The sequence below is a fragment of the Mytilus edulis genome, chromosome 1, assembly GCF_963676685.1.
Source record: "Mytilus edulis chromosome 1, xbMytEdul2.2, whole genome shotgun sequence".
NCBI lineage: Eukaryota > Metazoa > Mollusca > Bivalvia > Mytilida > Mytilidae > Mytilus > Mytilus edulis.
In genome coordinates, this window is record NC_092344.1 from 34,606,596 (window position 1) to 34,678,684 (window position 72,089).

At 32.4% G+C, this 72,089-nt stretch overlaps 2 protein-coding genes across 3 annotated transcripts in view; both read right to left on the minus strand.

The window, feature by feature from the left end:
• LOC139481690 (carbonic anhydrase 7-like) overlaps positions 1-11,762 on the minus strand; it is a 19,684-nt gene extending 7,922 nt beyond the window's left edge. The window contains exons 1-5 of the mRNA XM_071265157.1: positions 11,630-11,762; positions 5,888-5,911; positions 4,668-4,832; positions 3,335-3,492; positions 2,335-2,430 (exon numbers count right to left, since the gene is read on the minus strand). Of these exons, the coding sequence (XP_071121258.1) occupies positions 2,335-2,430; positions 3,335-3,492; positions 4,668-4,832; positions 5,888-5,911; positions 11,630-11,675 (489 nt within the window). The 5' untranslated portion in view covers positions 11,676-11,762. The remainder of the gene's footprint in view (positions 1-2,334; positions 2,431-3,334; positions 3,493-4,667; positions 4,833-5,887; positions 5,912-11,629) is intronic.
• A 5,841-nt stretch (positions 11,763-17,603) lies between these two features.
• Positions 17,604-40,936, minus strand: LOC139481698 (probable thiopurine S-methyltransferase). Of its 2 annotated transcripts, none has more exons than XM_071265177.1 (9): positions 40,829-40,936; positions 28,141-28,267; positions 26,050-26,142; positions 24,787-24,916; positions 24,222-24,277; positions 23,438-23,512; positions 21,405-21,490; positions 20,506-20,550; positions 17,604-18,202 (listed from the first exon to the last, which is right to left on the minus strand). In XM_071265177.1, the coding sequence occupies exons 2-9, from the start codon at positions 28,263-28,265 to the stop codon at positions 18,090-18,092; spliced, it is 723 nt and encodes a 240-aa protein (XP_071121278.1). In that variant the 5' UTR covers positions 28,266-28,267; positions 40,829-40,936; the 3' UTR covers positions 17,604-18,089. The 2 variants fall into 2 exon arrangements, with proteins under 2 accessions (XP_071121278.1, XP_071121270.1); XM_071265169.1 differs by lacking the exon at positions 40,829-40,936 and adding an exon at positions 29,932-30,419.
• Positions 40,937-72,089: the final 31,153 nt, after the last annotated feature.

A 72,089-nucleotide genomic window follows, 5' to 3' on the forward strand; every position in this document is an offset into this window, starting at 1 on the left:
GATTTATTTAAAGTAAGTTCCTTGGGGTAAATTTCATCAGTATATTGAGAAAATTCTTGATTATTTAATGAAAAAATATAATCAAGATAACGGTAAGTGTTGTTGAATTTATCAATTAAATGCAATTTCGACGGGTCTTTACTGAGTTTAGTCATAAACTGTAATTCGTAACAGTACAAAAGTATAGGTCACCGTACGGCCTTCAACAATGAACAAAGCACATACCGCATAGTCAGCTATAAAAGGCCCCGAAATGACTATGTACAACAATTCAGACGAGAAAACTAGCGGCCTTATTAATATAAAAAAAAATGAACGAAAAAACAAATAACAAACGACAACCACTGAATTACAGGTCCATATCCTTGTGATACAATGCATGTCCCCTCGTAATTGGTAAAACGTGACCTTTTTTTTTATGGGAAAGAGTTTCATATGGCACCCAGTCCTAAAGAATATTTTTCCCGATTAGAAAACATTTTAAAAACTTCTATGAATCATCTTGTTTGGTTCATACTTTCTCAATAGTTTAATTTGACCCGAATACAATAGACACCTATTTACATTTTACGAGTGTCGATGTTTGAAATTTGCAGGACATCATATTTTCTATTTTTGCAATACCAGATTCACTGAAAGTTGGCGTGGTCTAATGAACAATCCATACGTTTTAATTAATCTTCGTAACCTTTTTCTGTATAGATTTGATAGCGATTCACAGTACACCATGTTTTGATGTTCTCATCTTTTTAAATGATAAAGAGGAGACAACTCGAAGTAAAAATAAAGCTTAAATATAGTGTCCTTTTTTTTATCACAAAATAAATTCAGAGCTACAAATAAAAAGACACTTTTAACATGTTGTTATCATTATTTCTATAATCCAAGAACGAAACTTAAGGTGGTATAGGAGTCTAAAATAAAAATGATAGAATTTGTTCATACTTTTCCAAAACGTTGTATCTATTGATACATGTTGAAAAATATAATAAAAATGATAGGTCACCGAGCATTTTCTCAAGCTACAGGACGGGACAAAATGACACATTTTGTATGGATTATACAGGAAAAAACACCATTTTGTGTTAGAAACTAAACAAAATGATAGAATTGTTATATACTTCAGGAAAAGATAGCTTTCAGACACTGCTTGGAGAATATCAAAAGAAAAGATAGGGTCACCGTACGTTTTTTCCGGCTAAAATACAAAATAGGAAAATTCCATACAGAATCCTTCAGAGAATGCACTTTTTTAGAGTTACCTCCCCTTAAAATGCCAATTTAAAAATAAAATAAAAACAACCAAAAATAATTAATATTTGCAAAAATATCAATATTTAGAAGTTATATTCTTATAAAATGGTACTTTTAAATGAAAATGTACATTAAACATCTGCATTTCTGCATCAGATTTTGCTAATTTGATGGAAAATCTGGACCTTTGATTCTCTGTTTTTTATAATCCAAGATGGAGGAAGACACCCATACCACCTTTAGACATATCCAGAAATCAACGCCACTTTGCTTATTTGAATAATATACTAAAAAAATCGGATACGGGTCACGGAAATTACATTAAATGATAGGGAATTTTGAAAAAAGGTCTGTTTTAATTTTAATTTAAGTGATAGACAGGTTGCCGGGGCAGAAAATGAATATACACAACAATATACACCATTTAAACGAAACATAATGACTGTTGTTGCAAAAATACAGATTCCTGAGCTATTTTAAAAATCGAAGCGAGAGGCTTTTAACATTGCAGTGTAAAATACGGGCTAAAACGGCTGAAACGTCAAATTTGCAAACTTCGTGTTGAAAATTGGCTTACAAGGTCATTACAAAAACAGGTTGCCGGGGTGAAATATGAAACTTGAATTTCCAAAGAATAAGCAAGTCCAAACCTTGTATGTGTAGTCGTTGAACTCTAGGTTCCCACGTAAAATTAAAATGTCACTATTTCAAAAAGAATAAACTCACGAAAGCACGAAAAATTCACTAAATTCGCGTTCATTGTTTTGATTTTGACCGCCTGACAACTTTACGGAAATATCAAAGTGATTGTAAATAAGGACTCTGTGACGGGCAACTTATAATATCCGTGTTTTAAAGATTTTAATGATATCAAGCCTATCAAGCCAGTCCAGTTCAAAGTACTATCACGTGGTTCAATTCTCATTTACATATTATGAATATTAATTAGCAAAACCAGTACTAATTTCTGGCTATGGTATTCAATTTGGTAGTTTCGGCCAACATATCGGAATTTCCGAAATTAAACCTGGAGTTTATAGAGTTGTGGAGAAATAATGAATAATAAAAAAAGATACCCACCTCAAAGAGAATGGCGATGACAGCCAGTCCATCGCTGTGTTTCATTGCTTCTTGTATTGACTCATAAGCCAGGTAATTGTAGTTCACAATATGCATCTGTTAAAATAAAAAAAATCTTCGATACTAATGTTTTGCTGTGCTCCAGAAATTAGTATCGCCATCTTTTTATTGGTGTTTTCTATCTTAAAAATACGGGATATGGAAACATATTACTTTAAATAATCCCCCATATATAACGTTAAATGTATTCATATTGAGGTTGTTAAACTAATAAACTGCCACGTAGAAATATCATTAAACAAATTTCGTGGGTATCCCAGTGGCGGATCCAGAATTTTTCATAAGTGGGGGCCCACTGACTGACTTAAGAGGGGGCCCGCTCCAGTCACGCTTCAGTGATTCCCTATATAAGCAACCAATTTTTTTCCCAAAAAAGGGGGGGGGGGCGGGGGCCCGGGCCCCCTGGGCCCCCTCTAAATCTGCAACTGTATCCTACAATTACTTATATCAAGAACGTCAAAACATGTAGAAACCAGAGATTTGTAAATACGTAGCAACGTTAGGAGCTTTGTGTCCTTATCCCAAAATAATAGCCATATACGCAAATAATATTGGTGTTTGGTGACTATTCATTACGACATTTTAGTAATATAAAATAACTTTGCTCTACGATCATTCAAGTGTAGTGACCTTTGTGGTATAAGTAGTCAACACTGGGATTGTGAGTACGAATTTCGCACCACTCGACACCAATCGATTGCCTACGTAGGAGTGTCAGTTTTTTTTTACCGAAAGCCTTATGTTCTCTTTGGGCACTCCAGCTTCTTCCACTAATAAAATCTGAACGCCACGAAACAAAACAGTAGTGATAAAAGTGGTGTTAAAACAAATCTTCTAAGTGGAAATATGAGATTCGATTATACAAAACCAAGAGATAATGACAAAGTAAATTATTTCCTTGTCTCAACCCTGGTTTGTGGGTATATTATAAAATACTAACCTCCAATGGAAACGATTGACCTTTTACCAAATGTTCCGATCCAGAGGTACTGTCTTTTCCCCAGTGGAAATGGAACTGCATGGTTTTAAAGATAATTCCCGGAAGCTGGTTTCCCGTAACAAACACACTGTGATTTGGTGAATCCACTTTAACTACAGCTATACATGAAAATGTATAATAATTTGGAATAAGTAATATTTCTAAGCAATAATTATAAGGCAGTTTGTCTCTTTAAAATTAAAAAAAAGAATAATTTATAAAAAAGAAGATGTGGTATGATTGCCAATGAGACAACTGTCCACAAGAGACCAAAATGACACATACATTAACAACTATAGGTCAATGTACGGCCTTCAACAATGAGCAAAGCCCATACCGCATAGTCAGCTATAAAAGGCCCCGATATGACAATGTAGTGCACCTATACTGGACGACTTGCGATTGTAAGTGAACAGAACCTTCTCATAGACAAACGAGAATGCATCTTGCAAAGTTCTTTATTTCACTTTCATATATATTGATGATGTGCTTTCAATTAATAACCAATATGTCAGTAAGTGCTTGCATCTCATAATAATTACATTAGATGTATGTTTCATTATAATACGTTATTCTGATTGGCTAACTGCACATCACGTGTTATTCCTTAAGCAACAGGCATTACACAATAAAACTTATCATTCATGATAACACGAGGTCCCACAATAAAGTGCACAGGTGAATTAAATCAAAAATTTATAAAATTCTTGTTTTCAAGATCCTAGCTAAACAATGTAATTATAAGTATTGAATGCTTCATTTTGTAACTTCATAGGGTTGTAAAAGCGTTGACCGTGCGCACATTTTTAGAATACAAAATGTTATTCGGTCAACGCTTTTACACCCCAATGAAGTTACAAAAAGGAGAGCATTGCTAATGTTCACGTAGCTGTCAAAAATTACAAACAATCAGTTAGTTTAAACCATATTTTATTTTTCAAAAGTGCACGAAATACAATTATACAATAGAAATACTGGGATTCGGAAACATTTGGGGTTAATGATAGATTGCAGGGTTGGGTGATCTATTGTTTTCGAAACTGGAAGAGTCTTAATCTTAAAATCAATATATAGAAATTTTGGACTATTTTTTTGCCCAAAAAGTTATGTTTCCTTTCAACCCGGTACGCCTCTCCGCAAATCCCCTGGGATTCTTAAATCCGCCACCGAATTTGAATTCATTCACAACTTTGTATATATTTTGGCGGTTTAAAAAAAATCAAGACTGTTTATTCAATGACGATAAGTTTAACATTTATTGTTGTTAGTACATCAACCTTTAGATTTTGCTTACCAGTATGTCCATTATTCCGCAGAGTGAGACTGAACTCCTTTGTTTTCTCAAATCCATTAAAATTCATAAAAATAGATGGATTCCAGGTTGGGTTACTTGGTATATCAATAGGTGACTGATGCTGTCGGCCACAATCCGGGTACTCTTTGTTCCAATGACCTAGGCCTGGAATATTACAAAAACAAATTACGTAATTTACGAATAAAAGTAAGGTATTTTGAAGATATATGTATAATTAGATGCCTGCAATTCAGTGCTGTTTATCATATTTATTTTTCGTTTTTTATTTTGTAAATAAATCTTGTTGTTGGTTTACTTTATTGAATTGTTTCACATTTTGTAATGTGCGGGCTTATATTATAGCTTGTAATGCGGTTTTGAGTGTGCTCATTGTTGAAGTCGTACGGTGCATTTAGTAGTAGATGTCACCGTCCTTAGTCTGTGGTGGATATTAGTCTCGTTACACTTATATCAGATCTACTTATTTCTTGAAGAATGTTTTGATATTCGAACATCATTATGCACTTAGAATTGAATGCTTCTCTTTGTAAGTTTATTGGGGGTGTTAAAAGTGTCATCCGAAGTACATTTTGTATGAAGCGCGATCTGTAAAACTCAACATTATAACCTTCAAAGCACAAATCTGATAAATTGATAAACTCACCATGTTGACCTTCATAAGACCAACCTTATAATTTCACCATGTTGACCTTTATAAGACCAACTTTATAATCTCACCATGGTGACCTTCATAAGACGAACCTGATAAACTCACCACGTTGACCTTCATGAGACCAACCTTATAATCTCACCATGGTGACCTTCATAAGACCAACCTGATAAACTCACTGTGTTGACCTTCATAAGACCAACCTTATAATCTCACCATGTTGACCTTCATAAGACCAACCTTATAATCTCATCATGTTGACCTCCATAATATCAACCTGATAAACTCACCATGTTGACCATCATATTACCAACCTTATAGTTTCACCATGTTGACCGTCATATTGTCCAATTTGAAAAACTTACCATGTAGACCTTCATATGACCAATTTGAAACACTTGCAATGTTGACCTTCTTAGGACCAACCTTATAATCTCATCATGTTGACCGTCAATAGACCAACGTTATAATCTCACCATGTTAATCTTATAACACCTACCTTATAATCTCACCATGCTGACCGTCATATTGGCCAATTTGAAAAACTTACCATGTAGACCTTCATATGTCCAATCTGAAAAAAACATACAAAATGTCATTACTTGTGAATATCTTGCAACACTTTAAAAGGCATATTTAGTATCATTCTGTAAAGTACGAATACAGTTCATACAGCTCGGAGTAGATTTAAAAAATATAATTGTGTATTATACTTTTATCAAAAAAGTGAGTATACTTCTGTCGTTGTATTCAAACTACAAGGGTTGACTCTGTAAATGCAGAAAAAATCGCGATTTTTTTTTATTCATGGGATAAATGCGACCGTATCAGGTTCTCAATAATAAAAACTCGCATCTCTAGTTTCAGTAGTGGTTTTTATACAAAAATGTTTTTGCAATCGCATTTATAAGACCTCTTATTTTAATTTTTTTTTATATTGATTCGCAATGCAAAATGCACGCATTAATATCTGAATTTACATTATTTATTAATCAAAGTACTGAAGTACTGAACATAGGATGACCCCAAGTTCTTGTGGATGGTCAAAAGCACATGTCACAGAAAAAAGATCACATCTCTATACCTGAAACTGAGGTTAATGTACAGAGATATATTTTTTTTCTGAGACAAGTTCGTGCGATGTTGAATAAATGACAGGTAATTCAACCGCACCGTTATAACTATTATATTGTAGTGATACAAATCAGTATACCTGGGACTATTATACTAATATAATAATAGTTCCAGAGTATACACTGGTTTGTTGTTATATATATTATATTAATATAACAGTTACATGTATATATAATTTTCATCCATTTGTATATCATTCTACTATTCTAATAATAATTCATTATAGTGCAGTGCAAGTGCATGGTGTATACTCTTCTGTAAAAAAAGATTTTTCTAAAAGATTGGATATTAGAAGCCATTCATATTTTCCCGCAAAAACAATTACAGGGTTACCGGTCCTTGTCGGGAGTGTCGCAAAACGTTCTTGGGATATTCTTCTGCAAGCTATAACACAATTTTTCGGTATGTGTGCATAGATATTACCAATGATTTCTTACTTTTCTATATATATCTAACGACAAAACATTGTCATATTATTAATTTGTGTTTAAAAAAGTATGTATAGGAGTATCCATTGAAACTTAATTTAAAACAAGCGATAAGGATTGCTATTTTGCACTAGATAATGTCCGCGGATCAATAATTTTTATAGATCGATCGAAAACCCAAAACTAATTTGCATAATGGAAATTTAGGCGATAGCAATACATCGGAATGACCTCAATGCCATCTCGATGTAAAAATCTAGTATTTTTTGTTCTAACATCAAACGTACTAAGGTATTACATCTATGATTAAACAAAGAGATTGGACAACAGGCAAAGCCTATACAAATCAGTTCTCATACAAAATGGATTGAATATATATGTCTGCATTATAAATAATTATGTATATACATTACATCTATAAACTAATAGTAAGTAATTATCAGTGAACCCTTGCCAGTTCACTATGGTTTTTTTTTAAATCTCAAATTTGATATCACATCAACAAGTAAAGATAAGGAATTAAATTTAAAAAAGGTTTGTAGTACTAGTTCAAATGTTCATTTGCGTCCAATATTACTTAAGATATGTGACAATTGCGCCAAAATATGGAATTCAAATTATCTGTTATGTTTGGTTATGTTATACAAAATAGAATTTTAAGTTTTAATACTGTTTAATGATCAACAAAAAGATTAACAAGATATTCAAAATTGAACAGTTCCTACAAAATTTAACATAGAAGGAAATAAGTTCCAAGAACAATAACCTATTTGAACAAAAATACGGGTAATATCCTAAATATTAAGTGCACGTATGTAGACCCTTCAAAATCTGTAATCTCAAAACTTCAATATAAAAAAGTAAAATAACAAAAATACCGAACTCCGAAGAAAATTCAAAACGGAAAGTCCGTTATCAAATGGTAAAATCAAAAGCTCAAACACATCAAACGATGGCTAACAACTGTCATATTCCTGACTTGGTAAATGCATTTTCTTATGTAGAAAATGATGGATTAATCCCTTTATATGCACATTAGTTGTATTTAATTTTTCTATATTTCAAATTGCATTTATTTATCAATATATTGTTGTAAATAATCCTGATGTTGCATAATATTAAAATTGTTAAGGTAGGCACTTTATGGTAGAAAAAAGCGAGCACACAACTATATTGAAGAATAACATCTGAAAACAAATCATTTGAAATGTGTCAGAAAATCCATGTTCAGTGAAAGAGGGAAACTGTACCCAACTGAGCCAAGAAGTTAACTAAAGATGCAAGTTATTAAACATACAATTGTGACAAATAGATATGAAGATTTCGTTTAACTAATTATATAAATTAGATTAAAAGTAGCATTATGATTCATGGATGTGAAGCTAACTTATTTTTTTGATTGGGTACAGAAAATGTATTTTTTGATGAGACATTCAAGTACGTATACTGTTTAAAATAATTTTGTCAATTTTAAACAACATACGGTCTGAAGAATGGACAGAACAAACAACTGCCTTTTAAGTCATGCTGCTGTTTCTGAAAAAAATCTTTGTTTCAGGAATGTAGTTAAAATATAATATCAAAATGAATTGTACCATTATTCATCTTTATTTTGAAGAAATAATGTAATAACATATGCAACACGACGGCCACATGTGGAGCAGGATCTGTTTACCCGTCCGGAGCACCTGAGATCACCCCAAGTCTCTGTTGGGGTTCATGTTGCTTAGTCTTTAGTTTTCTATGTTGTGTCTTCTGTACTATTATTTGTCTCTTTGTCTTTTTATTTTTAGCCATGGTGTTGTCAGTTTATTTTCTATCTATGAGTTTGACTCTCCCTCTTGTACCTTTCGTCCCTCTTTCCGAAAAGGAAGCATTCGCCATTGTAAAATACCATAATTATACAAAGCTGTAAAGGTTATGCCTGTGTCTTTAGTTAAAAGTTTCTGACTTAAATATGATGAACTTGTCTTTCTGTTAATATTATTCTTGTTCTATTTGCATGCTTTTTAAAAACTTAATGTAACAGTGTCAAAGAAAGCTCAATTATAAATTATATCAATGAAAGTATGCTCGAATACTAAACAGATATTAAAAAATGACAAATGTGCTAGACTATAATGTATATAAAAAATCAATGCTTGTGGTTATACTTGTACAATGAGGTCAATGTACCATCAAGGAATACCTGTAACAAGGACCAAGTTAAGAGATAGTATACATGTACTTTACTAGGCGGTTTAGGCTTTGTATATTGCTGAACGCCGTACGGTGAGTGGCCGATAGTTGTTAATTTCTGTGGCATTTTGGTATCAGTGGCAATTTTACCACATCTTCTTATTTTCAAAATCTACGGAATTTGTATGGAAAAGGGATAACAGTAATTCTTGTAAGAAAGGGTCTTTAAAAAACGCCATCATACTGAATACTGTCTTTATATATAAATATTGCTGCCTGGACTTTAACAGATTCTTAGAATGACCAATTCGGAAGAAGAGGCTGTTTGACTGCTTTTAAACAGTAAATTATAATCGGAGCACAAATAAAAAAAAGAACTTCTATTTACAGAGAGAGCCACTCAACGTGTACGTAATATACATACGAAGTACTCTATTTGGTTCCCGATGGACGGGTAATTTTATCGGATATCATACATCATCTCTTTCTCTAAAGTCGTGTAAACCTTACAAAGTTTTTTTTTAAATTCTTTTTTATTGGTGGGGAGGGGTCTCATGTATTTCAAGGATATATCTTACTCTTCAAAGCATTGATCCTTTTCTTCAGTGTCCTTTTTTTGCCTACTATGTGGACAACACATACAAGATTGATCAAACGTGTTGTCGTCCTGAATACATGTCAAATATTTGACACTGGACATAGGAAATCGCTACAAGTTACTTCAAGTAGTTTTACGTTGAGATGGACATCAGTATGATTAATATATCAGTCATCAGTTCTTGGAACCAAGCAAACAGTAGTCAGTAGTAGTTCACCAAATTTACAAAATGCTATTTGAAAAAATTATTAACCTACTACATGTATCATATGGCGAATATAAATACATTTTTGTTTTTAAATTTAAGATATTTGAAAAAACCTGAAATAAGTTTGAAAGAATTCGACATGCGCGTATGTATATTGAATATGTAAGTCAAATTATGTTGACCTTTCGAATTTTCTCTGGTCTTAAATCTATTTCAGTATAATCATTACGTTTAATGCAAATTGTATGTCAAATGTAAAACTAATCGTAAGAGTTAACATTACACTAATGTTCTTTGCTAAATTTTCTTTACAAGTGTGTAATAAGAAAATCAAACTGGTAAAAAATGATTTATAACATTTCTAATGATCAATATTTGTCATCAGTTAAAATATAAACTTTATTCACAAGAAACCGGCTATATAAAATATAAATATAAAATAAATATGGAATTGTGTATTATTACCGAGACAATTTTATTCTCTTCAATCCGGTCTTTTTTTTTGTCCAATTTCTTTATTGTGAGTATTTAAAAAAAATCATGCAAAATATCAAAAAACGTTGATTTGAAGTCTTCTTCCATTTGTTTACTTTGCTCTTTATACCTATGGTCTCCACGCTCAAAGTACATTGTAAAACATTTGCACCAACTCTTTGGGGTATGTATTTAGCCTGTTGCTGGGCCAACTATTCGCCTTTTTTCAATATAACCTCTTTTGCCCCTGGGAGAATGAACCTCCTGTCCTTAAAGTCATATGAAACTTCAAATTTAAAAAAAAATGTTAAACATGTTTTATAAATAAATAATTTTATTTGCAAAAATACACCCATATGGGTCAAGCAAACACAAATACAACATTTAATACAGACAGTGAAGAATTACAAATATAAACATAAAAAAAAACCATAGTAATAAATGGTAATTAATGTAGCCTTTGATGAACATGGACCTCATTTTCGCAATTCTAATGATTGCTTTATAAAGTCACCAATTTCTGTCAAAAGCTCAGATTTAGGATTTAAAAGTTGTTTTAGCTTTAAAAGTGGTTGATAATTTGTAAAATCAGGATTTAAATTATTAATCTTTAAAAATAAGCAATCTCTTAAAGTTGAGTTTAGTTTGCAGTATAGTAAAAAATGGTATTCATCATCAATTTTATTACAAAGTTTACATAACCTTTGATCTCTGGGTACATTTTTATATCTTCCCATTTCAACTTCTAGGTTATGGTCACTAACCCTTAATTTAGAAATTAATTGTCTGGTTTTAAAATTTGATTCTTTTAATAAATAATTTTCAATTTTTATCTCAGTTTTTATTTGACCATATAGAAATAATTTCGAACTGTCTGTTATAGAAGAAAGTTTATTCAAGACTTTTTTTGTATAAAATTCATGTGATACCTGTTTAAACTTCATCTTTAAGGAATATTTAATTTTATTGTATGGTTTATCACAAGTTTCAAAATCTTTAGCATTTAATCCAGTCTCTTTATATAACGGAATGGCTAAGTTTTACTCTAAAAGAAGTGGACGTGGACTTTTTCTTAAAGAAAATTATTAGATAAGATTCCAACTTCATAAGGCAAAGTTTTGAATGCAGTTTTCAATTGAATAATATATTCTTTTTTTTAAGTCTACAAAATTCAAATAAGTAGCAAGAAGATGATTTATTTAAACAAATGACCTGTATTTTAAAATAGTTTATGAAAAATATTTTTTTTAAATATACAAATTAATCACTCACCACTCGCTGCTGACAGATGAAACACTAGAAAGAAATATACAATCATCTTTGCTTGTCGTGTAAATCCTTATCTGTCTGATGCTTAAATCCTTTTTATAATTTATACCAATCAATAAATATCAATTTGTAACATATGTTTTTGTATTCTTTTTATCTACCAATAATTTTAAAATATTGTCGTTAAAAAAAGACTATAATAATTTTGATTACATTGTTTGCGAGTTTAATATTGAATCGAACTTGAAATCAAAGAGGTCTTATTAAAATATTTCCGTTAGAACGATCAAAATGTCGTAAACAAAATTGAAATTCAGATTTCAGATGCAATGAGACGTAAAACAAATTACTGGCCATTAGGAAAAGCAGAATGCTTTAAAACATTTTCATCGCATGTAATATCTTTCTACGACCACCCCTTCTTCATGTGGTAAACATTTTGGTTTATTAAACGACATTGCCCTCACACTTTGCAAGTCATACGTTTCTTGGCGGTTGTTATGTAGACTCCCCTTACAAAACACACCTCTGATAAGAGGACATTATAAGAGGACAATGTCCTCTTGCTTTTAAATGGCAAACGTTACTCGACTTGATGTTGCGTAGACTTTCCTTCTATACAGAGTCATAAGACACGTGCATAAGATCAGAGAAAAATCATTCTTTATTTGAGAAATCTTGAAATCATTTAGTTCACTTGATAAACTATTGTTTTGGGTAAGGGTGAAGGTTGGTACCTATTAAAACCTTTAAACCCGCTGCATTTGTTTACACCTGTCCTAAGTCAGGAATTTGATGTTCAATAGTTGTCTTTTGGTGATGTTGTTCATAAGTTTTTCTTGTTACTCGTTTATTATTTAGATTAGTCAGTTGGTTTTCACGTTTGAATGGTTTTACACTAAATTATTTTTAGCTTGCTGTTCGATGTGAGCCAAGGCTCCGTGTTGAAGACCGTACTTTGACCTATAATAGTTTTTTCTTTTACAAATTGGGACTTGGATGAAGAGTTGTCTCATTGGCACTCATGCCTCATCTTCTTATATATATACACCTTAAATACAAGTCGAACTAATTGTGACCGTTCCAGAGCAAATGAGTTCATGCTGATTTTAAAGAATTCCAATGGGGAAAAAGTAAGAGAAACTTTGTAACGGTGAACTGATGTTCATCCCAAAAAATACTAGATACTCCAACTGATAAACGACATTATAATTATGACCTTTCCATTATCCTATAAGACCGAAAAGAGATATTTAGACGTTACTGCAACCACGTACATATCGAATCAACTGAGAAAATACTACATATAAGATAGAGCCAAGGGGAAAATGCCATCAAAGAAAGGAAAACTAACAATAGGAGAGGAAAGTCGTTCCGTTTATCATACATTCTGTTATGATATATTTAAAAGAGAAAGAATGTCAATCGGTCTCTATAAACGTTAGATCAAGTATGGGGCAGTTGGGAATATATAATCTAAATATCTGCACGAAATGATAAAAATATTTATCAAATTATGTATATATGTTTCATTGATTTTTCATTATCTACAACGAGAGGGACGGACACATGTACACATCAATTGTATAGTAAAATTGCTAATTGCAGGATCACTTTTAAATTAAATAAAATGTTTGGTATAATATATTAGTACTAACATATTAACGACGCCTTGTGGTATTATTATAAAATTGAGAATGGAAATGGGAAATGTGTCATATTCTTGCATTGAGATATCTCATATGCAGTAAAATCCCCATAGTTTTTAAATTTAAAATTTGATTTTATGGGTGGTCATACTTTGGTTCTTATTAAAATTAATGTTTTCTTTTTGTAAAATCAAATTTTGATATGTATCCAGTGGTCGTAAAAAATATTGTTTCTTAATTCAATATTCTACTTTATAATAATGAATACGAATGTTTTTATGACTAACGTACTATCATTAACGATAACGCACATCTCCCACCCCTCCCCTAAAAATACTATAAGGTAGAAAGTCTTTCCGACAAGTGAAAAAATGTATCTTTGTGCATATATGAGTCTAGAATAGTGCATAATGGTCAACAAAATTACGAAGGCGCTAACGATCCCGCTAACATGTTTAATCCTAACACATTCTACATGTATGACATATCGTGCCTATCCCAAGTCAGGAGCCTGTAATTCAGTGGTTGTCGTTTGTTGATGTGTTACATATTTGATTTTCGTTATTTTTTGTACATAAATAAGAACGTTAGTTTTCTCGTTTGAATTGTTTTACATTTGCCATTTCGGGGCTTTTTATAGCTGACTATGCGGTATGGCTTTTGCTCGTTGATGAAGACCGTGCGGTGACTTATAGTTGTTAATTTCTGTGTCATTTGGTCTCTTGTGGAGAGTTGTCTCATTGGCAATTATACCACATCTTCTATTTTATATTTGTAAATCTTTTATAAATAAATAAATTATAGTTATGGTCTTTTTGTTGTTGTTTTTTATTTGGTATGATGGTACACATTTTGTTGGAGAAGACTTCATAAGTATGATTTACTTGTGTCTAATCCATTTTGCTTTAATTCAGCAAATAAAATATATTTAAATTAAACATTTTGTTGTAATTGCTTGCATTGCTTGAATTTTCTTATTACACAATCGCTTCAATACTGCGCATTAGGTCTTGACATTAGTTTCTGTTTCAAGTTGACGCAGAATTTCTCAAATACTAATCGAATGAATGAATTGATCATAACGTAATCGTAGAAAAACTTCTATAAAATACGTCCACAGATTGTAAAACTTCAAAAGAGAAATTTAAAAACCTTTGAGCTTTTTTTCCAGAAAATACGGGCATTCTTTGATATGGTATAAAAAAAATATCGTATTTTGTAATCTATTATTGTTTAAGAGTTTATTGATTTTCCAGTACTGAAATGTTTAGTTCGTTCTTTTATGTATGTTTTGTAAGTCTGTCGTTTAGATTAAAAAGAAAGCGCGTTGAGATAAAGCCAGGAACCTCTTCAGTGATTGTCTTTTGTCAGATTCTTATCCAAATTTGTAATATTTGGAGATATCGTTTTTAATAGAATAATGTGTACATACATAGCTTTATCTATATTATTTATTGGACCTTAAAAATCATGAATATTTATTGTACTGCACCAGATGCGCATTTCGACAACTTATGTTCTAGGCCAACATATTTGTTCACTTCATAATGCAAACCAAAACTAAACCCAAACCTGGAGCTTTTTCTAGAGCTATGAGTGACTGAGATAAATTTTATAATTTAAAAAAAGCCAATATTCTTACGTTCCTACATGTACTGAAGCACTTGCTACTGATATTCAGGGGACTTAGCTTACAATAATACCCAGTTGTAGTAATAACATTAACGGTACCAATTCTACTACACTTGATGCACTTTCAACAAGTTTGATCGAAGCAAGAGGTGCGCACCTAATGAGCCATTATATTCGGAATGAAATAAAACACAACTACAACATATAACCTTCGAAAGCTATTTAAGTAGCCCTTGTGTCATATGAACTCGGAGGGAGCATACATGGTAGAAGTGTTCATTTATGCCCATACTCAACAATCCCAACAAAATCTTTCAACCATATGGCGGATATAACAATATGAGAAAGAATTTGTTCTTTTCGAGATTTTTCCTTTGCAATATAAAAAAGTACATAAATTTACCGCCATCTGATTAGCGAAAAGTAAGATGTCAAAAAAACAAACATGCACCTATAACTTTCATGAGCTCATCAGTTATTATTATTGTTTAATAATAAAACTCACAAAATGTTTTATTCTTCTTTCGTGATTGCGTAAATAACTTTTTTAACTGAAACAAATGTCACCAAGGCACCAAATTCTATGGGATAGGGTTTATAGAATATAATATAATGCACAATAAAAACCTGAGAATAAGGGACCAAAAATATTATCGCCAGATTGAGAAATGACCTTTTTTCCCCCTAAGGAATACCCAGTGCTTTTGTTATTTTCCTTATAAACGTAAACTTTCCATTTCTATATGTAGCTACATCCCAGCAGAGCCTACAAATGTATTATATAACTCCCGATTGTGAAATAACCAAATGAGACTTAACACCATGCGTACCATTTAAATCAAAATCAAAGGAGATTTTTACCCCATAAACATAAATTAAAGTTAAAAATTATACCAGTTTATACTGTGCATTAGTATATGTAAGATGCAATTTCACCACGTTTGAAACTTACAATGCCATATGTTTCTAAGGTTTCATAAAATCTATGCTCTTTCGGTTTAAATACATTATTTTCATGCTAAATATGTTTTTAAAATTGCTTGTTTTCAGACATATTAAAAAATATCAAGGTCTACATTCTTACGTGTTGTAGTTTTATAGTGTAAAAATATTCAATATAATCATCGATTGAATCATAATAAATATATAATGTAGCATGACATTAAAAAGTCATTTCTTGATTTTAATTCACAATATAAGAAAGAAAAAAAAAGGTTTTTACGTTCATAACGTTCGACGTCATAGGTTGTTGATCTACTACGTCCTTGTACCTAAATTGTTGTTTATTTACAATGCATCTATGGTGCAAAAACAATTATACAGCGAGATGTCGGTATGCGCAAATGAAACAGTAATTCAAAGACACAAAAGATACCGAAAGGATAGCATGCGGTCTTAACAAATGTCTATAATTATATCGATTAAGAATTATAGTTTGGAATACATTTGACAGTACTTAGGAAGCAATCATTTCATTTTCTGGGGGAGGGGGGGGGGGGCTATGGGTTTTTTTGAAGAAAAAAAACCATAGCCCCCCCCCCCCCCCCCCCCGAAAATCAAATGGTTGCTGCCTTATGAAAGATCTGCCATCGATCTGCTGACAAATACTGAGTTGTCCGAACTCACATATAGCGATGTTAAAATAGTTTTCAATTAAACAGCCCACTCTCTCTTTACGACATAAGTTAGTGATATAAGAAATAGTTCACAATAAAAGAAAGGTCCAATTGAAATAATACCGTATTAAATACATGACCAGAATACATGACCAGAATACATGACCATGCTTATACTAGAACATGGACGTTCGGAATGTCGAGAAATGAATCGTACAACAGCTTTCTCTCAATAGGCTCGTGTTGTTATAGTTTGCCATGAGTGTTTCGTAGACAGTTGAATTTTTATTTTCGAGAACTCAAGGACATTTATACTTAAAACGTGTAAAATGGAAATCATTGAACCTACTTATTTCAGACTTAAACACAGTGTTAAGGTTAAAAAAATTTGAGATGTTTTATTTGAAATCTACTTCGGCAATAAAAATAATAGTTTATTAATTTCGTTTGTCTGAAAGCAAAATACGTGAAAAGCTTTATGACCAAAAGGAAATCAAACAATAGCCAAATGCATCTAACGCCAACTTTGCTTGAGGGAGTTGGATCCTTAGTTTCTTAATTTATCAACAGAGAGTTTATGATTTTTTTTCCAAATCATGTCAGCAACGAATATGACTTCTAAGTTGATGATTCCTAATTGTTTTCAAACTGATTTGGCTTCCACTTTCATATTTTTCATCGATATATAGTAGACAAATGAATGTATAATACTTTATGATGGATATTGAATAGTCTAGGTAATCTATACTTTTACTTATAGATTATCATTGATCATCTCAATGAGATTGATTTTTCTCGCTTGAGCCGGTACGGCGAAAGTGAGAAAAGTAATCGAGTTGAGATGACTAATGATAATCTGATTAATGTGTTTGTCTCTGTTTTACCTATGACGACGTTGTTAATTTTACTGACAACGAGCACGTTCTCTTTTAGTTTCTATCGATAATATTTCATATCATTCGACTCCGCTTAGAAAGAAAATAATCAGTCAGCAAGAAAAATTTCGTAAAATAGCGATAACAGCGATTATTTATCACAGAAATGTTTGTATTTCACCAATATCCAACTGTAATAAACAAATTATACAAACATCATTTATTTTTTGTATCATAAAGTATTACAAATAATATAAACAATTTTCAATAAAACATATAAAGACGAATACAATAAAATGTTGTTTCTTGAAAGCAACGAATATTGAACAGCATTGGAGCATTACATTTTGAATTATGTTATAAAACTCAAAGCTTTTCTTTTGCCATCAAGAAAAAAACCCCAGATCGACTGCAAATGTATCTCATATATTCCGCACTGTTATTAGAAGTTTCGTTTGCCTAACGAACAATTTAGAATGCAAATAGCAAATATGATGAAGGTAAATGAAAAGCATAATGTATTTGATAAACATATGAAAAACAATACAGAGATGGCGTAATGCTGTTGAAATAGTTCTTCCATTTGAAAAGTCTGCAACAAACATGACAAATGAAATAACCTATACATGATCTCGTTCTTATTGCCTTTAATATGACTACAATCCGCACATGCATGAATCTCGTGTCATTTCTACTTCATTGTAAGCATATACACCTCCTCTACGAAAGACTTGATTCCCCAACTCTCCTGCCACTTTCCATATGCATTCTTTGTATCGATTTTTCGTAATGAACATGCTTTACCTGTAGGAGAACAATATAAGTATTTTACTACAAAATGAATTATAAGCCATAGTATGTTTGGTGAGTTTTTACTTAGTACGAACCTAATAGCAATGTATTCAGCATATAAGGGATAAAAAACACTTATTATTTTATTGTTGTTTGCTTAACGTCCTGTGGCGGATATTTCATACATGTTTAGGACAAGAACAAATTAACAATATGTATTGAATAAATAAGAACTGTAATAGAGGCCGTCTGTGAAGAAGGTCGGCAAAATAAAGATTGCCAATAAAAAAATCAGGGTTTATTGTATAAGGATAAATTTTGCCTCGCAACGGTACAACTACTGATACCTCAAAGAGTTGTAGCAAAGATCTTCGCGTACAGAGAGCGTGGCACTCTCTCTTTACGAGGCATCGGATTTAATGTTCCCATTCTGACCGGACGTGACTGTGTACTTGTAAATCCCAGACAGCCAAACCGACGCCCGTCTTACATTACCGTATGGAAAGTAAGACAACGCGTGACCAAACGAAACATAGATTGTATGAGTCTCTAGCACGAGTTTAATCAGCAGCAGGTTTCGTTCACAAGTGGTCTCATTTTTCATATACAAATACGACGATTAATTATACTTTTTTTATAATTACAGATCGGTCACTATCGAGTAAGCGTATCTGTGAACAGAGTCATCATATGGGTATATTATCTGCAATTGCTGATTAACTATTAACAGCATACCTAGGAAATAACACACCATACACTCGCCCTTAGTCACCAAACTCCATACACTCGCCCTCTCGTCATCATACTCTATAAACTCACTCTCTCGTCATTAAACTCCATTCACTCACCCTATTATTAGCTCACTAAATACACTCAACCTCTCATTATCAAACTTCATACACTCACCCCCTCATCAGCACACTCCATACACTTACCCTCTCATCTTCGCACACACTCTCATCATCTCACTCCATACACTCATCCTCTCATCACCTCACTCCATACACTCATCCTCTTATCACCTAATTCCATACACTCACCCTCTTATCAACCAACTCCATAAACTTACCTTCTCATCGTCCCACTCCTTACACTCAGCCTGTCATCACTCTCACATCGTTCCACTCCACTCACCCGTTTATTCGCACACTCAGCCTATCGTTCAATGGCCAATTTTTCACACAGTCGGAGAGGCGAGTATTCCTCGATGGGTGCCAAACCAGAGAATTTGAATGGCTGTAACAGTTCGAAAGGTCTACACCATCAGAGCTGTGCGATTGTTCTCTAGTCCATCGGGCATAACACTACTGTCTACCATTAAGTCGGTTAATGGCTATTACAGTACTCCTACTGCTCTCTAAACGCAACAGTTAATCGGGAATTTACCCTAGTCTAAGAAAGACCGATACTCGTCCCTTCAGTTTAACTTCATTAGGTTGGAATATATTTATTATTTTTGTTATTGTTAACATAGACACTTTATCACATTATTTTCTCATAAAATTTACGGTGTTTTAAAATTTTATGTTTTGCAATTATATTTGTATTGAAGTACAAAGTTTACTTTGTTTTAATGTGCATTTTACTTGTTTTATATTCTATTGGTGTTCTTATTTAGTTAGTTCTAGAATTACTTCTATTGATAAAATTATCCTTAAAGGACATTTAACGCGATGAAATAAGGGGTGTTAACTTTGATAATCATTTCTTTGCAATTCTACAATATAAAAAGTATATGACCAATAAAAAAATTCAATTCAGTAATCAATGTAACTAGTGAAGTGTAAAGATATCAACATTTATAATTTATCTTACACTGTAATTTATCTTACACTGTAATTTATCTTTCTATCTAACTGGAAATCCAAAATGAAATATTTACAAACATTGAATACACATTAAAAAAAAATCTATTTTTACAGTGTGCATTCTCTTCAGAGATTATTATAAGCTTGAGGTACATTCATTACATCATAAGAACGTGTTGCAATAACAAGAACATTATGAAAAGAATCAAATTCTTTAAGTTATAGGAGATATATCCAAAATAAACAGTATACACATGTTACCGAACTAAAACACTGGTAATATCTTCTACAGGATTGCCTAAACTATATTTTCCTCATAATAGACCTACATATAACTGTATGCAGAATATAGAAATCCGCCAATTGTCTTCTCAGCATTTGTTGGTCTACTTTTTATATTTAATATTCTTCTCATAACAATTATAAAGAAGAAATATTTGTATAACACTCCTTCAAAAGAGTTGTCAGTTCAATATGATCATTAAAATAAGAAGAAAAATAACTTACCGAAATATTTTTTGACATCCTGTTCAGTACAGTTGAATGGTGGACCTGTAATGGAGTTATAAGTTTTAAAATATACCTAACTTATAATTTATATAGACAATTTCTATTTGTTGTTGTAGCAGCTAATATGACCAAGTGATCTAAGTAGCTATTCTTCTGTATCAAAAAGCCTGTTAACACTGAAGTTTTGAGTTTGAATCCCGCATGTAACAGGTGCGTTCAACTCTAATCTTAATTGACTTGGAATATATAGATATAGGAAGATGTTGTATGAGTGCCAATCAGACGATTCTCCATCCAAGTCACAATTTATTTAATGAATGGCTATTATCTATTTTGAATTTATTGAACCATAAAACTATTTTTTGACTCTTCACATTGACTGAATAATCCGCGAAGCGAATTATGTAAAATGTGAAGAGTCAAAAATTAGTTTTATGGTTCAATAAAATCAAAATAAATTATTGCCATTCATTATAAATAAATTTCTATCAAAAATAAGGCTCAAGGAACATTTTACATTATTTATATTAACAATAACAACGTACACACATGTTGGTGTATGAATACACAACGTCAGAGTGGGCGTGTCGCCATGAAGTACCCCAAAAATTACTAGTGTAAAACCATTTAAAAACCAACGGTCTAATCTATATAAAAACTGGAATATAAAAATATTGAAATGTATGTTTTCTTGCCGAAGGTCTCTTGACACTCTGACTTCCCCCGTCAATACAATCTGACAAGTTTGGCTTATAGTTTTGAATGTGGCGTTAAATACCAACAGCCAAATTACAATCGCCAATTTATTTTGTTGTAGTTTATTTGAGTTTCCTTTTTTTCAGTATACTCCAATTGTTTTGTTAGAGCATCTTACAGGCTATCAGTATGAAACATACCTCCAAAAACTTTGTTATCTACCAAAAAGCAGTCCAATAAATATTTTGTGTTCTTCTTTAGAAGGGGAATAGTTACATTTATATACCTGTAATGAAAAAAGTATAACAACATTACCAAACTCAAATGTAAAATGAAACAGGGAGAGAAGCTTAAAAACTGGCGAAATCAAACGTTAATACCAACGGAATTGGTGACAAACAACTCACATATTCCTAACTATGTTCCGGCATTTTTCGAAGAAAACGGTGGGTTAAGTCTGGTTTTATAACTAGCTACCTCCCACATGTTTGTCAAAGTTTTTATACTGTTCTTTTATATTCACAATAATAGGCGAACAACCAGATTTTGGATGGGTATGTTTGCTTTCGTTTATCTTTTAAGTATTATTGAACGACATTGAACGTGTTCACGAATTATCAATGTTTACAGGAAAACTCAAATGTAAGCATCTTAACCTAAAAATCAACTTTCTAATATTTGCCTATTTTTTTTCATTTTTTTGCATTCTTTGATGGTAAAAAAGTCTACAAAATAAACGCACATATCTGACGATCAATATTCGCTTGAACAAATTTTGATGATCAATGAACTAAGTCACATAAAAGATTTGAATTGTCTCCCGTTGACCAAAATATAAGAAAATGTTCAGGTTTCTGGGGCCTGTTTATCGAAACTGTCCTAAGATTGGTCCTAAGAATTTCTTAGGACAGAAGTTAGGATAAAGTTAGGACCGACTTACCACACGTCTCAGCATGCACATCGAAGCTATCTTAGGATTATCTTAGCTAGGACGTCCTAACTGATGTCCTAAGTATTAGCGGAAAAGAAAAATCAAACCGAATATGAAAAAAATAATAATTATGGTATCATATTTTATCAATAATTTTATTTCAAATATGGTTAATTAGAATTTAATAACTAATATGTAGTTTTAAATTAAAGGTAATAAATAATTTTTGTAAAATAATTGTACATTTAAACTGTATGAAACAAAACATGACACAAAAATAAAAAAATAACAAACTAACTGTAAACAAGATATATAATACGTAAAAATCATAACATATTTTTGAGTGAGTTGAATTCGAAGTGTCACATTTTCATTCTTTAACAGTTCAAATGCAAAGCTCGTGCATTATTCATATCATTACGGAGAAATTTTAACTATTTTTACTACTGCTTTAAAAATAATACGCGTGAAAATGAACAAAAGACGAAATTCGAATGTTTCCTAAAGTTAGGACCATCCTAAGACCATCTTAAGACACCTAAATTGGTATCCTAAAGTTAGGACAATTCCTAGGATTTTCCTAAGTTGCGACATGTTTGATAAACCCATTTAGGACTAAGATGTGTCCTAAGTTGGTCTTAGGACACGTCCTAATCCTAAGAGAGCTTCGATAAACAGGCCCCTGGTTCACAGATTTTATTTTGATAGTCAACTCCACCAGGTATTAAAAGTATTACCTTTACCAAAAAGAGGTATTCTATGGTATATATAATTTAGGAAACTAAAATATAATTTGGAAACAATATCAAGGTATACAAATTCTATTTTTCGCTCGTTGATGTGCACGGGTAACTAGATAAACCCCACCAAGTCAAAGAGAGACGAACAGTGGTATGACAAATAACGAAAAACGACGAAAAATCTACAAAACACAACACAACAACAATACCAAGTCAGGTTATCGGGACTGTGTGTTGTTGGTTGTATGTCTACTATTTTGAGGGGAGTTGATGTTGGGGGGGGGGGGGGGGGGGGGGGGGGGGGGGGGTGTTACACTGGCCCAATGTATTCGTTGATTACAGTATTACAGTATTAATTTTGTCAAATATTGCAGACTTTTATTTCACGTGTAGCCGTGGAAGAGGTTCGTTATTCGCCGTGTTTCGTGAAATCGGTAAAAAGATCAACGTGCAAGAAATTTCTAATTGTTCGTTCATCGTGAAATGACAATTTTATTTCGCGTTCTTCCTTGCAGATATCCCCCTTTTTACGCCCCTCGTTAAAGTTATTAATCTTACTTACTCTTGACGCATGTGTGCACCAACGGCAACAAATGATCCTCTATCCCACACACAATCAAATGTTCCTGTCACAGAGCTGAAAATTACATGAAATATGTTTGAAAAAAATATCAAACAAACTATAGAAAATGTTCATCAGTACATCGCAATTTTATTTAACTTATACTGTCATATACTGACATAAGACTGGGCGTAAAATACAATTTCTTATTTGAAATAGTAAACTTTTTTTTCTAAAACTTACATCTGACTATATTCCTAACCTTTTTTTTAGAAGTTTACATACTAGTGTACTGTAATATATGTATACTTATATGACTGACTGCCCGTTGATTTGAGTTCCGGGCGAAGCAAGACACGAGACGCTTGTATCCAATCGACGCACCCGATCCCGTTCCTTTTTTAGCAATCTTAATATTATTATTTATATGTAAATATTGCGTATTGCTCACAACTTTATTATTTATATATTCTGTATTAATGTTTTAATGTATTGTTAATGATTATATAATTCATGTAATCTCTGTAAAGAGGAAATAAAGATATGAATGAATGAATGACATCACTTGCTCCTCGATTTTTTATATCGAGGAGCAAGTGATGTGAACTTATTTTAATAAGATTGTCTTTTGAGTTCATGCGATTTCCTCAAGTTTCTTTATTCGGTTAGTTTCTTTTTTTACCCATATTATTTCCTCTTATTATTTATCGTTATATATACAAATATTTGTCACTATCTATTTAATAAGATATCTTAATTTGGGAAGTAATATAATAGTTCTCACCTTGACAATTTAAAGTAATCACATCTGTATATTGATATTTTACGTCCATCTGTGGCCTGAAATTCAAAATGTAGAAAATAAAAGTAGGCAAGATATATCTATCCTTGAACATTTTGGCCTTATCATTTTTGTGTATGTGTATTATATGATATCAATATGAAAAGATGTGGTATGAAAGCAAATAATGAGACTACTCTTCACCAGATACCAAATGACTTAGAAATTAACAACCATGGGACACTATACGACCTTCAACAATGAGCATTACACATATCTCTTAGCTGTAAAAGGTCCCGAAATAACGACTATTAATCAATTCAAACGAGAAAACTAACAGGCTCATTGATGTACAAAACAATAAACGAAAAACAAATATGATATACATGCAGCAACATACAACAACCAGGGATTTTTTTCTTCTTTTTGTTTTGAAAAGAGCATTCAAATTGTACTATATATAGAGTCGCATCTAGCGAACTATTTTCGTATGTCATGAGTACACTAATATACAGGGCATTATCTGTAGGAGCTGCTTTTTCGGGGTAGTAGTATACTAAGTACTTACTTTATAAAGGAGACCCTCAATGCCTTTAATTGGCTCTGTTTTGTATGGAATGTTTTGTTCTTCAAAGAATTCTCGACAGCCTAGATCAACGCCTTCACAGCCGACCACATCATGACCTTTATCTGCAAGCCTAAAATAAGAATAATACAAAATTTAGTGTACCAGAAAAGCATCTCGCTTAACCGCTGGTAAATAAGAATACTTTGAATAGATTCATATAAACACAGAGCACTATGACATAGAGATAGAGATAGATAGAGATATATTTTTATTTCCAATTAACTTAGGACCCACAAGGAACATATAGAGAATACAAGTATAAGGAAAAAGAACATTGATTAGCAATATATATACATTGAGATGAAGTAAGCAGGTCTTAATTTATTCAAGATAATAATTCCCGGCTTAAGAGTATTTATAACGGTAAAACATTCTATTTTTAATTAACTGACATTTTCTTCATTTTCCTGACGAAACAACAATAAATTTAATCGAACAAAGCAGTCTTTGCTCTAAAATATCATGTAATTAATTAGCGAAAGTGCTGTGAGAACCAATTGTTTGTGGTCTTTGTACAAGTGTTTTCATTGATATAGTTTGCTCTTATCGACAAGCTACATGACATTTTGAAAACATTAGGCATTGTCACAATACAAAGACTCGTTTGTTTTGAAGATGTTATATGGTTCCAACAATTATTTGTGCAAATAGAAATTGACACAAGTTTTATGTGTAATATTCATAAAAAAAATTGATGCACTTTCTCATCTGTTTTAGATTCACGCTCTTTCATATATGCAAATAACGGCCTCATGACGAGTATCAAAGTATATATGACAAGCCTATTTGTCCCTTTTATTGAACCCGTGGATAAATATAGTAATGCAAATACAATATCTTCAATAAATAGCTTGAACAGTTGCAGTCAATAAATCAATCTTAGGATATTTAAATATTTTAAATCATATCTTTAGTGCATGCGTCAAACCAAAATTGGTTGTATGATATCCAATAACGCATAAAAGTGTTTCAAAAACTCTTATTAACATGACTGTATTTTCGAAAAACCAGCTCAATATATATTTCTTCTGTGTAAGCTTTCTTACTGTAATATTGACCGCTGCACTCCTACGTTGATTTCATTCAGCAACAACGAAAATAGTGTAGGAATGTAAATTGAAATATATGAACTTTTAAACAGTCGATAAAAGCTAATATATTTTTTAATATAAAGCTGTTTCGTACATGTATTTTATAACTTACCATTTTAAATCAATAGACTTGCCACACAGAGGCAGAAATATCCGTTGTGACAACTTTCCATCGGTCAAAGCTGTGTAATGTTTTTCTAACATCCTAAATAAAACATAATGGTTTTGGTATTATTAGAACAGGAACTCTCTTTTTTTTTTAAACTAATTTGATCAGTTTGCATGGGCATTATCTTATACCAAAAACAAAGAGATTTTCCGAGCATTATACCCACTTTGATGTTCAAATTGACCATTGATCGATCATTGTTTCAGCCTCCATGAGAGTAACAATGCAAAAGAAAGTTAACACATACATCTTGAATGTACAATGAGAAATACAAATGTGAATGAGATTAACAATTATAGATAATATTTATAATTTACAGTGGCGTAGCCAGGGTTGAAATGATGTGGATGTCGCCGAGCGGAGCGAGGCGAAAACATTTTGGGACTTTTTTTATGCAGAAAATTATATTTTTCGGACGTTGTCCCTGTATGCATGTGTACTCCCCTAGAATCCGACACTGGTTAGATTTTTGTTTAATTTCAAAATACACACCAGTATACGTTATATTTTCAACAGAATTTTATTGTTTTCTCGAACTTCACTACCATCATTAAATTCAGAAATATTTAATGTAAAAGTTTCACACCAAATCTTATATATGACATCTTAAAAACTAACCCTTTAAGGCTGCACTTCTGTATTTGGAACTTCGGAATATAGGAACCGAAGTGACACCCCTCCTTTCATTGAATTTGAGCCTATCAATGTTTTTTAATTACTTGTCTTAACTGAATGCCGCGAGGGGATATGGAAATACCGGGCGTCCATCCGTCCGATCTTGTTAGCGCTATCATGTGTACGATTCTTGCCAGATTTTTGAGAAACTTTTTTCATAATGCAGCAATGTCTTTCACACATGCGAGTATAAATCCTGATCAAATAGTTTTAAACAATTGTGCCCCTTGGAAATATAAATTACAATGCAAATCCCATTGTATTCGTTCAGAAGTTTTTATTTCTCTCGAGATATATAAAAAAAAAAAAAAGGTGCTTTGTTTAGTTTTTGCCCTTGTATCTTGGATAGATACAATATGTCCAATGCGGGGGACATTTGAACTCTGATCTTTTATTGAAAACAACATTAATATTTGTACCTAGGGAGCTACCATTTGATTTTTATGGGGGGACTAGGATGAAAAAAATTTTCCTGCATTTTTTTTAAATTGTAATCTCTGTCCTGCCTTTTTATTTTTCACTCAATTCGGTCCTGCCTTTTTTTTATTAGTTTATCCTGACTTTTTTTACCTAAATTGTCATCCTGCCTTTTTTTTTGGCAAAGTGTCTCATCCTGCCTTTTTTTTTACTCAAAACTCCTGTCCTGCCTATTATTTTTCAAATTTCATCCTAGCCCCCCATAAAAATCAAATGGTGGCTCCCCTAGATGGAAAAGAGTATTCATTACAAATAGAGTTTTTATCACGTCGTCTTTCGTGCCACAGGATACGATATCAGGATATCATATGATGTTTCAGATTTTTATTTAAACAAGTAACATTGCTATTTCATAGCTCAGCTTGGCTCAATTTTAGACCAAACTTGTCCGCAGGTTTGCGTTTCATCATCATCATCTGCGCTTGACGTAGCAGACGACGCGCTACGAAGTAGATTTTTTACGAAAAAGTCGAGAACACTTGTTACATTCGGATACCACCTTGTGTATATGCTGCCAACTCTTGCATTATATATTTATCAGAAAAAAGTTTCTTTTGTCAAAATGATGTGGATGCTTGAGCATCTGAGCATACATGCAAGCTACGCCACTGATTTAGATGGATTAGTTTTCCAATGCAAATTGAAGAATCTTTAAAAATATTCTTACATAGTTATTCTTTAGTCTTCTATTTTGTGTCATATGTACTATTGTTGGTCTGTTTGTCTTTTTCATTTTTAGCCATGGTGTTGTCAGTTTATTTTCGATTTATGAGTTTGACTGTCCCTTTGGTATCTTTCGTCCCTCCCTTACATAGTTTATGCTTTTTTTTTTTAAATTCTATTAAAGTATATATCAAATACATGTAAAGTAAAACTACGTACGGATGAGCTCGTGAAACATGAAATTGTGTTTGTGATTTGTTCCATCTCTCTCCCCAGTCATCTACAGACATATCAGTAGTATCGTCATAATCTCCAAACTGGTTTAGTTTTCTTGAAATTTCCATGGCTATAAATAAAATTATTATACTTTTATTACTAAAAGAATTAAGCAAATGCTTTTAAATCCAACGTTAGAACTACTTATTCAATTTATTTTCCTGATATGACTCCTAATAGTATTCTGTAGGTATACAGATTCCAAACAATTTGAGAGACCTCATCAAACACCGTCTGTTTATTAATTTAGAGGTAATACACTGTAGTTTGCCGGTGTTCTAAACTGGTAGATAGCCTGGCATCCTGATCCAATCCAATACTTCGTCGATACTGTCGTTCAGTGAGCCAGGATCCCAGACTATACTTGAACACATATTCGTCCAAGTGTGAAAAACCCGAGGAAATGAAATCTGTTTTTATAAATTGTAAAGTTTTGACGTTTTGTAAAAAAGTTGGCAAATATGGCAGAAAAAGGACGTCGCCTAAACCCAGCACCGAGCGTACCGTCATTGCATCAACCAATAAACAGCTGCGCCACCAGCCCATGATACGCCCTTTGTCTGGTGTGTGAAGTTTTATGCAATAATCATAAATAGTTCTGAGATACGGCGCGACATGTGAAAACTCCCCCCCCCCTTTTTTTTCTTCGAAAAACTCAATTAGTCTACAATTGTTTTTTAATCATTACCAAAAAAATATACAGATCTTTAGATTAATATAACTAAGAAGTGTGTAAAGTTTTAAGCAATAATCATAAATCGTTTTTGAGATACAGCGCGACATGTGAAAAAAACCCAACCTGTTTTAGTTATAAAGTCCCGGAACCCAAAAAGTTTAAATCTTATTTTCACCAAAAACTTAAAGAATACAGATTGTTTGAATATCATAAGAAACAACTATGTAACGTTTCATGAAATTAAGATAAGTGGTTCTCAAGTTACGGTGCGACATGTGGACACCGTCAAAAGTTTGACGGGCGTATACAAATTGTTTATAATCCCCTAAGTGCCAAATAGCCTTCAATAAACCGACTAATAGGGAGCGCATGGGGAATAAAGCGGATGTACTATTTGGGTAAGAACGAAACCGGCTGCTTCAGCGTCAAATGAAATGCATGTATTTCCTTCATGCAAGTCCATACATCTAGTCAACACAATAGTTACTGTTTACAATTTTTCAGATCTGGAAACTTATTCTGGTGTAAAAAAAAATTAAGACCACGAAAACATGTCGCTCGGGACTTAGTTGTAAAATACCACTTTGTAATTTTTCCACGTTATACGAAAAGATGGGGAAAATCTTTAAAAGGGAAATAACTTCAATAAGGAGTCCATTTACTATTTTGGCCATGTTTGACTGATTGGTAGATAATGTCTTGCTGGACGCAATTTGCTTTTCTGTCAACAGCTTTCAATTTCAAACGCAAAATGGTTAATATCGTCATTTGAGGGTAATAACTCCTAAAAGGAGAAGTCTGGCGATTTTGGCCAATTACCTTATTAGTCTCAAAAAAGATCATTTGTGCTGTTCAATTTTAATAATAAAAAAAAGTATTTGTGTTTTCATACATGAACACAAATATATTTATATTTTACGGACAAAATGTGCTATTTTTATACCATTTAAATAACTACATGCCTTACAATCTATGTTATATTAGAATATAAATATTATGCGTGCATAATGATATCCTTTTTAACATTATAATCAAAATATAAATAATAAAAATCCTACCGTCTTTTAACTGCTAATATCAAAATAATGTTATTTGTTTCGTGAAGTTGTACTTGTCAATCCTTATTTTATTGTTATCTATATCTTCTTAAACAATAATCCAAAACCATTTGGGAATTTCATTAGTTGTTTATGTCACACGTTGTGAATGTAATTAATTTAAGCGAAAACTAATGAATGTTTTGTGTAAAAATTAATCTATTATTTACTCGCACTTATTTTGGCACGTTATATCCTTGCCAGATGACTGCGAGTGATTCAGCAGTTTTTAGAACGGGGGTTTAAGTCAAGTTTGAATAATTATGTTAACTTTTATACATGTACACAATGAATAGGAGAAAAATCACCGACTTCCTTTTATAGTTCGACTGTCATGATATGACAGTTTTCTATTTAAATTAAATAAATGATGCGCATCTTTATGCATTTGTTGAAAATAAACTGATCGATTTTTGTTGATAGTTATATGAGTGATGTACGTCAAGATCGAATTTTTCAATTTATTTTTAAAAAGCATAATAACAAAAGTAACACGTGTCTAATCTGCAATCAGGATGACATATAGAATTTCATTTATCAATCATCTGTGTAAAAGTAACTTAATTCAAATGAATATGAAACAGGATGATTTTAAACAAACAATCATTGTATACCATAATCAAATGCACTTTTGTAGCACACCGGGCTGTGGAAACATACATCATTCGAGTACATGTATATTACAGCAAACTCTCATGCGGACGTGACTGTTATTTGAAAAAAAAATATCCATGAATGCTCTAATAGTTTTACAATTGACTAGTGACATAACCTTCGCCGTTTTTTTTCACTTTTGTTTACGTGTAATCAAGCTATGTTAATTTCTAATTTTGTAAAGATATCTTAGGTCAATGCCAAGCAAATGTGGTTAAGTCATCAACATGAAGCTAGCGGTGCTTGGTTCTTCTTATGTAAGAGGTGTTATTATTTGTAATTATCTCAATATATGACGATGCAGTGAAAAAAAAATCATATATTAATAATTTAATTTCACGTTTAACGACAATATTATCAATAATTTGATTTTCCTTAATTTGAAGTTAATACGACCTTAATCCTTAAAATACATTCAATAAGTTAATCTTAATGTTTCTCTTTTATATATCATAAATCGAGCAATACTATTTTTGAATCCAATTTAATTAAACACTTTAAAAGTGAGATTTAAAGTCGTGATAAAAACGTTTAAACTGGTATTAATTAATTGTCTGATTAAAGACGAAAACTGCCAGATCATAAAAGTACACATGACAAATTTCATTAGATGACTTTGCAGAATTGAAAATGTTCTTTTTCTTCAACACACGGTATCGTGGGAAATCAGGTAATATGTCTACATGGCTGGACAATGACGACTTAACAATTTGATTACCAATTAGTTTTTCATTTACTAGATCATTTTTGGTGCTTGTAAAGCAAATAAGTAATAAATAAAATTAATAAATTTTAATCACCATGGGTATTGATTCGTCTAACTATTTGAGATGTGGTGGGTTACAAGAGTTCATCAAATTCATCTTCATTTTATTACAAGTACAAGACATGTAATGATTCATTTTATAAGTATCTACTTCTTTTATTATACCCTTTCCTCACATCTTATGTAACATCACTTCATCCAACACAATTTTGCATGCATTACGTCATCAAATATGTAGACTTGGCGAAGGCTTAGACCATTCTTATTTTCAATAACACATGTCTAAGTATCAATATTTTTCTATTCCAAAGGTCTAGGTCACAATATAATAATTTCAAGGTCAAATGTCTAGGTCATATATAACATAGTAATGTGAAGGTCTAGGTCACATCAAAGTAATTTAAATGTACATGATATATGTTACAACATAGTTATTTCAGGGTCAAAAGAAAGAAATAACAGAGTATAAAATATGAGTAGAGAGTCTGGTGAAGACGAATAGTAAAGAGTTAACTTCGTTTATTTTTATTATGTCAGTAAATAACATTGACTGATGTTACAGAAGCTTGTAAGAAGCAGTTTTGCGTTCAATCTTTATTAACTTAACTTTGTTGAATTGTACTTCATCTGGGAAATGTTGATATTTAGCTTTAATCTCAAGATTATAGGTCAAAAGTTAATGTTCCAGTCTGATTTGGTCCATACTTGCATATGTGCACGAGTCGTAAGAAGGTTCTGCTCCACATAAGACACCAGTTGTGTTTTTCATTGTCAATCGTTTATAAAGCATCATACATGTACACTAGCAATAGTATATGTCTCTAGTCTCAAACTAAGACGTCACCAAATTTATAAACCATTAGAACACATGCTTGCCTGTCTGTAAATAAACTCATCATAGATACCAGGATTTAAATTTTGTTTTTGCACCAGACGCGCATTTCGTCTACAAGAAACTCAACAGTGATGCTCGATAAAAAAAAATGCCAAATAAAGTACGAAGTTGAAGAGCACTGATGACCGAAAATTCCTATTTAGGTTTTGCCAAGTACAGCTATGGTAATGTATTCCTGGGATAGAAAAGCCTTAATATTTCAGAAATCAAAGTTGCATTGATGGTGCACGTAAACAGTAACACTTTGCTTATGTTAAATAAGAGGTCTCAATAAAGTATCCCTTTACAGATACATCTGTATGCAAATTAATACCATCCAGAATTGTAACTATTTTATGTAAAACTAAATATGATATATAAGCACGACCACATGAACTATTTTTATATAAAGTTTTCGTGTCAAAACTGCAGAATCATCTAGAATGTAGCTTTCGTTGAATTGAGTAACCAAGAAATGTTAAAGATAATATTAATTTATTACACACAGTTTATGGGAGCAAATTGTCAGTGTGAAATTGTACATAATTATGCGCATCAAGGACTCAAGGTTAAGTTTAGGAAAAGTTCGACTTGTGAATTTACTATGAAAATTCATCAAGCAATTGCTTTCCTTAAGGACCTTGAACCGTTGTATACATGTGTTATACAACGTATTTTATTGAATACTCATGTATGTATAATATACATGTATAAAGTACAATTTTATCAAATTTGAACTAAAATGTTTTGCCATTCTGATCTCTCGGTTATTTACCAATACTTTGAATTTGTTTAAATGCATGCATTATGCCAAACATCGAGCAGTGACAAATATTGATGACTGCGTTGTTTTTGTTAGTTTCAAGACGTACTATTTCCGCAAAATATTATTTATCAATGGTATAAGTCGCGTCAAATTATGGACTTTATTTGCACTAATTTACATTATCTGTACAATATCACAAAAGTTTCTACTGCATTAAGCAATGTAAACTGCCAGTCTTAAAACTGGATAAAAGAGAACTTCCTTATTAAAAATCAATGGCGGAATCGTACTATACTCGTTTTTGGCGCAAAGGTAACATTGGCGCAAGTGAGTTGTGACGTAAACTGATTTCTCCCAAATTGATGAAGTCAACTTAAACTCGTTTCAACCTCAGCTCTAAAATTCATCTTTAAAGGCGCATCGCTTTTACTGTCACATAAAATTAGTTTCTTTTAAAATATAATTTAGTATCTCTTTGTAAGAAGGTGTGTCATAAAATGACTTTTTTTAAATAACATCTTATTTTCGGACCTCCTACTATTTAAAGGTATAATTACAATGCTGTTTTTAATAGATACCTTTAGAAATAAAATATGAGACCGATGTTTATGTCATGAGGAAAAAGAACTACCAGACAGTGTGCTTTCCAAATAGTATCAATTTCTGTTAGATACGTTGTTGATAATAAGATCATACGGATGTGACATAACACAAAAAAGTCCATTAACTTGTATGGGTAATATCTTAAGCAAAGTTATTAACAACTGAGAATAAAATGCTGATTCACGACACTGGAGGAAAAAATATAAATTACAATGTACAAGAAACCCTTGTTTAAGTCAAAACTGGTGAATCTTTAACTAAACTGATTCGTCATCGTATCTAGTAAATTGATTTATTGCAATGTCTGTGACAACGGATTGTCTGTCTATTGCGATGATCTTATTTGTTGTCACTTATGATAAACTTTTAAACACAGGGAAATGCATGTACAATATTCTAAAATTCTTTTTATGTATTCTGTTGTGCAGGTTTTGTTCCCTCTTTATTAAATTCTATTTCTGAATTGATTGTAAGGTGGTGTAAAGCAACATGTATCAATCAATCAATAATATATATAATTAGCTTCCTCTTCTTCTCCATTACAATTCAATCCGACCATCTGCATCTACGCATCAGTCTAAATCCGAGTCTTAAATGTTCATGTGTTGGGAAAACAATTAGGGTATCTGGTAGGGTATTCCAAATTCTGATAGCTAGACGAAAAGAGCTAGGAGAACGTGTATGTCTTTATGAGCAGTAATACATCGCATCACATGGACTCTGGTTACGGTGTTCTTAATTGGGATTAGGTATCGTTGCAATGGATTCTCAGACGGGTGATACACAATTATGTACACCATTACAGCTTTCATTGTGACTCGTCGTTGATGTAGTGGCGTCTGGCACTTTTGAATGGTGATTTCCCCTCTTTGTATCAATTTGACAATGCAATGACCTCTTCACGGACAGATATAAAGTGGGAACTTCTAAATGAAAGAGTTGTTTTACCATAAGTTCTATAGTGACCAACGTTTCTTTTGATTCTCAAATAACCATTCAATTATAGACCAGAAGAAGAAAAACAACAGTGGAAGCGAGAATGAGTAGTTCTGTGTGATCTTCATTCATAATTTCCAAACTCAGACCAACATGTAAGATGGTCATAAGCTATTTTTACTAACCGAGCAATTTCAAACACATCTTTTATATGGTCTGGTGAAAATCTGAGATTGCTGACACTATCGATTGTGTTCAACAGGGAACCGTTTCAGAAAGAACGTTAAAAAGTTCCTCTGCATTTTAAATTAAATCAAACTTATTCAAATCTAGTTGATTTCCTGAATCCAACATCAATATTGAATATTTATGTGATCGATCTAAAACAAAATTCTGACTGAAACTTAAGCGTTGGTAAAGATGGTTTGGGGTGACCAGCTTCAATGACTAACCCAGTATTGTGCAAAGCTATACGGTGTGTATCAAACTCCATATAATTTACTTATGTGAATGCTGGTAATACGTTGTATAATTGTCAATTCTGATGAGGACGTACGCTATAACAGTGGCAACAAGTTCAATCCATAGTATTAACTTGTGACATTTTCCAAAGAACTTTAAGTGACAAAGTGGTAGAATGTGTTTAGAGGTCACAAAGTAGGTTATTCAAAAGTATTTTCTATTTGATTAACTTTTAAATAACTTCTTTTGATACCAGAATATATCTACGGTTGTCAGGTTTGCAAGAAGATAAATTTGTATTCATCGGTCATTTTATACCTTTAAACCATGACGATATTTATAATTTTGCTGTGTCATTGTTTGGGATTAACGCTTTTAACTAAGTAGGGGGTATTAATATTCAATCTCTGTAATTTTCTAATCTTATAAAAAAAATGAATAAATGGAGAAAAATTAAATTTATTATCTTAATAGCAAATGCACAAGAAGCATTTTTTGCACTGATCTATTTACAAAGTTGAAATGGAATGACCTTTTATGGTGAAATGTATACAATGATGAAATGTCCCTTGTTTGACCTCTATTGCTGGTTATTTACACTACCAACTGATGTTCTATTATTGACAAGGCCATATGAACGATGATAAAGCTCAATTTCACTTTGTGAGGTAAATGTAAAAATGGAAACATCATTTTTTTATTCATCGTTACTCACGATTTAACACCTATGAAACTACTAGCTCATCTAAGATGATTAAAAATCCGGACCACTTATCATTTACGTACAACATTGAAATTAATATGATTATGTTAATTCTGAAGGTTTTTAGGGAAAGAAGATCGATTTAAACTGATCGCATTACCATATACAATACGAACATCAAATGTTCCACCCATAAATAAACTACCTACAGCATTAGTTTACAAATACATTTTACGTGTTAAAACTTCGGAGAACTTCAATATACAAAGTAAAATATATTTGAATTTAACATAAAAACAAGAAATCTTAACTAAATAATTAATTAACTAATAAACAATCTATAATATTCTATACATGTGCAAAAACAACAGCGAATAAAAAATGTATCAAGATAGTCTGACTTGGTAAAGGTACAAAATGTAGTACGGTTTAGCTAGTTTTTACGGGCGCACAGACATCAATCATCTGACTTTGCGCACAAACGGTATCTTACTTTGAGCACAAACGGCATCTGACTTCGCGCACAAACGACCTCTCACTTTGCTTATCTAGATCGTATCGTAAAAGACTAAAAAAAATATGTATAGTGCACTTACAAACAGGATGACGAATAATATGGAACAAAGAAATTATTGACAGTAAAAAAAAAAAACTAGAGGCTCACAAGAGCCTGTATCGCTCACCTGATTCTACTTGGGTTTTTGAAATCATATATAAAAAAAAAATTTGGCTAAAAGTAACAACACTTGCCCAGCACCTCATAAGGGAAGGAACATTCATACTATGTTTGATTTCATTCAATTCAGTGGTTCTTTAGAAGAAGACTTGTGTATGCATTTCCCATAGGGTCCTATGTTAAACTGAGTCCCCCGCTGGCGTCCATCTTGGATGTTGCAATGAAAACAAAGTAACAACACTTGGTCAGCATCTCATAAGAAACATTCATGCCATGTTTTGATTCATTCCATTCAGTGGTTCACTAAAAGAAGAAATTTGTATGTATTTCCCATAGGGTCCTATGTTAAAACTAAGTCCCCCACTGGCGGCCATCTTGGATGATGGATCAGCTATAAAGTAACAACACTTAGTCAGCATCTCATAAGGAACATTTATGCTATGTTTGGTTTCATTCCATTCAGTGGCTCTCTATGAGAAGAAACTTGTATGTATTTCCCATAGGGTCCTATGTTAAAATAAGTCCCCCACTGGCGGCAATCTTGGACGTTGGAATGGCGACAAAGAAACAACACTTGGTCAGTATCTCATTAGGAACATTCATGTTATGTTTGGTTCCAATATATTCAGTGGTTCACTAAACGAAGACATTTGTATGTATTTCCCGTAGGGTCCTTTGTTAAACTAAGTTCCCCGCTGGCGGCCATCTTGGATGATGCATCGGCTACAAAGTAACAACACTTGGTCAGCACCTCATAAGGAACATTCATGCCATTTTTAGTTTTATTCCATTCAGTGGTTCTCTAAAAGAAGACATTTGTATATATTTCCCATAGGGTTCTATGTTAAACTAATTCCCCGCTGGATGATGGATCGGCTACAAAGTAATAACACTTGGTCAGCACCTCATAAGGAACATTCATGCCATGTTTGGTTTCATTCCATTCAGTGGTTCTCTAAAAGAAGTCATTTGTATGCATTTCCCATAGGGTCCTATGTTAAACTAAGTCCCCCGCTGGCGGCCATCTTGGATAATGGATCGGCTACAAAGTAACAACACTTGGTCAGCAACTCATAAGGATCATTCATGCCATGTTTGGTTTCATTCCATTCAGTGGTTCTCTAAAAGAAGTTCAAAATGTAAAAAGTTAACGACGACGACGGACGCAAAGTGATGAGAAAAGCTCACTTGGCCCGATGAGCTAATGAAATGCAGGGTTAAACTGATGTGCTCGCCACAAAAGGAAGCTAGCCAAGGTTAGTTGTAAAAATCTTTTTTTTTTTCTTAAATCGTCATTATTTGTGAGAGGCTAGTGAGAATTCAAAATTGCCAAGAACATCGGGGAAAGCCGTTAATCTGAATTATTTAACTCTAGGTTGAACTTGACATTCTGTACTATTCCTACCCGCTAAAGTTTTTTTTTCTATCTGTTATGGTTTTTAAGATGAAAGTCCTCCTCTGTGGCATGGGACGTAGCTTTGGTTATTTGTTTAAAATTGTTCTCTTACAGATTATGCATGACTTTGCCATTAGACGTCAGGGTTTGGCAAACATTTATTGTTGTTTAATAAGAAAATACAATATTTGAAGATCTGTGTTGTTCTTGTCCCAACTAGCAAAGCTACCTTGCGACATCAACGAATCTTTCAAATTCTTATATAAAATACATTTCCTAATGGGATAGCGCAATTCAATATTTTATATTAATTTTGATAGCAAAACTTTGCTCTTTACACAACGAGAGAGCTGGCGTATGAATTGTATGATGTGTAACATTATACATTTCTGATTGACTACCATAAACATTACCATTTTTTTCTGCACCAAATCCGCATTTCGATATTCAATGTTTCTTCAGTGATACCTGAGGCAAATTTTTTGATAATACAAAGCTTCTTAAAAAGATGACGAGCTACATGTATAAATCAAAAAAGGACAAAATTAAAATAGCCAAAACCGGGCAAACATCCTAAAATGTTAGAACTACAGGTTCCCCATTCAGGTCAGCAACTGTCAGATGAAATGAACTAACTTTTCTTTGAAGATTTACATGCAACAGGAACCATATCTCATATGGAAAGAAAATTTCTTAAGTCATCACGACATCTGCTGTGAGTATTAAGTCGAATTCGATGTAAATATTTATTAGTATTCATTCCCAAAAGTTAGATCATTAGAAATTTCCAATACTTATATCTATATCAACATCAATTTCAAAATAATATGACATGCCCAATATTTAAAATCCGTTATTAAAACTATTTTAAAGGGGGGTGTTTATTTTGGTGTTTGGATGTATGAATACCCAGCCACGTCATGTATGAATATGTACGTTAACTCTGAAGCCTCGTGTTGTGATTTCTGTGCTCTCTGTAAACTAGGGATCCCCGGCCCTAGCTGCTTTAATCCCTTGAGGTGGACGTAGACCGAGCATACCATTTTCCGAGAGGTAGTATTAATTCTGCGCACTCAATTTCGGTAAATTTTCTATAAATGTATTTTCGTCCTGAATAGGCATGAAATATCTCCCACTGGACGTTTAGTTAATAATAAATATTTTTTTTATTAATTATCAATTTAATGGTACGCAAAATATGCCATGTCCTTCCCAAGTTAAATACGATTTTAGATCCTTAAAATCATATTGATTAAATGGTATCTGGATTTTAAAGAACCATAAGCAACCAACAGCTGCTTATATAAAAAAGAAGATGTGGTATAATTGCCAATGAGACAACTATCCACAAAAGACCAAAATAACACAGACAATAACAACTATATATAGGTCACCGTACGGCCTTCAACAATGAGCAAAGCCCATACCGCATAGTGAGCTTAATCAATTTCATAACATCTACATAGACAAGGTCTGCTTAGAAAGAAATTGGCACTCATAGATAATTATAATTTATGATATGAAACAAACTCGACAATTACAGTTTTCCTGTTGTCATCTTCTCTTTCTTTTAACAGATTTACTTGTAGCAGGTAACTATGGGAACATTGTCATATATTCATTGTCGTTCTTTTGACATTTTTACGGCTTTGTCATATTCCTGGTCGAGACAATTCCAACTGCGAATAACGCTGAAAGTGCTTGGCGATTGAGGCATGCAAAGCGGGATATCTTCTTGCTGTCGAAGCATTTGCATGGTCGCAATTCTCTTGGCTTTCCTGTTTTGTTTGATTTACGATTTTTAAACCGATACCTGTTTATATTTATGAAAATTGCCTCATCTTCTGGGACAATTAAAACTCAATTATTTATAGCTTGCTGTTCGGTGTGAGCCAAGGTTCCTTGTTGAAGACCGAACATTGACCTATAATGGTTTACGTTTATAAACAATAATTGTGACTTGGATGGAGAGTTGTCTCATTGGCACTCATACAGCATCTTCTTATTTCTGAATAAATATTTAGGGCGGTTGCGATATAAACAGATTTTAATATATTTTTTAAACAATTAACGATAATATGGTACGGGCAACAAAAAGTATAACCTCATAACAAGAATGCTCTATGTAACTGGTTGCCGTTTTTAATTGATAACTGCCATATCAAACATATTTGAAAGAACCCATTGCATAGTAGCATGTAAGAAAATCATTAAAAAGAAACAAGAAAACCGATAAACTTGATGAGTAAATGATATAAACACCTATATTTTTTGAATTAAAAACAAATTTTAGTGACTTAACATGCAAATAGAACGGTCAGTGAATCATCTAAATGAAGATTTTCACAAATACATTATTTTTGTTCATTAAAAAGATGAGTAAATTGGTCAAAACAACATTCAAAGACATTCTTGTGGTCATTTAAACTGCACATTTTACATAAGATATGCAAATACTCCTTTGAACGACAGTTAGAAGTTACAATGCCGTAGTGTTAATCGCGGTTATATTATAATATAAGTTACGATTTTTCTGTTTTCAGAGTAAACACAATAGATAGATCTACAATCAATTTTACATATCATGGGCGGCTTAGAATTAATCATAACGAAGGACAAGCCATTTATCATATAAAATATTCTTTTGATATGTGATGTAAAAGTTAGTGCATCATCATATGTCCCAAGGGTTTAAATATGCATATTAATGATTAAGATTATTTTGAAACGAACTGAATGTACTTTTAAATGACTGTCTGTATTTTGTGTTATTGTAAATGATTAACTACTTAAACAGAGCTGGATCAATATTTATTTGAACTTATTTAAAAAGTATGCATCATTATCTCACATGAAAAGAAAAACAAACAAAAACAAAACAAAGCAATGTTTTGATATGAAAGAATAGCTTAGAATATGTAATCATTAAATACTTTTAATTTACTGCATTAAGTCGATTACTTCGAATGTTCATTTTAATTTCTGCTGATTCACGCTTTAAACTAATAGTTTTACGACTTACCGTAATTCAACGGAGAATGACTAAGGGGAATACTTTCTTACCAACGGCCAAAGTCGAATTGTAATTCCTTCAGTTAACATATAAATATACTTTCAAAGGTCACGTGCAAGTAATCCTAATTTCTGTGAATAAATTAGTCTTGTTACGAAGTTTGAATTTTGCATCACGCCATAATAACATAGTAAACGTCAATAAATATTTTATCTTACTCATTATATACATCAATATTAAAAAAAAATCATTTTTGATTCCAAAACAAAATATAATATTATAAAATATAGTTTTAATTTTATAACTTAATTAGTAAAATCTCAATTTGTCATTAGTGTCGATAATATTTTAAAAAATCAAACATTTTAAACTTAAAAGGTACTATTATTTGACAAAGTATTTTATTAGACTTTGATAATTAGATTTGAATAGTGCTTCATTAAGTATTTTTAATTTGCGTATTATGTTTTGAATGGTTTTGAAACTATTTATAATGTCTATGAAAATTTAGGTTTATGAGAAATGTTCAAGTCATGCAAAGATCAAAGAATTGGTCTCTGTTAGATAAGAAACCTTGGACATTGACCGAGAAAAATACTAAAAAGATCGTTTCTTATATCGGTATTTCCCTATGTCTGTATTTTTTTTTGACTGCACTGCCATTAAACTATATTTTGTACATTTATTTTTTTTAATTTCAAGGTATATGCATTTATAATTTTCGGGATTTTTGTATCCCTTTCCATATAAGTTCGTGAAACGAATATAGTGACGTTTCCCCTTAAGGGGGCTCGCGGGTCTAAATCAAATTTTTTATTTAATATAAGATTTCGCCAATTTTTTCTATAAATGAACTTTATCTTATACCTAATAGAAAAATAAAATAAAAAAGGGGGGTCACCGATCATTTACGCTCACAATCTGACTTCGAAAGAAGCATACATTTTTGTAAAGGTACTTTTTTTCTGTTGAACTAATAGGAGAAAAAGAGGTAATATCGAAATAAAAAACGAATTTAATTACAGAAATCGCTTAAATTTTACAATTATTTAGTTAATGTATAGCTTATTTGAAAACAATAATAAAAAATATAGGTCACCGATGAGTAAAAAAAGATATTTCAATTTTAATGACAAAAAATAGCATTTTTGCACCAAAGGGAGATAATTTGGAGCTTTTTTCATGATATAAACATTTTCAAAGTCACCTGGGGCCAACACGAATTGATTGTTTGGAATAATTTTTGTACCACATGATAAAGTAACAACTACTAAAGGTAATAAATAAAATTTGTAATGAAAAATAAAAGTTTATTTTTTTTCTGAAAATCTTATACCCGCGAGCCTCCTTAAGTATAAATATTTTGCAGTTATTTAAGACTATCATGAACAAGTACTATCGATTTTTTAAAAATATAAAAACGTCCAAAAACTTTTTCTTTCTAAATAATTGTGTGAGTTTGAAAAAATATAGTGGGAAGTAGTATCTATGTCATTCTGATAGCTTCCATTCTAGCAGAAGTTCACGTGCCTACATGTGTCAGTTTTTCTTTTTACTGTACGAGAGCACAACTGTACATACATGTTGAGTAGCTCGCGCTCTGTGCACGTTGAAATGTTTGGATACACGCTCAGTTAGACAACCATCGAAAGGGTTTATTGAATTGAGCATTATATCACTATCATGTCGCATGGTTAAACTTTAAACTGTTATTGTCTTATGAACGTTCAAAGGCCAGTATTAAAGACATGTCCATTGAATGGCACATTTTCAACACGTGATTGTCATTATATGTAAATTTTATTATCGAATAAACGTCCGTTAATATGAGGTTATAATCTAGTTTTTGTCTAGTTTAATGATTTTAAACATGTCGTAACTGTGTATACATGTAGGTTACTTCTTTTAAGGCATAAACAGTGCTTCTTGTCTCAACGAAAATACCCTAAATTAGATGCCCTTTTAGTGCTCGGTAAAGATATAAATGATTGGTTTTTGTTTAATGTCCAGTGACAAATATTTCATAGATGTTCAGGACACTTGGTAAACATAGCGATTTCAGATATATGAATGAAATTACAACTTCGCAAATATTTATAAAACGTTATTAACACTTTTCTCTTAAAGGTTTAATACCCTTGGCATAATGTATAAAACCCCTTTTAGCAGAGGAAAAGGTTGTTCTTTCTCGATTTGCGGTTGAATATGCCAGTATACGGGAATACAATTTTGAAATAGATAAAAACATATTTTTTCGTAGTCATAATATGAATCAAATTTGTACAATGATTAAACATTAATTGTGTAGATTTCAACCATATCCAAGTGTAGATCATTGACGCTACTTATTACGTGAAACACCTGTTTAAATTACCAAAATTAAAACTGAAAATGTTTAAATGATACGATTTCTAGTATTTTATTTCAATACAAATGTACTTTGGACAATTTTGATATTAAAATTGGATGATTCTATCAATTCCAGAAAGAAAAGAAAATGAAATATAAATATTTGAATTGAACTTTATCAATTTATTTTTAGTACATACTTGTCAATTAAATACAACAAGTGAAGAAATAAACATGAATCAAAGACTAATGACAAGGTTGTAAACCTTATTTCTAAAGCGACAAATACAAAATAATCGGCAGAATTAAATCGCATTTTCAAAATAAAAAGATATCCACCGCCCAGTGTAAACAGAAATTAAATTGTGTCACAATGTGCCATTGAGGCACGATAGTAAAAATATGACATGTTACATAGCTCCAACGAAAATGATGAAATCAAAATGACGATACTATGTGGTCAACTATACATGGTGGCAAACAAAATGAATCCTACCAAGTAGGCGAAGTTTCTATCAAATGGTTGTAATATTGAGTTGCGCTCACAGAGTGACACTATTGCAAGGCCTCAAAAATATTCAAAAAGTCCAATACCTCACCGTACATGGTTGGGTCAAAATAACAGTTTATATAAATGGGCACCTATACATCACGGTTGTCATTCGGTTTAACGAGAGAAATTATCGTGAAAGAATATCTAACGGGAGTCAAGTATTGCGAGACGATCGTGAAAGCTCTGGTACCGGACCATGAAAGACATTTAATGTATATTTTAGTTCAGAATCTGTGAAAAAATCGCTTAGGTAGCAATAAACAGTTAGGAAAAAATACTAAAATTTGCCCTCATGAATTTTACCCTCCCCTTTTCTTTGCTTTCTTGCAATATCAAGCTTACTGTTTGTGTCATATATGGGCATATGTATGTAATCAGAATCTTCCATAGATTTTATATCCAGTATATAAAATGGTAAAATATAATTTCTTTTTGGTGTATCCATGGCAACAATCTGCATTTATTTGTTATAAAATATTGCAAAAAAAGGGGGGGGGGGGGAAGATGTCACATATTTCCCCAAAATTTGGCTAAAAGTAGAATTTCAATCGCTTGAAGTAATACCTTTTCTGAAACTGTGTACATATATCATTCAGCAAATCCAATGAAAATCATATGTCTTTTATCTCATTTTTTTGTAAAATTGCGTCAAAAACTTCGTGTAGAAAAAGAGTGTTTGTAAACAGTACATTAATTTCTGGACCGATGGCCGGTCTAGCTATGAAAATACGGATTGTCAAACAGAAAACAGCCCATAAAACAGGTAAAAAATAGTCTTGATGCACTTATAAACCATCTTTGAAGGCTAAATTAGCACTCATCTGTCTAAAAATGAATTTTATTACACAATAACTTTCCTATTTGAAAAATCCACAGGGGCCAAAATGCGAAACTAAACTCCTAACTGTGTATTGCTACCTTAATTTTCAAAACGCGGAACAAATCCGAACAAAAACAATGTGTCTGTCAAAATGGTTCAACTTCTTCAACATTACTGTACAATAAGATAAAGATAATATGCAGTACTTTATGAACAAACACAAAAGGCGCAATGCATGTCTATCGAATTAATTAAAAAAGACACGCTATTTGTACCTATAATGGCTATATTTCAATATATCATGATATATTTGAAATTTAATCTTTGGTGTATCTGATAGTACAGTAAAATAAAAGTATGCTCTTCCCTTAAAAGCGTTAATTTGTTTATGAAAACCTTGATTTTTTGTTGAATTTTCATCAAACTTGATCGTGAAAGATAAGGCAACGCATTATTTTGATCGTGAAAGATAATGTGTGACCAGACTTAATACTAGTTATCAGAAATCAATATTTCTTTAACCATTTGATATACCTGCAACTGGTTGAAGCCTGTAACTATTTTGAACATTAAAGCTATTATTTTTTTTAATTCAACACTTTACCTAGAAAGTTTAAAAAAAAAAAAAAAAAAAAACCCAACTCAAAACGTGTCTTAATCAGTGTGAAAAATTAAGCTCTGAGAATCGGTCTAGTACAATTCAGACAAACAGCCACTATTTAGGTAATAATATTGGTATGCAACGTTTAAACCAAAATGTTAACTATCAACCAAAAACTAATAGCAAAAACAGCATCTTTCATGAACAATTTAAGATTGAAAAATAACCAATATTTGGTGTAACAGTTCTTTCATAAGTTCTATGTATCTTTATATACAACGTAGCAGATGTGGATTGATTTCCCATGAGATAAATATATACTACAGAGTACAGACTAAAGAATACCAGAGCGCAAATGCTGAAATGTCTCGAACTTATGATAGTATATTTTTTTAACGTCTGTAATATTAAGGGTTTTTACTAGAAGCGTCAACTACGCTTAAGATTGTCAATGATTCATAAAAAGGGGTCAATGTCAGATGAACCTCTACTAACATCCCGTACACCAAATATAGGTGTTCCGATCCTTACAGTACCTGAGAAACTGACAAATGTAAATGTTATGTTTGGCCAATTGATTCGGAACATAAGGTCAAAAGTATATGAACCCTGATCGACAGCCAAAAATAGACATCTTACTATCATTCAATATATCAAATACAATTGACGTCATATATGAAACAAGCAGACAGACAGACAGACACCATACATCAAATACCGTGGCGCTATAGCATTAGGTATATAAACAAAATACCAAACAACATAAAACGAACATTACCAAATGATGCATGATAATGAGTTCAATGTTATTTGAAACCTTGCAGAAGTCGAAAGTGTACACCTAACAACCTTAACAACAGACAGTTATCCTATTATAGCTTAACGAATTTGCGATACGGACTTAACCACAAAACTAAACCTTCATCCATGAAATGAGGCACAGTCGAGGTCAGGTGAATCCTGTCTGATGAACATGTAGATTGTAGAATCCAATATACAAAATGTAGTTATCCTTTAACTCGTGATAAGTGAGTACTTCACATGACAATAAAAACCTTCATCCTACAATCAGCCAACTATTTTACAAATAACAAGTTCACAAATAATAATTTGTTTGTATTATTTGTACTTGTACAAATAAAATATCCTGTTACAACGCTTATATATCTTGAGCAAGCGATAATATGGATTGTCTTTATGCATAGAGGTCCATGTTTAAACAAAAGTTTCAAGTGACGGATGTAACTTGTAGGATAATAACAATATATATACATACATTGGTTGATCATAATATAAAATTTACTTTTTTGAAAATATTAATACTTTGAAATGTTTAATTTGATGTAAACATATTTTATGAATGAAATCATTATATATATAGCTACAAGAGTAAAGACATAAATACGAAATATACAAAAGATTCAATAACTGGGATTAGGGAACAAGAGCAGTGCTCTTGTATAAATCCGTCTCCCTAATAAATGTTTAATTTTAATGAGGATCTTGGCCAATCTTGTTTTTCTCAATATCAATAACAAATATTAGTTATCATATAATTGAAGAATAATTTGAACGTCTTCGTATCATCAGATCTTTCACGATCCTTTTCACGATTTTGGAAAAAACGGTACCTGATCTTTCACGATCCGAAAAATCTTTTTTTACCACGTTTCAGATTATGTTTATACAAAATAACTTTGAGAACCATTTGATTCATTCAAATAGAATGCCCTAATTCGGATAAAAGTAGTTTATTTTATTCCAATTTGTGAAAAAATCATGTTTGTTTACATTTTTTATGTCATCGAAAAGTCGAGAAGCAATCTGCCTTTTGTTGTTTTGTAAAAACTATGTACTTTTAAAACTAGATTTTCTCACATTCTGATCATAATGTTGAACCATTTTGACAGACAGTTTTATTTTGTTGTAAATGTGTCTGTGTAATTAATTAAAAAATTAGATTATTTACTGACTTTTCATATGTCTTCTCGATTAAATATCTTTCACGATCCATTACTAGAGCTTTCACGATCGTCTCGCAATACTTGACCACCGTTAGATATTCTTTCACGATCATTTCTCTCGTTAAACCGAATGACACCCGTGTACATGATGACACACAATACTGAAAATCAGAGTTTTCTGTTATAAAGGTCTCACAGAAGTTGCATACACAAGGTAATATTTATACAATATTATACGATATATCAATCAATATTGATCGATAAAGCGTGTCACTCTCTCTCTGTTCAAGGCATCGGATTTAACGTCCCATTTCTAACCGGACGTGGCTGCGTACTTATACATCCCGCAAAACCAAACTTACGCCCAACTTTTACAAGGGTTTAACTATCGGTCGACAGAAGTCCTGCGGTGACAATATTTCCATACCCAGTCACTCTTTGGGGTTCACAGTCAAGTAAATAAGACGACACATAACCCGTTTATATTGCAAATTACACTCTTGAACGTTTTAGAGTATGAAAAGATAAATATATTCAGTATTTTACTGTATGAGCAAAGTAGTAAATTCAGTTGTCGGAAACATTGCTAGTTTCAAATTTCGTCGCATGTTCATTATAATTTTAAAACGTATACTAGTAATTTTAGTCAATACTCTATTTGCAGATTGATTGATGTTTAACAAATTATCAGGACAGGTGAAAAGTACGAACTTACTCTGATAAAAAGAATTTTCTTGCAACATGCATCTATGAGCCAATAACGTGAAGAAAACGTGGCAATCATGAACTCGATACATCTCATTAAAATTCCAAAACCCAACCGGACATGGCTGCGTATTTATATGGGGACGAAGTCCCCAATAACAGTAGAAAATTCAATAAAAAAATCAAAAAAAAAAATCGGGAAAAATCCCCAAATTATAATCCTGGTACATTTGATAACTATATACTATCTTCAACCAATCCAAGCAATACATGGTGTATTGAAATATCACCTGCATTTCCCAAATTTGGCAGTAAATAGTCATCAAAGGTACCAGGATTATAATTTAGTACGCCAGACGCGCGTTTCGTCTACATAAGACTCATCAGTGACGCTCATATCAAAATTTTTATATAGCCAAATAAGTACAAAGATGAAGAGGCTTACAGATCATAACAGACTACAACAGAAATTGCGTGTTTAGAATAAGGAAAAGCTAAATATCCGACCATATAATTTCGTAATTATTTCTGATCTGTTTATATCAAAATGGCAATTTTAGCCTTAAGCTGAACATTGAAAGTAAAACTCAATAATATGTGCTATTGGCAACCTTAAAAATATTTAGTAATATTAGTTACTCCAGAAATACATTTAGCTTTGCATTGGACAATCGCCCAACCACAAAAAAGATATTTCGAATGGTAAATCTGATGAGGGAGAAAGGATATAATATGAAGTACGAATCGGGAGAGGTAGTCATATTTTTAAGTTTCGTTCTATAAAAGAACTTTTCAATGCATATTACCAAATTAACATTTAAATGAATTCAGTGTAATGGTAGTATGTGTAATGTATGCGACGAATAATATGCATGGCATTTGAAGATTATTTTCTTTTTATTTCTTGTCGATTATATAACATTTCTTGAAGAGTATTTGTGAAATAATGAAAAATGAAACTAGTCAACATTTTAGGATATCGTTTAAGCAATATGTTTTTGTGTTAAGTTATTTGTAAAGCAAATTAGTTTGAGGCTCAGGTTTTCAACATGCAGATCATATTAAACATCGAATAAGTAATACAAAAGTGAAAATGTTTACTAATTTTTTGTTTAAGAGTATATATACATATTGAATGACTATAAAAAGGAAATGCAATTTCCTTCCTGTTGTGACCAAATTGAAGTCACCAAAATTAAATATATAACAACATTATGCATAAAAGTTTTGTATTTCAAGAATTAATTGTTATTATACTGCAATCAGCTGTTTTACTATACAGATATAGCTATACGTATAAACGTTAGCTTTATACGTCAATGACCTCAACTAACCTATCAGCCCCGTCTTTTTACCGGAACTACTGTATTTCATCAACAACGTGACGTCACAACCATGACAACGTGTAGTTACAAAGGTCAAACTTTAATGAATTTAAACTTGTTATGTCTTCAAATTGGTAATTTATATACCATGTTTATTAATGTTATTAATTAAGTTCATTTTCCCTTTCTAATTCCTTAAAATGTCAATGTTTTACCGTCTGGACTACGCTCATAGGGAAATACCCCAAAATGGTACCCCAAGAGGGAAATTACTAACACTTTTTTTTAACAATGTTTCTTACATTTCTGTTTTTTTTTTTTTTAATTTTTTATCGATTTCAGTACAAAAACAATATACGTATAGTGTCTTGAAATATGAAATTTATTTGTATTCGGCACGAAACAGGGGGAATGCTCGGTAGAACCTCTCATTTCCCCGTTTCTAAGCCTCATACAAATAAATTTCATATTTCAAGACACTATACGTATATTGTCTAAATACACAAACAGCTGATCGTTAACCTCAGAGTTAATATTACAGGATATATCTGGATAAGCGTTGAGTCTAAATGTAACATTGTAACAATCAATTTTGATGAATAAAATATAATTTAAAACAGAATTTTGGTTAATATACTTACAGACTACACGAAATACGTCGGACCGTCGGACAAATCCGGTGAATAATTGATCGGTCTGGTAAAATTTTGTTTAATTCCGGTCCAAATGTCCGGTTTTGTTTTTTTTATTATCGTTTTTTTCGGTAGAATACTACTTCCATTGTATTTTCAAATTTTTATAACATGATTGGATTTTTAAAATATACGGAAGGAGCCATTCCTGGTAAAGCTACAAAAAAGAAAAAAACGGACGATGAAAAGAAAGAAAAAAGTAAATGATATGAGACACACAGACCAGCGAGGAAATTGAACAAAAAATGGCAAGAAAATCGGCCGTGGCTGAAGTTTGAAAATGACACAATGACTTACTCTGTCCGTCTAGATTATTATATCAACACAAATAAACCGGGTTCAAGTGGCCTACGGGGGGCAAAACAAATTTATTACAGGTTGTAAAAACAGAAAGATCAGTGCAGTTCTGGACCATTCGATTAGTAATGCTCATGAAAAGGCCATCCTATCTATGAATTCAAAAACAGTAACCAATGAAGAAAAGATTACCTCAAATGCTGGAAAGGCACTTCTATCCCTGAAACATGCAGAAAGAGAAAAACTTAGAATTCTTTTTGTCAATACGCATGCAATCATAAAGTATAACGGACCTCCCAGTGAAATCTAAAGACTAAGCAACAAGAACCCCACCAAAAACTGGGGGTGATCTCAGGTGCTCCAGAAGGGTAAGCAGATCCTGCTCCACATGTGGCACCCGTCGTGTTGGAGATGAGTAGGGCACAACAAGTCATAAGTTTGTTGTATTTTGTCGGATAATATACAATGAGATGTGAAAATAATTGGTCTGGTAAAATTTCATTCGGTCTGGTAACTAGTATCTGCAAAGACATCTAGTGAAATAGGGATCATAACATAAAAGTTGTAAAGTGGTATAACTACCCCTTCTTGTAGCACCAGACACCTTATATAATAAGTGATAAGTGGGTTCTAGAACACAATGCAGATGTCACGTAACATTGGGCATTCATTTGTCTAAACGAGCTTCAATTTAAGCATACGTAAAACTATAATATCTGTTTCTTTCTATAAAAAAGAAGAAAAAAAAACACCTATATAAAGGATTGAATGACAAATGTTGATCGACTGCTTGCAAATGTTTTATGCATATTTGCGTTAAGAAAAAGTTAAATGACAAAAATATCGAATTCCGAGAAAGTTCTCAACGGATCCCTAAGGAAATGGCAAAATCAAAAGCTCAAACATATCAAACGAATAGATAGCAACTGCCACAATCCTGACTTGGTACAGATATTTTCTTATGTAGAAATAACATTAAAACTGGGTTATAACTAGCTAAACCTCTCACTTGTATGGCAGAAGTAACCAATAAAGGCAACAGTAGTATACCGCTGTTAAACTCATAAATCCATGGACAAAAAACAAAATCGGGGTAACAAACTAAAACTGAGGGAAATGCATAAATATAAGAGGAGAACAACGACACAACATTAAAATGTAACACACACAGAAACGGACCAAGCATCAGACAAAATCCCACGAGAAAAACAAATATAACATCAAAACCAAATACATGAATTTGGGATAGACAAGTACCGTGACACATCTTATCGCAATGTGAAATTTCACTCAAAAATAAGAGAAAACAAACGACGCAACGTTAAAATGTAACACACACAGAAACGAACAATAATATAACAATGGACATATTCCTGACTTGGTACAGGACATTTTTAAAGGAAAAAATGGTGGGTTGAACCTGGTTTTGTGGCATGCCAAACCTCGCACTTTAATGGCAATGTTAAATATAACATAGAAATGACAACATAATATTACAGGACTACAATACAAATAAATAGGAAAACGTATTAGACAAAGAAACACATGATTAATGAATAACAAAAAGCATCAGGTTTAAAATTTAATACGCAAAAAACGCGCCTCGTCCACACAAGACTCACCAGTGACGCCCAGATATAAAAAATCGAAAGCGAAAAAAAGTACAAAGTTGTACAGCACTGAAGATCAAAAGTTGAAAAGGGTTGTGTCAAATACGGCTAAGTTTTTATGATTGGGATAAGAACATCCTTATTATTTAGAACAATGAATGCTATTGCAAACAGTAAATTTTATCAAATGAATATAACAGATATACATAATGAAACTGAAGTATTAACTCATTACATAAAACAAACACGAATACATAACCAACAAAGAACAGAAGAAGTGTTTATAATTTTGACTTCGAACATGTATATGAACCTTTGGGTATTGATTAATCGGAGTGTAGAAATAGTCTTAATTCTATCGCAACGTTCACATCCAAAATGTCAGAATTTACAAGTAGAGACAAAAATCTCAACAGGGTTAACGCTATTTTATGTTGTATGTGTTCTGAAGTTGAGAGAACTTTTGAGTATCATCATTCCAGATAACACTTGTAGGCAATCAATTGTTATTTTCACGTCAACAAACAAAGACAAATCATCACAATTTTTCAGTTTCAATTTAAAAAAAACAACAGCACAATGACTCATTTTTTTTTATATAAATTAAACTTGTTGATAAAGGAATAAATAGTTTATATATGCGATTCTCATTTTTTTTTAATGCCACTATAAACCATAATTTTTACCCGAATTGATGATTGGATATTAACAAAAGAAATAGTAAGCAATAATTACTCACTGTATAATATGAATATTGGTGCAAACAACAAATAGTTGACAATAACCCAACTTTTTAAAGAAAGTTCAAGAAAAAAGGGGATAATTTTATTGTTTGGTATGGTTAAATAACATTACAATTGTTTGCCATAAAAGATATATGTTTTTTGTCAATCAAAACGGGGGCACATGCCCTTAATTAGGATTCCACCTAAATCACGTCCAAATATTGAACCGGTGTATCATGCTGCCTGAGATAATTTTTAGAAATTTTAAAGAAACTTACCCCAAATTAAAACTAACGGTCAAAGAAGTTCATACTAAATTTCTGAATATAAAATATTCTCGTGTTAAGATGAGGTTATAAATAATATACAATAAAATAGTCAGCAGAGGTTATAGGGTAATCTTAATGCTCTTCAACTTCGTACTTTATTTGGCCTTTTAAACTTTTTTGGATTCGAGCGTCACTGATGAGTCTTTTGTAGACGAAACGCACGTCTGGCGTATATACAAAATTTAGTCCTGGTATCTATGATGAGTTTATCTACAAGAGAAATCCGAAATTCATCATAATTATGAACTTCAAGTGGCAAATATTTTATGCAAATTTAGGAGATCGAATTAACAATAAATGAAAAAGATTAAAAGATTTTTATAAATGACGCCGTCTGCCTTTAAAAAATGGCGGGGGGGGGGGGGGAGGGGGGTGTTATTAAATTTGAACAGAGTTTGGCCTTGCTACATATCGCATACGAACCCCTCGAATAGTTGTTGCAAGGGTTCTTGACGTACAGAGCGTGGCATTCTATCCACAGATTTAACGTCCCCAGTGTAGCCGGACCTGGCAGCGTACTTGATACATCACGCACACTTCGTCGATAGTTTACTGCCAGACCATTTTTCTATTGGGGGTCATTTGAACATGAATTGGTTGCCTATTTTTTTGTGGATCTTCTTTTCCTTTGAAGTCATTAGCTTTCATATTCATACCGAAGAAGTATCTTACAATCATTCTGGTCAATAGGTGTACAATCAGGAAAACTGTATGGAATAAAATTGAGAATGGAAATGGGGAATGTGCCAAAGAGACAACAACCCGACCATAGAAAAAAAACAAGCAGAAGGTCACCAACAGGTCTTCAATGTAGCGAGAAATTCCCGCACCCGGAGGCGTCCTTCAACTGGCCCCTAAACAAATATATACTAGTTCAGTGATAATGAACGCCATACTAATTTCCAAATTGTACACAAGAAACTAACATTAAAATAATACAAGACTAACAAAGGCCAGAGGCTCCTGACTTGGGACAGGCGCAAGAATGCGGCGGGGTTAAACATGTTTGTGAGATCTCAACCCTCCCCCTATACCTTTAGCCAATGTAGAAAAGTAAACGCATAACAATACGCACCTTAAAATTCAGTTCCAAGAGAAGTCCGAGTCTGATGTCAGAAGATGTAACCAAAGAAAATAAACAAAATGACAATAATACATAAATAACAACAGACTACTAGCAGTTAACTGACATGCCAGCTCCAGACTTCAATTTGAACTGACTGAAAGATTAAGATTTCATCATATGAACATCAGGCACAATCCTTCCCGTTAGGGGTTTAGTATCATACCATCATAACATATATGAGAAGAACATAACCCGTGTCATGTAAGTACGTATGATATAGTAAAAAAAAGTAAGTGCTCTTGAAAGTGTGATTTGACATTCTAACTAACACTTCATCTAGTATGTCTTCCCTTGTCAAGTTTAACCTTATTCATTTGGATTTCCATTCATTTTCACACATTTTATCGTATTAGTCTCCTTCTATTTGGTTAAATATATGCTCGCCTGCTTACTTATAGATTACCTTGTACTTGTTACATTTGAGAGACGCGATAAAGTAATAATTACAGTCATAAATTAATTTTATATATATCATTAAAATCAATGGCCTACAAAAACGACGTTTGTATGACTTTGGAACTTTCTAAAAGCGGGTGTTGTAAATACTGTAATATTGGGGTTCATCTGTCAAAATGTGTAACTAGATTTAAGTGTAAATAGACCGATATTATCCTTTTTGTGTCCGAACGAACGACTACTTTTATTGTTGATAAAACCTTAACATTCATTTCGCACCATGGTTATTTGGAATAACTGAATTAATTAATAAATTTTGCAGGTTTTCCTAAATAAGTTAGCGAATTCAAAACTGATAGGATGACAGAGCACTTTTCTGTGTATACTTTAGAAAGGTTTCAATAACCATCCTTGTAGCTATCATTTATTATTGAACAACTGATTGAAAGCACATATAGAAAAACATATCAATCAATGCAAGATATCACTGTGAACAGCGTCATAAACGTCGTCCTGCTGTTTTTATTTATGTATTATGAAAACCAAACTTTAGACCAATGCAACTAATGATATTAGGTTGTTTGTTATTATCCGTTTCAAAAAGATAAATGGTATGCTCCTTGTCATCTGTACGCAATAGATTTTTCCAAGATTCCTCCTACTTCTTCTGACGAACAATTCTAGCAGTTGTCCTGAGGGGCCGTGGGATGTCTGGCGCATCTCATGTAGACAATATGGAAATCACCGACCCAAAAATGCAAAAAAAGCGTACTCCATATATTAAAAAACCGACAAAATCATACGTTAGACAACAGAAAAACAACTGTAATATTCCCGACTTTGTCCAGGCATTTTAAAAGAATATAGTTATTTAAACCTGTTAGTATATCTAGCTAACCCTCCCACTTGTATGACAGTTGTTAATAGATCCGTGATAATGACCAAATTAGACGAGCAATACATACAGAAAAAATGGGAGGATGTGACAATTACTGGGATCCAAAAATAAAAACTGTAAACATACACCACAGACATACTTCTGAACTGACATACAAATCAATCAAATAAACATTAAAAAAGTCTAACTTAAACGCCAACAAAAAAGTTTAATTAATTGATAGTACATAACATATATAGTATACAATTTATCGATCAAATAATAATTAGTAAAATATGGATACAAGAGTAAAACAAGGGATACAACTCTAAAAATCTCTTTGGTACGAATCACACCCAATAGCGGGATGCATAAATACTAAGACACGTCTTATTGATATGATAAAAAAAACCTTCAATAGCACGAAGAAAAAACCTAGGTAAAGCTTTTAAATAATTTAAAAGATACAAAACTTCAGCACCTATATTCTATATCTCAAAACCATCTTACATTATTTGTGCAGTAGACATTCAATATTTATCTATTATATTATACTTCATGTCAAAATGCCAAATTATGATTGGTTTTTACAAGAAAGATAATTTACTCTATCTCATGACAAATACTCTATATTGTATTACTTTTTAATTAAAATTCAATAGACAGTTATAACAGAAAATTCACCATAATAAGTTAAAAAGCGCATCTGAGCGGACAATCGAGCAGATTGTCACCCATAGAAAAGACATTGTCAACCTCGGTTTCGCTTCAATTGACCATATTTTCTAATAGTAACAAACTGCTCTCTCTTTCCGCTTATTTACATAATGTATTGACAAAGCCTTGGTTCAATATTCTTTTTCTCAGACACCTCACGATGACGTTTTACAAAGTCTGAGAAGCTGTAGAATATCATATGACTTGAAAAATGTATACTCCATACGAGCGATTCGTCTACATCAGTGACTCTCAGATCAAAATAGTTAAAAAACCAATCAAGTATAAAGTTGAAGAGCATTAGGGGCCAATATAAGACTTGACTCCCATCAGACATCCATTTGAGAAAAGGAAATCAATTTCTCATTCACGGTAATACTGTCCAATTGTGTGGGTGGTTTTTTTTTTTTTTTTATTAAATTGGTTTTGCACGTGAATCTTCTCTTTCTTATGAAATATTGTTGGCAACATACAACTTCTTTTCCATATTATATGTTTATTAAACATTACTCAATAACCAAACACAATGTATTACCAGTCAAAAATGGAAAACCGTATTTACAATGTTTGCTGAAAAAAAAAATTCTCAAAAAATGATGACACAGAATCTAAAATAAGAAGTTAATCCTATCTTCTACTTGTTTATGTCTAGGATCATATTTTCTATCTTTTGTTTCCATATTTTGTGTCTTCCCCTTTTAATATTTAAGATATGTGCACTAAGTCTACTTAGCACTCAACTACGATTGTACTAGGTTTTTAGTGCAATATTTAAAGCAAATCAAGACTTTAATAAGCTTCCTGTTATGTTTTAGGATTACTACATGGTTTATGTTTATTGCTAGTATTTAGTTCTGCTGTCTTTGGGAATGTGTGAATATGCATGCAAGGATATATAAATAATTCAATACACCACAATTGGTTATTTTTAAAATCTCTTTTGAATAAATTACATTTCGGTGTTTACAAAACTTTGAATTTTTCGAAAAACTAAGGATTTTCTTATCCCTTATCCCAGGCATAGATTACCTTAGCCGTATTTGGCACAACTTTTTATAATTTTGGATCCTCAATGCTCTTAAACTTTGTACGTGTTTGGCTTTATAAATATTTTGATATGAGTGTCACTGATGAGTCTTATGTAGACGAAACGCGCGTCTGGCGTACTAAATTATAATCCCGGTACTTTTCAAATTGTTAAAAAAATAAGGTTTCAACTCCTTCAGGCAAAGATGGCTTCAGATAAATTTGGCTATTTATTTTAGGCATTTTTGACATATAGCTCTTCAACGGTTTCGGTACTTTTACATCTTCGGATTTCAAATGTTTGTCTTTGAGCGTTCCTGATGAAGGTAAATCCAGAAAAGTCTTCGGACGCAAGAAATTATTATAATAATAATCTTTATTTGTCATATAAGTAACATTATACTTGTGACATAAACAAAAGTAAAAACAACAATAAAATAACTGAGTTAAACACACACATATCTATATATATACAAGTAAAACTAACTAAGCGTCCCCTGTCCTCAGCTCTAAAGACTGTTTTATAAAGGAACCTGTTTTTTTTCACTTGGTTTATATTAGAAGGATTTAGTAGGACTACTAGTTTTTCAGTATCAGATAGATTTGGAAACATAGGATTATCTATTGCCATGTCATTAAAAAGTTTTATTCGTAAAACATTATTAATTTGACAGTGGAGGAGAAAGTGATTTTCATCTTCTAAGGTTTTACAAGTTGGACATGTTCTATTGTCTCGAGGTATTTTTAGATATCTGCCCTTCTCAATAAGCAAATTATGGTCACTAATTCTAATTTTTGTAAATAAACGTCTAGTTTCAAAATTGTGATATTTTAGATAAAATTCTTGGTCTTGTTTGACTTTAATATTTTTGTGAAGAAAAAGTTTGTTATTTTCATTCAAACTATTAATTTTATTTTCCAGTAGTTCTGAATAAAATTTACTTGTAATATTCTTAATCCAAGTCTTTAGTTTGTTAACTTGTTCCATATTTTGACAGGACATTACTTTTTGTATATCAATATTCATTTCTTGTGTTGAATCTTTTATAAAAGTGGACCAAGTATAAACTCCTTGTGAATCAAGGTGTTTACTTAATGTATAACTTTCTTTTAGCAATGGGTTTATGTTTTCAGTATTTAATCTAGCCCAATAAAGAATTGCTTGTGTTTTTATATATTTTTATATTGGTTGTCTACCAAGTTCAGCTTTAACACCTAAATTAGCAGATGTTTTTTGAGTACCTAAAATATATTTACAGAAATTAACATGAACCTTTTCGAAGGGAGTCTTATCCAAATATTGGAAATTATCTATATCTTTGTTTTGGTATTTTAATCTGCCTTTTGCTCTATAATAAGATTGATATGTATCCATGTATGATATTTCAGCATTATATGTTAAAATTGGTTTTATAAGAGAATCGAAAAGATTACAGGATACATTAACAGGAAAATTTCCCAAAAAGTCTGCATGTGTTTTTAATGATAACAGAGCTTTCCTAGCTTTTTTGGCTAAATCTGTTAAACTTCCATTTAGATTTCCATTATTTTTTATCAGAGTGCCCAGAAATTTATACTCGGTAACGTTATCAATTTTTTCATTATTGAACCTTACAATGTATGGTTCCAGTTTTGTAGTTCTTTGTTCAATGATCATTGTTTTTTGTTTTTTTAGTATTTAGACATAACTGCCATTTTTCACAGTAATTTGATAAGTTATTTAAGCTATTTTGAAGACCTTCTTTACTTTCGGATAAAATTATAAGGTCATCGGCAAACAAAAGACTTCCTATATCAGAATTTAATATTCTCAGGGGTTTTGAACCTTTAATGGTCAAAATTTTCAACTATATCATTAATAAATAAATTGAAGAGTGTGGGACTAATACTGTCCCCTTGTTTTACTCCTCGGTCAATGGGAAAAAATCTAGAATGTTTATCATTATATTTTATAGATGCTTCAGTATGAATAAACTGTTGTTTTATTATTTCAAACATTTTACACGCATTTTAGCTAATTTATAATTTATTAAACGTGTTGTTTTCAATATTTTTGATAACTATTTACTCATATTAAAAAAAAAAAAGAAAATAGCAATATGGTGAATATATCCCACATTTGATTTTTTATCATCTGACTGATGTATGGTATTAAAAAAAAAAGAAAATAGCAATATGGTGAATATATCCCACACTTGATTTTTTTATCATCTGACTGACGTATGGTATTAAAAATTTGTGTAGCCTACTCCAATATGTTATCATGTTTAAAACCAAGTATTAATAATAATAAAAAAAAACCAGAAATGGTAGTCTTCATAACTCTTTTTCTACATTACCTTGTGCAAGGACAAATTTACAAAATGTTGTGACATGTTTCAAACAAAATATTTAAATTTCCTTTGTAGAATATTTTTTGCAGGGTCTTTCAGAACTGTAAGTATGACGTCACCCAACGGGTTCATTACAGTCTACACTTAGGATTTGAAACGAGCAGACGCTCATATGTTGCCTCTCACTTTATTTGCAATTTTTACAATGACAAGTAGACAAGCCGCCACCGTAGTTGTATACTTACAATACTGTAAATTTCTTGTGTTCGACCATATTATTGAGTTTAAATACACATCTTGTTTATAATTACGTGGTTTTATAGATTTATCCAATATCCCAGAACTTGGGTACTCAACGGAAATTTGCGAAGTCAGAGGAAACTTCACTCCGTTACATTGGGAGCTCGTCAAATGGATATTCAAGGACAAACATTAAAACAAACGATTGTTACAGCAATATGGTCGGTTTAGAGAATTAGCCAAGTAGAAATCAGAAGAGTTCGGGCAGTAGTGCACAGGAGTGAGAAACAAAACAAACTCCAGGCCGAAAATCGCGAATTACGCAGACAAATTGCAGAGAGCAAGTAGAGAAGCGAACTTTTTCAGAAAATTGCCAAGCAGTAGAAGAACTTAAATGAAAATAATAATTATTGTGATGAAAACTTGTTGATTAATATGTATAGTTACATAATTATATTTAAAATAGTTTAATTGACTTCAGGTTGAAAGACATTGAACATGTTATTGGGGTGTTTGAATTAAAAGTTGAACACACTAAGTTTTGTTTTTTTATGGTTTTTTTTTTTTGGATGATAAATTTTTGAGTGTTAGATTTATCTGTTATTGAATTTAGGGGTTTGCCAGACTGAACAAGTTAGGATTGACCATGTCTACCTCTACAAAGCTAAGGCTACTAGATGAGATTGGTGATTTAAACTCACTTGGTTTAAAAGAATATCTGCAGCAGTCACCTGAAAATAACTGGTGACAACCTTGATGTTTACATCAAGACAGAGAATTTGACCACTGTTAATAGGAACACTGATCTTCACTTGTTTGCCTCAAATGCCAAAAGCTGTAGAATTGCCACACCAGATATGTCGACAAAAGTCCGCAGACTAGATGAACTACAGTTACAGGCCTCTGGTGTACTCTTAAATGACGATATACTTCATGTTTTGAAAGAAGCATTCACAGTTTTGGTACTGTTTCATTATCGTTTATTTCTTGTATTTCTGCTTTTTAAAAGTATTAGTTCTTCATAATATATAATTAATTAAAAGTTGTTAATGGTTTCTGTTTTAATCTTTATTTGCTTGTTGTGTTCTTCCATATGAACTTTGATAAAAGATAATAGCTAGTTTAATTCCATTAATTCATTAAAAAAGGTTTCTTCATCCTCATACATGTGTATATCCTGTAGATATCATGTTATTATAACCTTTGTTGTTTTCGTATAGTTGAGCAGAGGTCTTGTTGAATTTTAAGATTTTTCCTGGTTAAAATCAATAACACCATACCATATACCTCACCCGTTTACCAGACAGATGAGAGAGAGAAAAAATATTCTTTCAGCTACCAATCCAGTTCAAAAATAAAGTAAAATATGAGGATTGCTTACATATTATGACCTCATATTGAACTTTAATATTATTGCTCATGGCAATTGAAGATCTTTTTTCTGATTTTTTTTAATAGTGACCGAAACAACATATTTGTCCCAAGTTTGATACACAAATATGAAATTCTTATTCTTTAATGAAGTTTTTCCCTTAAGAATACTGAGTATTCATAATTATCAATCGACCTTCACACGATATGCACATCCTTAAAGTTCACTTACCGGTTTAAAAAAAAAAGTAGTTCCTTTACATATATCAAGCTTTGAATATATACACTGCACAATAATCTGCTATGTTGGTATTACATCTAAAACTGTAGCTATCCAACACATATCTATACTTATTTCAAAATAAGAAGTGAAGGATACCAAAGGGACATTCATATTTTGTCGAAAACAGAATGACAATGCCATGGTTTAAGAAGGAAAGACAAATAGACCAACAATAGTAGGTCATGTTGCTTATGTTAGTAATCTAACAAAATGATTCCTAAAATGTATATGACTTTTACCATTATACAGATAAGAAAATCTAGTAATTGCATTTTATTTCATGTAAACTGCAAGACAAAACCATAAAGTCTGTAACAGTTTCTCTTATTGCTTTAAATGCAACCTTTTTAGGAACAACTAATGCTATGGCCAAATACAATATTGTAGTTGGAGGGGTTCAATTGACAAGAGTTTGTCTAGAAGGTTGTACACATCTTCGGTTGCAGGCACCAAACCCTGCTGACAGGTTTGACCATTGTGGCACCTTAGGCAGGATTATCTAGTCAGATATAATTTAATGAGACTGTGCAAAATAGATTGAAAGTACACATAAAATAAAATTGAGAATGGAAATAGCGAATGTGTCGAAGAGACAGCAACCCGACCATAGAGCAGACAACAGTCCGATGTCATAAACGGTACCAAAAAATAAAGAAAATGACAATCGAACATGAATAACAAAAGACAACTGACATACCAGCTCAAGACCTCAATTAAACTGATTAAAAATATGTCTTCGTCATATGAATATCAAGCACAATCCCTCCCATTTTGGGTTTAGTATTATACCACCTTTAAATATATGAGAACATGACCTTTGGCATGCCATCAACTGGCTTTAGAGAAAATATTTTATATTTTGGATGCAAAGACCATATAAGGGAATCAATATTAAAGCCGAAATATGCAATCTTTAATGATCTGACAATAATATATCCCTTCTTAATAAGTATGTTTAAAGTTTTTGTTGGCTTTTGAGGTGAATACTGACATTTTTGTGCTTTGTAAAGAATATTAACATAAAAGATTGGATGTGAAATACCTGAACGTATAAGAAAAAAGTAAAATCACAAAAATACTGAACTTAGAGGAAAATCAATTCGGAAAGTCCATAATCACATGGCAAAATCAAATAACAAAACGCATGGACAAGAATTGTCATATTCCTGACTTGGTACAGGCATTTTCAAATGTAGAAAATGGTGGATTAAACCTGGTTTTATAGCGCTAACCCTCTCACATTCATGACAGTCTCATCAAATTCCGTTATATTTACATTGATGCTTTACAGACACAATAAATAAAATAGTCAAAATATGGGTACATCAGTCATCATCGTATAACAATTTTAAAAGGAACAATTTAACAGAACACAAAAACATCTTCTCTACAAACACATTCATTGATTTATGTGTCTGACGTCAGAAAATTTTATACGTCACATAGATTTGTCGTTCAATGTGCATACAAACAATTTTAAAATTTACATAGGCAATGTTAGCATACAGGGTTAAAAAATCAATGTGTAGCATACAGGGTTAAACTAGTCCAAAAGTTATATATAAAATTTATAAGAATCCACAAATAGTTAATTCCACTACGCGATTGAATGATTTTGACGTTTCTGGTTCAACGTATTTTGTAATTCATAATAAAAATATATCATAATGACATAAATAAAGGCAACAGTAGTATACCGCTGTTCAAACTCATAAATCCATGGACAAAAAACAAAATCGGGGTAACAAACTGAAACTGAGGGAAACGCATAAATATAAGAGAACAACGACACCACACTACAATGTAACACAGTAACGGACCAAGTATCAGACAAAATCCCACGCGAATAACAAATATAACATCAAAACCAAACACATGAATTTGGGATAGACAAGTACCGTGACACGTCTTATCGCAATGTCAATTTACACTAAAAAATAAGAGAAAACAAACGATGCAATAAAATAGAACAATAGCATACTGACGGGATCTTTTAAAGAGTCTCGTTATAAGAACCAAAGAAATACAAAAAGTCGCATGTACAAAACACACCACCAAAAATGAAAAGACAATACAAACACATTGACAAGATGTATAAGTACCGATCCACGTCAATCGAATATCACATAAAACCATTCAACAGTAAAAGTCATAATAATAATAGAACAAAGACAAATGAAAGAACTATAAAACACGTTGTTAAGTTGATAAACAACATCAGTACGCAAAATCTATACATCAAGACCATTGTGTATTATTTGTGAAGTTGATACGGAATATTTATCAACAAGGTCTTGGTACCTTCCGATGAAGTTTTTAGAAAAAGGTCGAGACGTTCTTTGACATACCCCTGGTTAGTCAACTTTCTACTCAGACATTGATGACGTTTTACAAAGTCTGAATAGGAGCTGCAAGCTCTTGAATATCGAATAAGTTGGGAAATATATATCCCATATGCAGGTGAAGATGGTATATTGCTAATAAGGTGGGGGGAATTTATAATTTCAAAATGAAAATCGTCTCGTTTGTCATAGATTCTGGTACCGAGATGACTGTAAGTCAAATTCGAGATATAAGTCTAAAAATGAAGCGGAGGAAGCCGTGTCTGTTGTTTCTTTTATCTCTAGTTCTGGGGGATATATTAATGGAACCCAACCAGAAAAGTTCAGAAACATCATCAATATATCTGAAAGTGAAATTAAATAATATGGCTTCTTTGATTCTCTTGTTTTTGACAAGTGTCTGGAGGAACTCCGATTCATATGAAAATAAGAAGAGGCGCACAGATTGTTCCCATAGGAATGCCGACAATTTGTTGGAAAAGTCTACCTCCAAACTCAACAAATATGTTGTCGACAAGAAGCTCCAGCATACTGACCACTTGTTCTTCTGTGTAGCATGTTTTACCTTTTTGTTTGTCACTATGAAATCCCAAAGTAATAAATTTAACACGTATGCTACCATTTTTATGTTGAAATGCATTGTGGATTATTTCTTTTAGGCGATTTTTCAATTTTTCACATGGGGAATGGTGGTATACAAGGTTGAAAAATCAAAAGTTTTGATAGAACTAATTTAAGAAAAAGACCGAGATTTAAAATTGTCTAGAAGTTCTTCAGAACTGTTAAGAATCCACATATGGTTAATACCACTACGCGAGTAAACAGTTTCACAGTATTTCTGAAGACCATCTTTCACTGCGGACAGAATTTTAGTCAATCTAATGGACAATTCTTTAGTAGAACATGAAGATGAGCCAGCAATATACCGTTGTTTGTACGGAATTCTATGAAGCTTTGGTATCCAATACAAACAAGGTAAGTCCTCCGATTTGGTGTTCAATGTAATGTTTTTAATGCATAAGATGTCTGCAATTTGAGTTATATTTACGAATGATGTCCTTGTACCAATGATAACATTAAGTAAATGTTTTGGCTGTTTTGTGATATCGAAAACCCTGGTGTAATAATTTTTAAGTAATACATAAATAAACACCATAAGATGGTTACAAGAGAACGTTACCATCTAAATGGATAATTAATGATAGGATATGAAATAGTTATCAAAGGTACCAGGATTATAATTTAATACGCCGAAAAATCATCTCTTTTATCATAAATTTTTTGTTTTAATAGTCAAAACATGAGGTATGATTGCCAATGATAGAACTATCCACCAAATTTCATATAAAGTGGATGTAAGCAATTATAGTAAAACATACTGCCACCTTCAACAATGAGAAAAATCTTGCACATGTGAGTACGGTTGAAGACAAGGGTGTTAAACGCAGGACTTCGGTAAAGTTCGAAAGGCCGACAACCTTGCTTCGGAAGTTGTATCTCTTGTAGTTCCGACCATTTTCGACCCCCTGTCAGATTACTTCCGGTGACCCGGTTGTTATCAATTTTCCGCAATACAGAGACACTTACTTGTTGTTAACATACTGTCTTTAGTCAGAATAGCAAACAGTCAAACTTTAAACACGTCCTTAATCATTTACACAACAAGCGAAGTAAAAACCACAAGAAACACGAAATTGGTGCAAATACGAAGTTTTTGTACTTGTTATCAACGAAACACAATATTACAGATGTAGTGATTAGGTATGCGCATGTAAACCAACTACATTCTTGACTGACCAGTACAGTAACATATCTACGCCAAAGCTAAATGATACCAAGGATTAGACAATGCATAAGAACATTTAAACGAAAAGTAAAGTTACAGGGAAAGCTTATCAAAAACCGGACCCGCCACCACTATCAGTAGATAGAGTCCAAGATACATTTCCGTTTACTGTGACAGGCGTAGACTTTGCAGTACATAAAGGCAACAGTAGTATACCGCTGTTTAAAACTCATAAATCCATGGACAAAAAAAAAATCGGGGTAACAAACTAAAACCGAGGGAAACGCATTAAATATAAGAGAACAACGACACATCACTAAAATGTAACACACACAGAAATAGACAAAGCATTAGACAAAATCCCACGATCAAATATAACATCGAAACCAAATACATGAATTTGGGATAGACAAGTACCGTGACACGTCTCATCGCAATGTGAATTTACACTAAAAAAATAAGAGAAAACAAACGACGTAACGTTAAAATGTAACTAACACGGAAACGAACAATAATATAACAATGGCCATATTCCTGACTTGGTACAGGACATTTTTAAAGGAAAAAATGGTGGGTTGAACCTGGTTTTGTGGCATGCCAAAACCTCGCACTTTAATGGCAATGTTAAATATAACATTGAAATGACAACATATTACAGGACTACAATACAAATAAATAGGAGAACGTATTAGACAAAAAAACACGTTGCCTTCGGCTGTTGTTTGCTCTATGGTCGGGTGGTTGTCGCTTTGACATATTCACCATTTCCTTTCTCAATTTTATTAATAGATAACAAAAAGCATCAGGTTTAAAATTCAATACGCCAAAAACGCGCCTCGTCCACACAAGACTCACCAGTGACGCCCAGATATAGAGGATCGAAAGTGAAAAAAAGTACAAAGTTGTACAGCACTGAAGATCAAAAGTTGAAAAAGGTTGTGTCAAATACGGCTTTGTTTTTATGCTTGGGATAAGAACATCCTTATTATTTAGAACAATTAATGCTATTGCAAACAGTAAAGTTTATCAAATGAATATAAAAGATATAAATTATGAAACTGAAGTATTAACTAATTACAGAAAACAAAACTCGAATACATAATGCAAAGACCAACACAGAATAGACACACCCGACTCAGTCCAGGCCTCAACGCAATAAATCATAAAAATGACGTCACATACGATGGTGAAAAGGCACAAAAATTACGTCACATTTGAATTTATGAAATTTCTGATACAGCACAAAAATGACGTCACATATGAAAAACTATATCTCAAAAGTAAGATAGAATTAGGATTGATTTAAATTAAAGAACCTTAGTGAGCACGTTCACATACCCCACGTCCCCACATTGTCATTGGAGAAATTAAATAAGTATAAGAAAATATATTGAATAATAATTTCCTGTCAATATACATAGTATGTCCTTATTATCTACAAAATTTCATGAAATTATGTTGTGTGTTTTCAGAGGAGTTAAGATGACAAACTGTTGCAGGAGTACATTGAAGCAAATAAGTTCAAAGGGGCATAACTCATAGAAAAGAATTGAACCGTAATTTCCTGTTGATATGCACATCTACATAGTATGTCCTTATTATCTACAAAGTTTCTTGAAATTCTGTTGTGTGGTTTGAGAGGAGTTGCGATGACAAACTGTTGCAGTAGTACATTAAAGTAAATAAGTTCAAAGGGGCATAACTCCTAGAAAAAAAATTGAATCGCAATTTCCTGTCGATATGCACAACTACATAGTACGTCCTTATTATCTGAAAAGGTTTCGTGAAATTCTGTTGTGTGGTTTGAGAGAAGTTGCGATGACAAACTGTTGCAGTAATACATTAAAGTAAACAAGTTCAAAGGGGCATAACTCCTAGAAAAAAAATTGAATCGCAATTTCCTGTCGATATGCACAACTACATAGTACGTCCTTATTATCTGAAAAGGTTTCGTGAAATTCTGTTGTGTGGTTTGAGAGAAGTTGCGATGACAAACTGTTGCAGTAATACATTAACGTAAACAAGTTCAAAGGGGCATAACTCCTACAAAAAAAATTGAATCGCAATTTCCCGTCGATATGCACAACAACATAGTATGTCCTTATTATCTGAAAAGGTTTCGTGAAATTCTGTTGTGTGGTTTGAGAGGAGTTGCGATGACAAACTGTTGCAGTAATACATTAAAGTAAATAAGTTTAAAGGGGCGTAACTCCTAGAAAAAAAATTGAATCGCAATTTCCCGTCGATATGCACAACTACATAGTATGTCCTTATTATCTGAAAAGGTTTCGTGAAATTCTGTTGTGTGGTTTGAGAGGAGTTGCGATGACAAGAAACAGGACTGACGGACTGACGGGTCAAAAACATTATACCCTCCGCAACTTCGTTGCGTGGGGTATAATAAAGGAAACAGTAGTATACCGCTGTTCAAAACTCATAAATCCATGGAAAAAAACCAAATTCGGGGTAACGAACTAAAACCAAGGGAAAACCGAGTAAGTTTAAGATTATAATAGAACTAAATACTGATATTACATTTAAACACAATGCATATATGCAGTACCACTTTATATAAAAAAAAATCCAATAATTCAAGAGCTAAAGATTACACTGTGTATTTACTTGCGCCTCTACTAGAGCTGTATATTTAGAGATCGTTTAAACTTGACAGAAAAGTCTTTTATTTTAACATTCAGAAGATTTGTGAGTCGTAACACTGTTGATCGTTACCAAAAACAATGATTTCAGACAATGCATCAACCTATATAGCTTCCAGTACTGATATTCAACGGCTAACAAATTCGCAATCTTTACAAGAAAAATTACAAAATGAAGGAACAGAACGGAAATTCATTCCAAAAGGAGCACCTTGGTATGGAGGATTCTGGGAACGTATGATCGAACTAACCAAAACAACTTTAAAGAAAGTATTAGGGAGTAAATGTGTATGCATGGAAACATTACAGACAGTTATAACTGAGATTGAATCAAAATTGAACAACAGACCACTCTCGTACGTGTCATCAGATATCAACGAACTTGAACCATTGACACCTCCTCATCTTCTGTGTGGTCGGAGAGAATAAGATGTATTGTATCCGTCTACAAACATGCACACTGTGATTGAATTTGAACCAATTACACATAACAGCTTGAATCAACGTCTGCAGGATCAGCATATTATTATTCAACATTTTAGAAGATGGAAGAATGCATATCTTAATAAGCTGTATTTGGCAAAACTTTTAGGAAATTTGGTCCTCAATGCTCTTCAACTTCGTATTTTATTTGGCCTTTCAAACTTTTTTTTGGATTCGAGCGTCACTGATGAGTCTTTTGTAGACGAAACGCGCGTCTGGCGTATATACTAAATTTAGTCCTGGTATCTATGATAAGTTTACTTACATCATTAAGGGAATACCACACTTCTCGAGGACACAATAATCAAGACTATCAAAATTGGTGATATGGTACAAATACATGAAGATTCACCTAGAATTAATTAGAAGCTATCCATTATATATGAACAATTAGTTGGCAAGGATGGACTCCTAAGAGCAGTTCATTTGCGTACAAACAATGGACATATAAATCGTCCAATTTCATAGTTCTATCCAATATAGATTCCTTGCGAATTGTTTCAATCAACATATAACAATTAGGAACGTAAATTAAAGAAGGTGCCAGGGAAAAGATTCGCCAAGAAACTCATCATAGAAACCAGGATTGAAATTATATATATATACGCCAGACGCGCGTTTCGTCTACAAAAGACTTATCAGTGACGCTCGAATCAAAAATGTATTAGGCAGCAACCATTTGTCAAAAACAAATATACCCCCCCCCCCCCCCCCACCAGAAAATCAAAAGGTAGCTGCCTTAAAGGCGTTCGAAGTTGAAGAGCATTGAGGACCAAAGATTCCTAAAAGTTTTCCAAATACAGCTAAGGTAATTAGTTATCAAAGGTACCAGGATTATAATTTTATACGCCAGACGCGCGTTTCGTCTGCATAAGACTCATCAGTGACGCTCAGATCAAAATAGTTAAAAAGCAACATAAATACAAAGTTGAAGAGCATTGAGGACCCAAAATTCCAAAAAGTTGTGCCAAATACGGCTAAGGTAATCTACTCCTGGGTTAAGAAAATCCTTAGTTTTTCGAAAAATTCAAAGTTTTGTAAACAGAAAATTTATAAAAATGACCATATAATTGATATTCATGTCAACACCGAAGTGCTGACTACTGGGCTGGTGATACCCTCGGGGACGAAACGTCCACCAGCAGTGGCATCGACCCAGTGATGTAAATAGTTATCAATCTATTCCTGAGGTAGAAAAACCTTAGTTTTTCAAAAATTCAGAGTTTTGTTAACTTTTAATTTATAATTATAAACATATCAATGATAACTCATGATCAAGTCAACACAGAAGTGCTAACTACTGGGCTGGTGATACCCTCGGTGAAATAAATCTCCACCTGCAGTGGAATCGACCCAGTGATTGCAAATAAATTCATCATATATATACCAGGATTAACTGATGTCTTAATTTTATACTTATACAGACTTTAACTTTCAAAGTGATATTTATTTTCTACATACATTGACTTTAAAGTGATTTTAATTCATTGTGAATGTTTGAAATTTTCAATTTTATTAATTAAGGTTTTTTTTTTCCTTTTCACTTTCCGGTGGCCGGAGTGTTAAGAATTAACCGCAATACAGAGATACTTACTTGTTGTAAACGTAACGTATTGTAACGTCACATGTTTATCACGTCTTTGTAACATAACTTCTTCAGTCAGAAAACTTTATGTCGTCATTTGTCGGTTTCGGGGGGGGGAGGGCGTGCACTTTTTAGAACAGGGAACGCAAGTTGATAGTCGACATTGTTTAATAACTATATTTTATCTAAATTTCTGTACTTCATAACCAGGTAAGGACTAACACGTAAACTTGACTATTTGAGTATTTATCTCTTTACTGTAATTGTAAACGAAATACACATGTTTGTTGACAGTACAAAATAAACCATATATTGTTTAAGAATCGTCATTTATTAGAGAACATGGGAGAAAATTAGGCAAACGGGAACAGGTCAACACTTTCCTGTTACACTACTAGTATCTTATTTTCAGGAAATCAAATCAAATATTTGGATGGAGAGTTGTCTCATTGGCACTCACACCACATCTTCCTATATCTATAGTTCTCTTATTTCGTTTTACCCTGTCGTACGGGCACGCGAGTTATTGGTCAGAATTTGAAGCAGATTGATAGACTTATGCGCGAGTTATTGGTCAGAATGAATTTTAAGCAGATTGATAGACTTGTAAATCCATTAGGTGCCATGGCAACTGAAATAATGTATTGATTATAAGATAAGATAAGATAAATTTTATATATTGGTTGCTTAACGTCAAATGTGGCCAATATTATATGCATGTTGAGGACAAGAACGATTAACAAAAAATACAATTGGAAGATCCTGTAATAAGTAGATTTTTGAGGGGTTGCAACACACTCGCATGAGATTCTGATACTGTAAATTTCAACAACTGTTGAAAGTCTTAATCCCGAAAAAAGTCCCAACATAAAAGTCTAAATTATAAATATTCCGCTTCAACTTCACGGATAATACACGATTGTATCGAAGTGTAGAATCTTTGTACTGACGTTGCTTCTCATCTTAATAACGTGTTATAGTGTTCTTGTGTCTGTCTTTATAAATATTATTTTTACTGTTTGGTCTGTTTATTGGTGATATCCATTTGACGTGGCTCTGTACTTATGCATCCCGTCATTGTGTTTGTATCATTTTTGCTTTGTCCGTGTGACTTTTTGTGTTCTTTGATCCGTTTGACGTGACTCTGTACTTAAACATCCCGCTATTGTGTTATTGTTCTATTGTGCCAAAATTATGTTATATGTTTACCTGTGTGACGTTTACATTCTGGCGTCCAGCACGCGATTCTACGTGCCGTTACGTGCTTCTTTGTTGGATGTTTTGTATTATTAAGTCTCCCAAACAAAGTTTGGAGACTTATTGTTTTTGCTCAGTTCTTATTATTTTTATTATTCTTCTTCTTTTTCTTTTTCTTCCGCCACATTAAAAATGAACTTGTCCGCAGCGTTTCTCCAAAACCCCTGGTCAGATTAACTTAGGGTTTCATAGAATGATAGACTAATATGTCTAGGTGAGCCATCAATCTTTCGTTTGTGCATTGGGGTCTATTAAGGGGTATTTTGGGGGGCAGAAAGAAGGGAGGGGTTTACTATAGAACCCTATGGGATTTTATTTTCTAAAATTTTCAAATGAATATAACTTGAAAACTGTAAGTGATAGGTACATGTAGTCTTCAGAAATGATTATAGGACAATAAAACAAATCACATGAAATATAGGGGGAGTCCCTGGGGGTCATCCCCACCCCCTTCAATTTGAGAATATGCTTTTATCTTGTAAACAGTCCAGATCCCCACCCCTAAACCTCATATATTTTTGAATGGGACGATAAAACAAATCAAATGAAATTAAAGGGAAGTCCCCGGGGGTCCTCCCCACCCCGTTCAATTTGAGAATGTGCTATTATCTTGTAAACGGTCGAGATCCCCACCCCTAAACCATATATATTCTTGTTGAGGACAATAAAACAAATTAAATGAAATAAAAGGGAAGTCCCTAGGGGGTCACCCCACCCCCTCTTGTTTGAAAACTTGTAAACGGTCAACATCCCCACCCCTTAACCATACATATTCTTGTATGGGACAATAAAACTAATCAAATGAAATTAAATGGAAGTTC

Excerpts from the sequence above, each read along its gene's own strand:
- LOC139481698 (XM_071265177.1), bottom strand. The coding sequence starts at position 28,265 with ATGGAAATTTCAAGAAAACTAAACCAGTTTGGAGATTATGACGATACT. Across the intron at positions 26,143-28,140 it reads CATGTTTCACGAGCTCATCC|GATGTTAGAAAAACATTACA; the intron begins GTACGTAGTTTT and ends TGTTTTATTTAG. Across the intron at positions 20,551-21,404 it reads AGATAACAAAGTTTTTGGAG|GTCCACCATTCAACTGTACT; the intron begins GTATGTTTCATA and ends ACTCCATTACAG.